This window comes from Pecten maximus, chromosome 15 (assembly GCF_902652985.1).
Source record: "Pecten maximus chromosome 15, xPecMax1.1, whole genome shotgun sequence".
Classification (NCBI taxonomy): Eukaryota; Metazoa; Mollusca; class Bivalvia; order Pectinida; family Pectinidae; genus Pecten; species Pecten maximus.
Genome location: NC_047029.1, coordinates 34,865,627 through 34,937,715, shown reverse-complemented (window position 1 = coordinate 34,937,715; position 72,089 = coordinate 34,865,627). Strand labels below are relative to the sequence as shown.

The window sequence follows — 72,089 nt, the reverse complement described above, 5'->3', positions numbered from 1 at the left end:
TTACTAGTCTACCTGTAGTCTAAACGTAGTACATTACTAGTCTACCTGTAGTCTAAAGGTGGTACATTACTAGTCTAACTGTAGTCTAAAGGTGGTACACTACTAGTCTACCTGTAGGCTAAACTTAGTGCACTACTAGTCTACCTGTAGTCTAAAGGTGGTACACTACTAGTCTACCTGTAGGCTAAACTTAGTGCACTACTAGTCTACCTGTAGGCTAAACGTAGTGCACTACTAGTCTACCTGTAGTCTAAAGGTGGTACATTACTAGTCTACCTGTAGTCTAAACGTGGTACACTACTAGTCTACCTGTAGTCTAAAGGTGGTACACTACTAGTCTAACTGTAGTCTAAAGGTGGTACACTACTAGTCTACCTGTAGTCTAAACGTAGTACACTACTAGTCTACCTGTAGTCTAAACGTAGTGCACTACTAGTCTACCTGTAGTCTAAAGGTGGTACATTACTAGTCTACCTGTAGTCTAAAGGTGGTACATTACTAGTCTACCTGTAGTCTAAAGGTGGTACACTACTAGTCTACCTGTAGTCTAAAGGTGGTACACTACTAGTCTACCTGTAGTCTAAACGTGGTACACTACTAGTCTACCTGTAGTCTAAAGGTGGTACACTACTAGTCTACCTGTAGGCTATACTTAGTGCACTACTAGTCTACCTGTAGTCTAAAGGTGGTACACTACTAGTCTACCTGTAGGCTAAACTTAGTGCACTACTAGTCTACCTGTAGTCTAAAGGTGGTACACTACTAGTCTACCTGTAGTCTAAACGTGGTACACTACTAGTCTACCTGTAGTCTAAAGGTGGTACACTACTAGTCTACCTGTCGTCTAAACGTGGTACACTACTAGTCTACCTGTATTCTAAAGGTGGTACACTACTAGTCTACCTGTAGTCTAAATATAGTACACTACTAGTCAACCTGTAGTCTAAAGGTGGTACATTACTAGTCTACCTGTAGTCTAAAGGTGGTACACTACTAGTCTACCTGTAGTCTTAAGGTGGTACATTACTAGTCTACCTGTAGTCTAAACGTGGTACACTACTAGTCTACCTGTAGGCTAAAGGTGGTACACTACTAGTCTACCTGTAGTCTAAACATGGTACACTACTAGTCTACCTGTAGGCTAAACGTAGTACATTACTAGTCTACCTGTAGTCTAAATATAGTACACTACTAGTCTACCTGTAGTCTAAAGGTGGTACATTACTAGTCTACCTGTAGTCTAAAGGTGGTACACTACTAGTCTACCTGTAGTCTAAAGGTGGTACACTACTAGTCTACCTGTAGTCTAAAGGTGGTACACTACTAGTCTACCTGTAGTCTAAAGGTGGTACACTACTAGTCTACCTGTAGTCTAAAGGTGGTATACAACTAGTCTACCTGTAGTCTAAAGGTGGTACACTACTAGTCTACCTGTAGTCTAAACGTAGTACACTACTAGTCTACCTGTAGTCTAAAGGTGGTACACTACTAGTCTACCTGTAGTCTAAAGGTGGTACATTACTAGTCTACCTGTACTCTAAACGTAGTACACTACTAGTCTACCTGTAGTCTAAACGTAGTACACTACTAGTCTACCTGTAGTCTAAACGTAGTACACTACTAGTCTACCTGTAGTCTAAACGTAGTACACTACTAGTCTACCTGTAGTCTAAACGTAGTACACTACTAGTCTACCTGTAGTCTAAACGTAGTACACTACTAGTCTACCTGTAGTCTAAAGGTGGTACATTACTAGTCTACCTGTAGTCTAAAGGTGGTACACTACTAGTCTACCTGTAGTCTAAAGGTGGTACACTACTAGTCTACCTGTAGTCTAAACGTAGTACACAACTAGTCTACCTGTAGTCTAAAAGTGGTACACTACTAGTCTACCTGTAGTCTAAAGGTGGTACGTACATTACTAGTCTACCTGTAGTCTAAACGTGGTACACTACTAGTCTACCTGTAGTCTAAAGGTGGTACACTACTAGTCTAACTGTAGTCTAAAGGTGGTACACTACTAGTCTACCTGTAGTCTAAACGTAGTACACTACTAGTCTACCTGTAGTCTAAACGTAGTGCACTACTAGTCTACCTGTAGTCTAAAGGTGGTACATTACTAGTCTACCTGTAGTCTAAAGGTGGTACATTACTAGTCTACCTGTAGTCTAAAGGTGGTACACTACTAGTCTACCTGTAGTCTAAAGGTGGTACACTACTAGTCTACCTGTAGTCTAAACGTGGTACACTACTAGTCTACCTGTAGTCTAAAGGTGGTACACTACTAGTCTACCTGTAGGCTATACTTAGTGCACTACTAGTCTACCTGTAGTCTAAAGGTGGTACACTACTAGTCTACCTGTAGGCTAAACTTAGTGCACTACTAGTCTACCTGTAGTCTAAAGGTGGTACACTACTAGTCTACCTGTAGTCTAAACGTGGTACACTACTAGTCTACCTGTAGTCTAAAGGTGGTACACTACTAGTCTACCTGTCGTCTAAACGTGGTACACTACTAGTCTACCTGTATTCTAAAGGTGGTACACTACTAGTCTACCTGTAGTCTAAATATAGTACACTACTAGTCAACCTGTAGTCTAAAGGTGGTACATTACTAGTCTACCTGTAGTCTAAAGGTGGTACACTACTAGTCTACCTGTAGTCTTAAGGTGGTACATTACTAGTCTACCTGTAGTCTAAACGTGGTACACTACTAGTCTACCTGTAGGCTAAAGGTGGTACACTACTAGTCTACCTGTAGTCTAAACATGGTACACTACTAGTCTACCTGTAGGCTAAACGTAGTACATTACTAGTCTACCTGTAGTCTAAATATAGTACACTACTAGTCTACCTGTAGTCTAAAGGTGGTACATTACTAGTCTACCTGTAGTCTAAAGGTGGTACACTACTAGTCTACCTGTAGTCTAAAGGTGGTACACTACTAGTCTACCTGTAGTCTAAAGGTGGTACACTACTAGTCTACCTGTAGTCTAAAGGTGGTACACTACTAGTCTACCTGTAGTCTAAAGGTGGTATACAACTAGTCTACCTGTAGTCTAAAGGTGGTACACTACTAGTCTACCTGTAGTCTAAACGTAGTACACTACTAGTCTACCTGTAGTCTAAAGGTGGTACACTACTAGTCTACCTGTAGTCTAAAGGTGGTACATTACTAGTCTACCTGTACTCTAAACGTAGTACACTACTAGTCTACCTGTACTCTAAACGTAGTACACTACTAGTCTACCTGTAGTCTAAACGTAGTACACTACTAGTCTACCTGTAGTCTAAACGTAGTACACTACTAGTCTACCTGTAGTCTAAACGTAGTACACTACTAGTCTACCTGTAGTCTAAACGTAGTACACTACTAGTCTACCTGTAGTCTAAAGGTGGTACATTACTAGTCTACCTGTAGTCTAAAGGTGGTACACTACTAGTCTACCTGTAGTCTAAAGGTGGTACACTACTAGTCTACCTGTAGTCTAAACGTAGTACACAACTAGTCTACCTGTAGTCTAAAAGTGGTACACTACTAGTCTACCTGTAGTCTAAAGGTGGTACGTACATTACTAGTCTACCTGTAGTCTAAACGTAATGCACAACTAGTCTACCTGTAGGCTAAACGCAGTACACTACTAGTCTACCTGTAGTCTAAACGTAATGCACAACTAGTCTACCTGTAGGCTAAACGCAGTACACTACTAGTCTACCTGTAGTCTAAACGTAATGCACAACTAGTCTACCTGTAGGCTAAACGCAGTACACTACTAGTCTACCTGTAGTCTAAACGTAATGCACAACTAGTCTACCCGAAGTCTTAACGAAGTACACTACTAGCCTACCTGTAGTCTAAACGTAATACACAACTAGTCTTCCTGATGATGACTGTAGTCTACACACAACTTGATGACTAGAGTTCACACCACGTGATAATGGTCCGGACCAGATTTCATCAAAATCCATTCAGGTGTTCAGGACAAGTAGGGATTTAAAGGATTTACATCAATTTCCCCTATTTGGCCAAGTCCTTCTGGCCCCAAAGTAGGCACAGTCTCTGTTTATACAAAATTAGATCTCTTTAGCCCAAAAATGCTGCAGATCAAATTTAATCAAATTCCATTCAGGCGTTCAAGACTAGTAGGGATTTAAAGGAAATGTTGACAGACAGATGGAAGCACAGACGGACAGACGATGGACGATGCACCATGCCACATGATCACCGGTCCTTCGGACCAGGTGAGCTAAACATATAGTGATTTACTATTAGTGACCTACCATATGTAAATATAACAAAACACCAGGATATCAATCAACATGATCATATAATTAAATTTATTATGTTGCATTAGAAATGGTTATTTACAAGGTGTCATCACAGCATCTGGAACTCTACAAAACCATGCTGTTAAACAGCACTAGTTATCAACCTCGTACAAAAATAAATCCCTTTAACATGATATAGAGATGTTTGACCCAGTCCAATCAACCAGTGGCACAGTCCTATCAGACATCAAGTGGCCAAGTTCAATCAGACACCCAGTGACACGGTCCAATCAGACACCCAGTGACACAGCCCAATCAGACACCCAGTGACACAGTCCTATCAGACACCCAGTGGCACAGTCCAATCAGACACCTAGTGGTACAGTCCAATCAGACACCCAGTGACACAGTCCTATCAGACACCCAGTGGTACAGTCCTATCAGACACCCAGTGGCACAGTCCAATCAGACACCCAGTGGTACAGTCCAATCAGACACCCAGTGACACAGTCCAATCAGACACCCAGTGGTACAGTCCAATCAGACACCCAGTGACACGGCCCAATCAGACACCCAGTGACACGGCCCAATCAGACACCCAGTGACACGGCCCAATCAGACACCCAGTGACACAGTCCAATCAGACACCCAGTGACACGGCCCAATCAGACACCCAGTGACACAGTCCAATCAGACACCCAGTGACACGGCCCAATCAGACACCTAGTGGTACAGTCCAATCAGACACCTAGTGGTACAGTCCAATCTGACACCAAGCAGCACAGTTCAATCAGACACCCAGTGGTACAGTCCAATCAGACACCTAGTGGTACAGTCCAATCTGACACCCAGTGACACAGTCCAATCAGACACCCAGTGGTACAGTCCAATCTGACACCCAGTGGTACAGTCCAATCAGACACCCAGTGGCACAGTCCAATCAGACACCTAGTGACACAGTCCAATCAGACACCTGGTGGCACAGTCCAATCAGACACCTAGTGACACAGCCCAATCAGACACCCAGTGACACGGCCCAATCAGACACCTAGTGGCACAGTCCAATCAGACACCCAGTGGTACAGTCCAATCAGACACCTAGTGGTACAGTCCAATCAGACACCTAGTGGTACACGGTCCAATCAGACACCCAGTGGCACAGTCCAATCAGACATGCAGTGGTACAGTCCAATCTGACACCAAGCGGCACAGTTCAATATTAGAACAATATTAAAGAATTAATGGAACAGTTCAATTTTAGAATAGGTGTAACAGCCCAAATCAAGAATGGAAGGAACAATCCAATTTAAAATGGGTGGAATAGTCCAATCAGACACCTGGTAGAACAGTACAATTTAAGAATGGGTGGAACAGTCCCAATTCAAAAATGGAGGGAGAAGTCCAATCTGACACTCAGTGGAACATTCTACTTCAATAATAGGAGGAACAGTTCAATCTGATAATAGGTAGAACAATATTTTTTGGTCAATACACTAAATAAGACAGATCTTTTCATAATAAATAAAATATATACATTGATTTATGAAGACAATGCATTATAATGTACCTAGGGGTCAGATTAGACTGGATGTTAAGATATTCATACGTCAGATTAAGACATGATGTTAAGACACTCAGTGGTCATATTAGACAGGATGTTCAGATACCCAGGGGCCAGATCAGACAGGATGTTCAGATACCCAGGGGCCAGATTAGACAGGATGTTCAGATACCCAGGGGCCAGATTAGACAGGATGTCAGAATAATCTGGGGTCGGATTAGACATGATGTTTAGATACCCAGGGGCCAGATTAGACAGGATGTTCAGATACCCAGGGGCCAGATTAGACAGGATGTTCAGATACCCAGGGGCCAGATTAGACAGGATGTTCAGATACCCAGGGGCCAGATTAGACAGGATGTTTAGATACCCTGGGGCCAGATTAGACAGGATGTTCAGATACCCAGGGGCCAGATTAGACAGGATGTTCAGATGCCCAGGGGCCAGATTAGACAGGATGTTCAGATACCCAGGGGCCAGATTAGACAGGATGTCAGAATAATCTGGGGTCTGATTAGACAGGATGTCAGAATAACCTGGGGTCTGATTAGACATGATGTCAGACTAATCTGGGGCCAGATTAGACATGATATCAGAAAAATCTGGGGTCAGATTAGACAGGATGTCAGAATAATCAGGTGTCAGATTAGACATAATTTCAGAATAATCTGGGGTCAGATTAGACATGATGTCAGAATAATCTGGGTTGGATTAGATAGGATGTCAGAATACTTAGGGGTCAGATTAGACAGGATATCAGAAAAATCTGGGGTCGGATTAGACAGGATGTCAGAATAATCTTGGGTCAGATTAGACATGTTCAACCTTTTCTCTCTCTCATTATGATCTAAACACTAATAATCACTTCAGACTTATCACACTAACCATAATCAACATCTCACTATCTGGAATAAAGTCAATCGTTTTGACTGTAATGAAATGGCTGATTTATGGTAATTGTATAGAGTTTTACTATTAGACCGTAGGTGTAGGTGTGAACCAGTCTGTATCACATTCTCCCTGCTGATATCTTTATCAGTGTGAACCAGTCTCAAGATCATTAGACTTACAAATAATGGAGCAAATGCTCCATAGTCCCATTATGCTCGTGTGATTCTAATTCTAAAATTAAATTTGTCATTTCAACAATTTTCAATCTCAATTATCAACAATATGCAATACAAAAAAATAATCCTAGAAACTGTAACGATCGAATACCAAAATATAATCCTAAAACTGTAACAATTAATTCAAGATCAAATAAATAATTAAAATCATGAACTTCTGGTATAGGTCTTTTGTAAGACAATATTTTAATCATATTGTACATCGAAAATTTGACAAATCCAAATAAAGAAAAAAAAAAATTACTGCTTAATCAAAACTTCTGTAGAAACAAAATTAATTGGTCTATCTTGTTGGCCACTGATGTGAGGAGCCAACAGGCTGAGGGACTTGTTTATACCTAATACATTTACTGAAACAAAACAACCAAACTCTATGTAAAAGCTGATCCATCTAACCAATTCACATGTTATCAACTGGACAAGGTGACAGGCCACATAGTTCCTTCATATAAGTAGGATGAAAGTGAGAACAATGTACGGTAATACATAATGTACATGTATGAATTAGTAAATACAAACTATGAGAAAAATGCACGAATCCAGTTCATGAAGTTTAAGAATGCCTGGATGTTGAAAACTACCATGAAGGTAGATTTTCAGCATACAACCCTCAAATGTCCACCTGAGAACTCTGGATAAAAATATTTTTGTGGTGGTTGAATATTTACATTCTAGACTGAAAAACATAGTATACAATTGTACATAGATTTAATATATTAAGTATAAGTAAGTATCAATTCAAGCTATAATATCTAACACACAAACCAAAAGCATTAATAAACACTATGTGTATAATGAACTACCAACTGTTCCCAGATGAAGATAATGATTAGAATCGACCCGCTTGTTTGGTCAGTAAAAGTCTGTTTGTTGATATCGTTCTGTAAACAGCCAGGGTCTTTAACAGACTAAAGCAAAATTCTATCTCCTCTCATTTGCAATTTCTTTTTGAAGTTTTAGCAGTTATAAGATAAACCACATGAATTTTGACCCATAAACTTGAAATTATGGTCATATAAATCCTTGTTTAAATGAAATTTTCTTTGATACAATTTTGTATTTCCTGATATCAGTATTATCTAGTTAGGAAGTTTTCTGATTTTGGATCATTTCATTTGATTTGATATATGTATATCAGTATCAAAGAAAAAGATATTAACCATTAAGAAGCAACTTTGACATTTGACTTTTTGTAACGAGACTTCTTAAATGAATTGCTATTTAGGAAGATCTGTGATTTTGGATCACTTCATTTGATTTGATTTGTACTACCAATATCAAATAAAAAGATATTAACCATTAGTAAGCAACTTTGACATTTGACTTTTTGTAACGAGACTTCTCAATTGAATTGGATCAACCTACCTCATACTCTACACTTTTAACTAATTGTGGTCTGGTACAATCTACTCATCTATTTGAATAACAGATAATTAATCAAAGATCAGATAAGGTTATCAAAACATCAAAAATATGTATTAAACAGTCAAAAAACCGTCCAGTCTAAGGTACCGATAGTCTAGTCTTTCTCGTATACACACCGATAGCATTGTTTGTACATTATATAGTAAACACAGTTCTTAGTTATCACACTGACAATATATAAATATTGCTTTAGAGTAACATGACCAACATGCGTCATCAAACGTTCGACCTCAGATAAAAACTATCTGATTATACATAAAACATTAATAAACACTTGTAACACAAGAATAAATAAATATATAAAGTTGAGAGACTTTTACTACAGCACGATCATCAATGTTAGAAAAAGACCAAAAAAAACCTATATACAGATTTATATACCGATAAAAACCTGTTATACCAGAACAGTTTAGTTCACACATGTTATCTATAGAAATCAATCTTCTCCACTACATCTGGATTAAGTAGAATCTAGTGAAATGAAATTGCTTATCCCAGGTAAACTATTATTACAACAGGTTGAGATGCATGCAGGTACATTGTCAACTAACTCTATACAACAGGGCCCAGTTGTTCAAAAGGTGATCAGGCCAATAGCAGTTTAGAAACAATTTTCATATTCTGATAAAATCATTTCCGGCAAATCTTGACAAATTCTATGAAATTCTGTAACGCTCTTCAGTCTCCTTCTTTCTACCTGCCTATTTAAAGGAAAATACATACACAGGCTTTTAAGTAAAGGAGAAATGAGATTTTCACTAATCAAGTGATTTAGATTAAGCTAATCAACTTTTGAACAACTGGGCCCAAGGCTGATAGATATATCTTGCAATACAACCTAAATGTAAGTAAAACCCAACAAATCTTTTGAACCCAGTAGAAATGTAAACGAATCACAGAGACATATTTTTGTAGTATGGCAACCCTTCACATCATCTGTGCGACGGTACACTGCATCCACCCCAACCGTTAATTGATAAATATGTTTGAAGCTAAAAGATTAAATAACCACGAGCATACTATATATGCATATACCAACAGTAGGTAATAAATTCTAAAAACAATATCTTTTGTCACTCATTCTTTCCCGCATACACACACACACATACATATAATTATATACATGATTAACAACGATGAGATTCAACGATTGCACATGGATTTGGAGGCATCAGTCTACAGCCGACAGAAGTAAACATCACTCAATATGAGCAGAAATTAAAGACGTCTAGATCTACAGCATACATGTATATACAGTAGTGTTGTTCCGTTTAAATCAAGATAATCAATGATTAGGCATTTTACCTCTGACTAGGACTAATCAATCATGTTTTTTTTGTGATCCATCATTGTTGTGTTTAATATGAAAATTTTCAGTAGCTATTGAGCCGACTTAAAAAATTAATAAATTAACAAAACTCACTGGAAAATTCTGTAATCAAAATGCACTAATAAACTTTTTTCAAAACACGGCTAGATGCCTTAAATATATCCACAATGTTAAGATTTTCCCCATTTTGGTGAATGATTTTGCAAATATTTCTATTTCTGTACATGATCGAAAAATAATCAATCAACGACTGTTTAAGAAATTGTGATAATCTATCATGAATTTTAAAGTGATTCCCACAACTGATATACAATTAAAATCCCAATCAAAGTATGGTCATTTCATAAAGCAAATCAGTTTGATGACTTGCTACCTGATTTGTGGGACTCGGATAATTTGAGTCCTGACACATGTTCCTCTGTGGGACTCACTCAAATCTTGTGTACCCTCTATATCTCTTTGTATGTGCACTCATTAAAACTTTTAGAAAATGCGTTCGGGAAAAATCCTTAAAGAATTACTAAAGACAGAAATATTATCCTTAATGTAAACAAAGCACATTTATGAGAGCAGAGCGTCTTTAGAAGTAAGTGAATGCATAAATAATTAAATGGATTATCAATGTCATAATTCATAATGGATTATGAGTGCCAACCAACTGATATATGTCTCCACACTTGTAGTGTATATGCAAACACTGGTAAGTAATCTGTATCAGTCAAAAATCATACTGGCTTGTCAATGTGGTCCCCAACCATTTAACAAAAACCGAGAAAATAAAGCAAATATCAAAATCTGTAATCCAGAAGAAATCTAACTGATCAGATGCCAACCAATATTTAGCCATAACAAATGTTGTAAATTTTTACCATCATGAACTCAGTTCCAAATGATCAGGAAAGAATGTGATTAAGAGGAAAGTGTTTCCAGGAGAACCTTTTCAAGTATAAGGACTATTATTGATGTGTGAATACCAGAATCACCAGGCCTGACAAAGAATCGCCGACTTCAGAGAATCACCAAGCCTGAAAGACAATCACCAAGCCTGACAAAGGATCACCGCCTTCACAGAAACACCAGGCATGACAGAGAATCACCGCCTTCACAGAATCACCAGACCTGACAGAGAATCACTACCTTCACAGAATCACCAAGCCTGACATAGAATCACCACTTTCACAGAAACACCAAGCCTGACAGAGGATCACCAAGCCTGACATAGAATCACCGCCTTCACAGAATCACCAAGCCTGAAAGAGAATCACCAAGCCTGACAGAGGATCACCAAGCCTGACAGAGGATCACGCCTTCACAGAAACACCAGCCTGACAGAGAATCACTGCCTTCACAGAAACACCAGCCTGACAGAGGATCACCGCCTTCACAGAAACACCAGGCCTGACAGAGAATCACTGCCTTCACAGAAACACCAGGCCTGACAAAGGATCACTACCTTCATAGAATCACCAGGCCTGACAGAGGATCATCACCTTCACAGAAACACCAGCCTGACAGAGGATCACTACCTTCACAGAATCACCAGGCCTGACAAAGGATCACTACCTTCATAGAATCACCAAGCCTGACAGAGGATCACCGCCTTCACAGAAACACCAGCCTGACAGAGGATCACTACCTTCACAGAAACACCAGCCTGACAGAGGATCATCACCTTCACAGAATCACCAGCCTGACAGAGGATCATCACCTTCACAGAATCACCAGCCTGACAGAGGATCATCACCTTCACAGAATCACCAGACCTGACAGAGAATCACCGCCTTCACAGAATCACCAGGCCTGACAAAGGATCACTACCTTCATAGAATCACCAGGCCTGACAAAGAATCACCGCCTTCACAGAATCACCAAGGCTGACAAAGGATCACTACCTTCACAGAATCAACAGGCCTGACAGAGAATCACCAAGCCTGACAGAGGATCATCACCTTCACAGAATTACCAGGCCTGACAGAGGATCACCACCTTCACAGAATCACCAGGCCTGACAGAGGATCATCACCTTCACAGAATTACCAGGCCTGACAGAGGATCATCACCTTCACAGAATCACCAAGACTGACATAGGATCACCACCTTCAGAGAATCACCAGGCCTGACAGAGAATCACTGCCTTCACAGAATCACCAAACCTGACTGAGAATCACCAGGCCTGACAGAGAATGACCAGGCCTGACAGAGAATGACCAGGCCTGACAGAGGATCATCACTTTCACAGAATCATCAGCTCTTATCTCAGCTCAGACAGAATCACCACTCTGACAGATTTATAAGCTCAAACGTCAGCTCTGCCATAACCACCGATCCAACAGAATCTTCAGCTAAGACAGAGTTGCTAAATCTAGAACTTTAGAAGAGAGTCATTATCAGTAGAGTTTGATTGAGATGACTGAGGATCACCATCAACAAAAGCCAAACATTTATATTGCTCACCAGTTTGGTAATTGTATTGGAAAAATATATTTGCTAATGAAATGATAACACTGTAACAGTATTTAGTCATCTGAAGCTGAAAACATATATGACTTTGATAATAAATGTTGGTCCATGTGATGGTGGCTGACCACTAGTAATGACAGTAGAAATGCTGATAACAAATGGATGATGCACCACCATCCTATAAGATCACAGGCACTTAGAGCCAAGTGAGCTCAAAAATATCAACAAATCATTCACTCAGTAAAACTACATGATGGTGAATGCGTAAATAAGAGACAAGCATTGTGAGGAGTTGTTAGTGTGTTCCGCTGTAGGCCTTGGTAAAACCACTGTCGGTCGCCTCATTGTATGTGGGAGGTGGATTCTGCTGAATGGGGTGGTACTTTCCCTTGAGACTGGGTAGGGCTTGCTGTCTCAGACTTGACAAAGTTAAATTGGCTTTGCTGTAATAATAATAAAAAAATATCGTACAAATTATTATGCAATTGTACATTTCAAATTTTTGCAATACAGTAATTAAGAGTTACAGAATTAATATATCATTTCGCTTCAACAGTACTCAAAAACATCAGCTTTCACAGATACAATGTTAATTTGCATCACACTATCAATCAACATTGGCGGTCAGGTGACACAGTGGTAACACTCATGCTTGGCTGGAGTTTGATTCCCTAATCGGACGTGAAAAGGTATTGGGTCACCTGCTGACCACGTGGGTTTTCCCCGGACACTCTAGCTTCCCCATCCTTATAGAAGACCCCTTGCGCAATTACATCCAGGCCAATAAGCATGATTGTTTGCAATCAACATCAAAAGTTAAATCGCCAAATGTTGCCGAGAGGGCAAGAATTGTTCATTATATTACAAGGAATTTTTTGATTTTGGGGAAATATGCTTCTCAGTATCACTCAGTATCTTTTGCGCATGCCCTTTAACAGATGATCTTTTAGTTCCAAACAGAGGAATTCACTGCTTTACTGTTCCTTAAAATGAATAGGGATTCTACAGAACGTTTAAAACATTCTCTGTCTCTATGACCATTGAACTGAGTATGGTCCCTATAGAGTTACCTACCTTGTCTGTTTTGATATTTGACATGTGTCTGTAAGCGTTGATAAGGCGACGGTCCCTGTATCTGTATTTCCACAGGCAGATACACATAAACAGCATCACCAGAAACAGCACAATTCCAAACCTGATATAAAACAATACCAAAATTACGATAAAACATATCAAAACTACGATAACACATGTAACAAACTTTTAATACAAAAGGCTCATTTGGCCTGTATCACTCATTTAGTGTTTTCCTTTTGGATGATCCTCTGCACATGTCTTTCAGTTAATCAAAAGAACTTGTTTCTGCATAACAAAGCAAACTACTGAAATGTCATGGGCCAAATTGAAAAAGGAATTACTTATATGGATTATATTACTTCTCAATGGGAAATTGGTAGCAAACACTGACAGATAAAGACTGAATTCAACAGGTTATGTAGAATCTGAGTGATACCTACCAGAAATACCAGAGCTGCCAGACTGTGTAGGATGCACAGCAAATGTTATTTCCACAGCAGTATTCTGTCTCCTTACACCTGTAATAACAAGAGTCGTAAGTTTACTTAAGTAATTACAAACATTGTCCTTCCACCTGTAACAAAATTGCAATACATGGATCCTGTTTCAGGGCATCCAGTAGGATTAAAATCTCAAGAGTCAGTGACTCTCAGCTCTGAAATCCTGAGAGTCAAAATATGAAATTCTCAAACTTGACGGTTAATCTTTTCCAAATGTTGCGTCATTGACCCAAGGTCTCTGGTTAATGGATGCCCTGTGTTTAGTGTTATACTTTTTAAAAAATCTTCAATTGAAAGAAATCAAGCATCCAGCAAGCATCAGATTGCGTTTATTGTCAACATGAATGCATCAATTTGTTTGACAGAACATATATATCTGGTTTCCTACATGTATCTATAGAGTGTTTATAGCAGAAAGTTTACATGGTGGTGTTTCAGGACAATTAATACTCGTAAACTAGCTTCTGATTGTGGACAACCACAAAATATTATAGCCATGTGAAATTTAACAACTAAACACCATATATATACTGATAGTTATATAAGAATTGTAAAATACAACGTTAGTGATTGAAATGAACCCCGCCTATTACGCCTAAAAATGAAAAGTGAAACTTTAATGTAACACTTGCTAATGAATATCTTAAGGCTCAAAACATAATTAGAGGAAGGCAATTGTGTATCTATGTCTTTGTTATTGACAGCAGCTAGCTATAGCTAGTATATAAATTTTAAAATTCTAGTCTCCGGCAAACTTCAAAATGGTTCTTCATGTAGTATATATATATCTGTATTTTAGTATTCTGGAGTATAAAACACATGCACGTGTAGTGAAATACTAAGTCAGAGTGAACTCTTCAATATGTTTTTTTGGCACATGTATGAAAGATGAAGAAATAGAGGATATCTAACAGTGTCTTCAGTAATACCAAATATATTTCACGAGTGGGGCTAATATTTTGATATTTTTCACGAGTGCGCAAAATATCAAAATATTAGCCGCACGAGTGAAATATATTTGGTATTACTGAAGACACTGTTAGATATTCTGTTTATTACATTTTTTATCAACGAAAAACCTACCCCGTATGCTAACTAGGCCTACAGCGATAATTTGTAAACAAAAAAAGTAGTTTCCCCTGTCCAGGTGCTGACATATATGTCGGGCTTTCTGATTGGTCTATTATTTTGGTATTTTCTAATCATTAATTTGATTGGTCAAATCAGCAAAAGTGATATTTTTCACTAGTGAAAAATATCATATTTTTTCACTAGTGAAAAATATCACTTTTATAGAATGAATAATTTTTTATATTTCACTGGTAAAAATGTAATAAAATGTGTTTTCCTTCTAAATCCATCAAACATATTTATGCCATGTATGGTGCACCGAAAAGACAGGAAATTTTTTTAATAGATAGCAGATCAAATAACAAATATTATTTGGAGAAAAAAATCTTTAACAGAAAAAGAAATCAATGACTCCATCTACAGAAAGTATCAACACCGGTCTGTTTTTGTTTTTAATTAGACAAATGAAATTACCGGGTACTTCAAAAAATTAATTTGGTGACCAACAACATATAGATATACTACAACATACCATAATTATTTTTGACAATTGAATATTCTGATTTCTAGATATATAATAAATGCATCCTAAAACAGATTCAAATTTAGTAAAGTTCAAGAAATCAGCATTAAAATCTACATTTAGACTTTTTATTATAACTCTGTGTCATTTTGTGGTCATGAGATTATAGATCTATGTAGAATCAATAATTGATACTTACCGGTCATTGTTACAGTAATATAACTAGAATCAATAATTGATACTTACCGGTCATTGTTACAGTAATATGCCGACACCTAAAAAATAACAATATAGTGACATTAGATACCATATATTTATTCGAAAATAAGCCCCTGCCCACAAATAAAACCTTTTGCACAAGGGAATATCTTAATTGAGAATAAGCTTCCAGGCCTGCCATGAAAACAAGTAAACTTTTAAATATGCGGTTTATGTATACACTAAGATTACACATAATTTGATGTGGTTTTGACAGGTTTGTGTTGATACATGTTAAGAATCGGTTATTATTGTTTACATGGCACTGCAAGATAAGGAGACATAGTGCAGAATAAATTCAACATCATTTTTACAGAGGCTGGTGCAATTTTTATTCAACGATCCATGTCACCCCTGTTGATTTCTTAAACAGACGTTTCATTGTTTGGTTTGGTTTATTTAGTTTAACGTCCTATTAACAGCTATTAAGGTCACTTAAGGACGGCCTCCCGTGCGTGCGACATGCATGCGTGTGGTGAGTACGTATGTGTGTTTTGGGAGGCTGCCGTATGTTCATGTTAAGTCTCCTTATGATAGGCAGGAACTTTTGCCGATTTATAGTGCTACCTCACTGAAGCATACTGCCGAAGACACCCAGCAGCACACCCCACTCGGTCACATTATACTGACAACGGGAGAACCAGTCGTCCCACTCCAAATATGCTGATCGCTAAGCAGGAGTAGCAACTACCATTTTTAAAGACTCTGGTATGTCTTGGCTAGGGGACAGATCCCAAAGCCTTCCTCACAGCGGCGAACGCTGATCAACTAACGGCCAAAAGTGAGGCTTTGTCAAGGGAGACATTAGGAAGAAGAAAGTTGTTAAGAAAGAAGAGAAAAGATAAGATCCCAAATTTAGTCGCCTCTTATGATCATGCAATGGGCCCGGGGGCAGCAGGTACAATTCTTACGCCCTACATGCAGGGCAGAGTTTCATGGTATATAGATATCTATTATAAATTTTCAGGTATGTATAACAGTCACATAGGCCTACGTATTATATTAGAAAACAATGTTAAAAGTAAGTCAACCATCTAAGACATCAATACAGGCCTTAACGAAAGTTCAATAACTTGTGTCCAATGATGCCAGTCCCTTTGTTTTCAGACAATAAGATAATGTTTTGACTTATTCGACAGACGCCATGTCAGCGGTACTTGTGAGGACAAGACAGCCCAATACTTGTTCCGGCCTTATGACTGAATCTTACAAAACTTCTTCCGGAACAATATTGGTGTCAGCACATAAGAAAATAACGGTTGTAATGCTTTGGTTGTTTGAAGATTGATAACCTGGAATATACAGCCGTATCGCCACGTTTGACACAATGCCCAAAATGTAAACAGGCTGCAAACAGGTACGATTACATTTCATAACAGGGCCGTTTACGACAAGAGTAGTTGTATAAATTCCTGCAAAATGTGTACTGAAAACCAAAATCAAGTCAGGTACAAATATACGGTGATAAAATCAGGTGATACTTACGGATTTGATGGAAAATAGTACATTAGTAAACGTTAACAGAAGTGTTTTCGTCGCCATATTGTATACCTTTGACCTGAAATAACCCAGTTACATTGGGCGAGATTGATTTGCACAAACCGCGTTATGTCGGTTCCGGTCAGACGTATGCAGGCACTACTAGGCACACGTTCCTATGGCCCAGAATTCGTATGAAAATAAGTCATTTAGGGGTTGGGTACTGGGTTTATTTTTTCATTCTGGGCTATAGAGACATGTTGAGCTCATTTGATAGAGTACAAAACATATGATACAGGAATTACGTTCAGTTTCGTATCTGCTGTATTAATTAATTAATGAAGACGAAACAAAGCTAATAGAGATGCAGACGTTTGTTTGGAAAACCTTGCCTTTATCAATTGATTGTACCTATAGCTATATTTTCTATGCGATATATAACCGATGTAGCATCACGAGTTTAGATATTCTATTGGAACATGTGCGGTCGTTCTGATCTGTACAGTATCAGATCTACAGGTACATTATTGTACTTAGTATATATATATATATAGATTCAGATTTTGACTAGAAAACCTAAATGATGACATCAGTACTTGTATTCTTCCTCACTGTGACCTGTATGTGACCCTGGTAAATACTAGCCGCAATATACCACTTGTCTACAGAGATCTTATTAGCTCGATCGGTTAATTGTAAGAAGAAAAAAAATCCAAAAATGTGGTAAGTTGTGATACTTTATTATTATTGTATTAACATTTTATGTCTGTAAACCAGAGACATATATTCCTGTTTATTTGTAATGTAAATACAGAATGTATGTGATTATGTTGTTTGATGATCAAAATGGTAGAAAAACAAAAACAGATTGTAAGACTAGTAAGCCAGAAGTCCCGTGTTCGATCCCAAGTGGAGGCAGTAGTTTAGGTTGATCATGCGTTCTGTTACATGTAGTTTTGGACAACCGATGGGAACTGTTTATGGCGACCTGCGTACAACCGGTGTGTGCAAATCAAGTTTAGCTACATGGCTGAGAGCCATACTGAAAGCCACACCGTGATTGGCTAGAATATCTGGTGCGTGTTTGCCTCCATCGTAGTGTGATATCCGGCGTAACCATTCATTAATGTTTTAAAAAGTGTTAGGCTATGTACAATACTTTGTAAATTATTGACGAACTAGATTATTGTCAGATAATCAACTTTAGATTTTTAAGGGCAAATATTTATTTACTAAAACACTTAATGTCACTGAGTGAAGGAATGATAAGTCTCTGAACCAATCAATTCGGAGTGACCAGTGGCATGGAACGATAGGTAGCCCCCCCCCCCCCCCCCCCCCCCCTCCCTGAACACCGAGATATTATTTCATGTATTTAACCGCTAACATTTCCTTAATTTGGTGAAATAAAAATTAAAATATCCATAAAATAAAATTCTAGCTTAATTTGTAGATAAAGTTTCTCAACTAAAATAGGATTCTCCCTATAGTTTTGAAAAAAGCCAAAAACATGCATCTAGATATCGAGAAAATTAACATGGAAATACGTAGTAATTTTTGCAAAGCAAATGGTAACACATAGATCACCCCTATCATTTGTTAAGACAATCGGTTCATTATTTCCTGACCGTGTCTTATAACCTAAAAGTGTTACATCCTATTTTCGTGATTCCGAAAGTTTCTGAATTTTTTTTTTATAAAATATGAATGAAATACGAGTGGATTATGAAAACTCTTCTGTGTGTTTGAAGACAATTTGTTGTACTCAGGGCCTCTCAACCCAGGCAATCCTTCTATTTGGATATTGTGTACATGCTTATCTTTGATGCATATACATATATTTGATATGTCTGAGAAATTAAATTAATTGAACCGAAAAAAAAAAGCAAAAAAAAACAAACAAAAAAACTCCATGAACAATCTATAAATGCCGTGACAGTCCGTATCAGAAAATACGTCGCGACAGACCAAAGCTAACGGGTGAAGGGAACTGGAAATAATTCGTGGGCAAGAAACGAATACTCATCCAATACACACGCTAGACTTTATAACTCATATTTAAGGAAATATAATATTTTCAAATTAAGTCATTATGTCGACAATAAAACGTTCGTGAATTATTTGCCTTTTTCATTAACCCGCATATCTCGAAACCCTGTCACTGAAATCGTGATAATGGGAACAAGTCCTAGAATATCGAATCTGATGGGACATGTGAACACCGCGGGTAGTGGAAGTAGGTATGTTACTATCAAGAAACAGAAAATTGATGAATGAGAAATGGAAATTATGACACTTATAAAGTTAAGTTGTAAGCTTTCTCTGTTGGTTATGTTGTTAGTAAAGATCGAGATAAGCGAATGATGATGTAAGCTGTCCTTGTAGGTAACGCTGTAAGTAAAGATCGAGATAATTGACCGATGTTGTAAGTAAAGATCGAGATAAGCAAATGATGTTGTAAACTGTTCCTGTTGGTTATGTTGTAAGTAAAGATCGAGATAAGCGAATGATGATGTAAGCTGTCCTTGTAGGTAACGTTGTAAGTAAAGATCGAGATATTATGAAGTTAGCTTTCCCCGTCTGTTACGTTAAAAAAAAGTTAAAATCGAGATAAATGACCGGTGTTGTAAGTAAAGATCGAGATAAGTGACCGATGTTGTAAGTAAAGATCGAGATAAGCGGCTGATGTCCTCGATTTCAAGTTATACCAGAGCCCCGTTCGATTTGCACTCTTCTCATTCTAGAATATATCTTCCGGTCACTCGATTTGAAGCTCTTCTGCTTCTGGAAGATCTTCTACCTCATCCGTCTCGAAGCTGGAAGATTTATCTTCCAAGATGGCGGCGACCATGTTTTAAGTGTGCGAGTGATGAGTTTCACTAGAGAAGGATTTATAACACATACATGCACATGTTTGTGTCATCGTGTTTGAGAAAACTTAAAAACTTGCTTATTTTTTGTTTTATTCTCCCGGTTTACTCGATTTACATATAACGGAATACGATCTTCTTATAAAGCTTCTCTTCTTAGAAGAGTGCAAATCGAACGGGGCTCTGGCCTTTCCCTACCTCGTGCGAGATAGAAATCAACATGGTCAATTGAATCTTTACTTAAATGTAAAACATCGTCAACGTACCTATAGTTGCTGGTCACCAAACTCAACAAAGACCTACGTTGTTGACCAGAAATTCAATTATTCTTCGTTTATTTTCTATGGGCCCAAATCATAACGAATTAACGAGTAACACTTACGCTTAGTTCCTAACTATGACACCTCCAATCACAGGAGAACGAAGATGCCCCTTGTGTGTAGAATGGGGAATGGTAGTGTAAAGAAAACAAATATCAAACGTTTTAATAGAAAAAAAACACACCTTGTGAGTAGATGTTTAAGATTAGTCAGATTATATCTTTGGGTTCTTCAACATTCATAGTAGTAAGACAGACTGGTTCAGACAGGTAATGTAAACCAGTTATTTGTACAGATTTGTGGACGAATCAGTGATTTGTACAAATTGGGATGAAAACGACTACGGCAGAGAAAACTGTAGAAGTTATAAGCGAGGTATTCTACAGAAATGGAGTCCTAGCTCAGGTAGTGAGCGACAACGGTCCCCCAGTTCACGTCGAAATATTTTATAGTTTCATGAAGTCTAATGCAGACGCGGGCAAACAGTAACTTACCACGAATGAGAGGCCAGCGAAACTCTTCATGGGACTCGATTTGACCAAACCTGATCTACGACAGAAATCCACGAGACAGGTCATATGTAGGTTAACCTCTGTGGGAGACCTTGGAGCGATAGTGAATATCGTTGTTTCAAAAAAAAAAAAAAAAGGAAAAAAGATGGGTCTAAGTTAGAATTGTTGAAAGGACAGGGCCAGCCCTGTACAGTGTTAAAACTGCACAAGGTACCATCAGAAGTCAACTTACAAGTGAAGGGAGATATTCACTTCAAATCTCCACTGGTCAACGTGGAAAATGCAGTCAGTAAGACATCAAGAGTCGTCAAAGACAACGTGACGTCAGTACCATCAACATTGCGTCAAGATTCAAGTGGAGACATTTCATCGTCTCCAGTCATTGAGCAAAGTCTGTCGCCGTTGAAGACATCACCGATGTCAGTAAATATGTCGATAACGTCAATCCACCAATGAGACTCCAAGATTTTGTTACAATACAAGAGACTCCAAGATTTTGTTACAACATAAGCGACTCCAAGGCTTTGTTACAACACAAGAGACTCCAAGACTTTGTTACAACATAAGCGACTCCAAGGCTTTGTTACAACACAAGAGACTCCAAGGCTTTGTTACAACACAAGAGACTCCAGGACTTTGTTACAACACAAGAGACTCCAAGACTTTGTTACAACATAAGATACTCCAAGGCTTTGTTACAACACAAGAGACTCCAAGACTTTGTTACAACATGAGAGACTCCAAGGCTGTGTTACAACATAACAGACTCCAAGGCTTTGTTACAACATAAGAGACTCCAAGACTTTGTTACAACATAAGCGACACCAATACTGTGTTACACATAAGAGACTCCAAGACTTTGTTACAACATAAGCGACTCCAAGACTTTGTTACACCATAAGAGACTCCAAGACTTTGTTACAACATAAGCGACTCCAAGATTTTGTTACAACATAAGCGACTCCAAGACTTTGTTACAACATAAGAGACTCCAAGACTTTGTTACAACATGGTGCTCAGATGAGAGGGCTGCGGTCGCCGAATAGTTAAGGTGTTCCGACACTTTATCACTATCCCTCCACCTTTGGGTGGCGAGTTCGAAACCGAAGTGGGGAAGTTGCCTGGTACTGACCGTAGGCCGGTGGTTTTTCTCCGGGTACTCCGGCTTTTCTCCACATCCAAAACCAGACAAGCCTTTAAATGACCCTGGATGTTCATAGGACGTTAAACAAAAATAAACAACCACATTTCAAGCTCAGATGAGTGGTCAGACATTTCTAATCATTTACACAGTGATAGGGGTACAATAATTCCTGTGTGTATCATAGGAATCATGTAGGATTCCAAATGTGTTGATTTAATTAATTTGTATTGATAAAGCATCAAAGTAGATGTGTTGGTTTAAAGTTTATTATTCTAGTCATGTGTGACTGTAGGTTCATATAGGACATTGATATGGTTGGAGAATAATATGCATGTCCTAAAGTGAAAACAAGCCTGCACTATATGTTAAAATTTTTATTTACTTCTGAAAGACAATTTAAACAAAGACATGGGTTAGTACATGTAACATTGATTCATTAGGTTGTAATGCAAACTAGTAAATATTAATAGTAATCCGGTGTTTGAGATATCTTCATAATTAGGAGGGAAGAGATGTAGTATATTGAATTATTAGTATTTTTAATTCCGGAACAATACTTGTCCGTATCCATTTAGTCTCGACAGGCGTATGAACACAGTCAACTAAAGAAAGTAGTTCTGTTATAGCGGTCACTGAAGTTGTTTGGGTTATGTATTTCAATATATATTAAGACAACACAACATGTGTCCAAACGTGTCAATTATGTTCTCCAGAAAATGCATTTTCACATATATTTTTTTCCAAAATTGCCACATAATAATTGCATGCCTAAAGCAAGGTTCGCGAGTAGCAAAATCAGGCTGATACGGTTTCTAACCGTTTTTCTTTAGATTACACTTGATACACACCGTACTTCTATCGGAAGGTCGATAATACTGAAAGGGAAGTACTCAGTCCCGAGTACACTCCCCTGGTGTATTCCGCTCGATAGATGGGTCCAGATCTTTACCATATAAGTCTCTGTTTTCGTTCGTTTATTAAGTTCCTATCCCACAACAAGATGGCTCCATTAACCAGGGGAGATAAGTGAGTACACACCGACATTTTCTGTTCAGATCCACGAAACATGAGTATATGGAATACGAACTACTGTATCTCCTGATAGGTACACGTACCTGTATATCATAAAAAAAATTCCAGGTGTCACATCGCCTACCGAGTAGATAATGTGTAAAAAATATTCATCATGAAATTTCATCTTTCCTATGACCTTATCTTATCACGCCTGTTTCATTAGTAAACTTTCTTTAAACGCAAATCGTTTTTCACTGATGAATTTATTTATCTATCACATTCATGTGCTCTATCCGTGTTTAAAGTGTGGAAGCAGCCTCTAAACATCATCATTGAATGGATAGTCGTAGAGATTTATCAATCTGAAAGATAAATACACAATTCATGATATTATGAGAATGAAATGTCAAATCAGTAGTTACTTTTTGCGCAAGTAAGACATTTAATGTCGACAGAACATCGATTATATCGGTGAAACGACACCCAGCAATATACACGGGGTCACGTAGGCGGTGAAACGACACCCAGTAATATACGGGGTCATGTAGGATGTGAAACGACACCCAGTAATAGACGGGGTCATGTAGGCGGTGAAAAGACACCCAGTAATATACGGGGTCATGTAGGATGTGAAACGACACCCAGTAATAGACGGGGCCATGTAGGATGTGAAACGACACCCAGTAATATACGGGGTCATGTAGGCGGTGAAAAGACACCCAGTAATATAGGGGTCATGTAGGCAGTGAAACGACACCCAGTAATATAGGGGTCATGTAGGCAGTGAAACGACACCCAGTAATATACGGGGTCATGTAGGCGGTGAAAAGACACCCAGTAATAAAGGGGTCATGTAGGCAGTGAAACGACACCCAGTAATATACAGGGTCATGTAGGCGGTGAAACGACACCCAGTAATAGACGGGGCCATGTAGGCGGTGAAACGACACCCAGTAATATACGAGGTCATGTAGGCTGTGAAACGACACCCAGTAATAGACGGGGTCATGTAGGCTGTGAAACGACACCCAGTAATAGACGGGGTCATGTAGGCAGTGAAACGACACCCAGTAATATACGGGGCCATGTAGGATGTGAAACGACACCCAGTAATAGACGGGGTCATGTAGGCTGTGAAACGACACCCAGTAATATACGTGGTCATGTAGGATGTGAAACGACACCCAGAAATAGACGGGGTCATGTAGGATGTGAAACGACACCCAGTAATATACGGGGCCATGTAGGATGTGAAACGACACCCAGTAATATACGGGGCCATGTAGGATGTGAAACGACACCCAGTAATAGACGGGGTCATGTAGACTGTGAAACGATACCCAGTAATAGACGGGGTAATGTAGGCTGTGAAACGACACCCAGTAATAGACGGGGTCATGTAGGCTGTGAAACGACACTCAGTAATATACGGGGTCATGTAGGATGTGAAACGACACCCAGTAATAGACGGGGTCATGTAGGCTGTGAAACGACACCCAGTAATATACGTGGTCATGTAGGATGTGAAACGACACCCAGAAATAGACGGGGTCATGTAGGATGTGAAACGACACCCAGTAATAGACGGGGCCATGTAGGATGTGAAACGACACCCAGTAATATACGGGGCCATGTAGGATGTGAAACGACACCCAGTAATAGACGGGGTCATGTAGGCTGTGAAACGACACCCAGTAATAGACGGGGTCATGTAGGCTGTGAAACGACACCTAGCAATATACGGGGCCATGTAGGCATGAAACGACACCCAGCAATATACGGGGTCATGTAGGCTGTGCAACGACACCCAGTAATAGACGGGGTCATGTAGGATGTGAAACGACACCCAGTAATAGACGGGGTCATGTAGGTGGTGAAACGACACCCAGTAATAGACGGGGTCATGTAGGCATGAAACGACACCCAGCAATATACGGGGCCATGTAGGATGTGAAACGACACCCAGTAATAGACGGAGTCTAATGTTACATATATTGTATCTATTGCATCCCGTCCCACCCAAGCGATATTGATCAAACACGTATTTTGGAAGCACCTCTCGTGTCATCAGGAAACTTTAGGATCTAGGTACATACAAAGATTATCATCAGAATACCATGATTGAGTTCACTTGATTTTCACGGGTAAGGTCAATGTCACTATTACTATTTACAGAACACCATCAAAATAATATTCGAATTAAATTTGCATTTCAACACGGAATTTGATCAGAACACTGACGGGGGTCGCGTGTGGTGATGCGGAAACCCGGATAACGGAGGTTTTATTTGGATTGTAACATTTTAACCATGTTATACAGATCGTGAAATCTTTGTTGAGGAATATATTCGACATTTAATGATAATAAATTATACATACGCTTCCACTCTAAACATTCGAACTCCTTTGTTGATTCCTGTAATAACCGTCATGTCCTCAGGCGATAATTCAAAGTCGAACACCTGAAAGAGTTGTAAATAAACAAGTTTATGAGGGAGCCTGAAGTTGGTTCCGAGTTCCGTTTAAGTAAAACAATACTAGAAACCAGTTCCGAGTCCTGTACAGTTTATAGTGACTGATACACAGTAACTGCCTATGCACCCATTGACACATATAGTTTTTCTTCTTCATATTTGGGTCTAGTATTGAGATAAAGTACTTAGAATATTTTCTTAAACGAAACCGGGAACTAATTTCTAGTTCCGCTTTTCTTAAACGGAACTCGGAACTGGTTTACTTAAACGGAACACAGAACTCCGTGTTATGTCCTATTGTGTACGTGTGTTCACGATCACGTGTCAGAAGAAAATCATAAACTAAATGAGATACGCATTTTTTTTTGTATTCAATACTAAATACTCAAATCCAATTGGTTGATTTTATACAATTTATAGTAACAGCCACGTCACATAGAATTCATTTTTGGTCTGTGTGATTGCATGTTCACGAATTTTGATTAATCATGACAAATTATCATCACCTGGTTCTACATTACGAAATCCCCGTTAGGGTCTACATTTCTAAATAGAGTAAAACTCTAGATTAAAAATATAGATATTGTGTAGAGCTATTGATGAGTTGATAGTAATGGTTAGATATCAAGTCAAATTTTCCCTACATTTGTAGATAGAGTAAAATTCGTTGTAAAATTAAAAATATAGTTACAGTGTATTGTGTAGGGCTATTGATAAATTGATAGTAATGGTTTGATATGAAGTCAAATTTTCCTTACATTTCCGTTTTGTTGAATCCTGCTTGGTGTAACGCTCTTTGGGATCACTATAATATTCCTTTGGAGTAAGTTCCGGAGAAGGATCTGTGGACAAGACAATGGTAACTTTATGTGATGTAAGATAACACATCGCACAATCTTATACAGTTTGTCGGATTTATTAGAGGATTTCCCTCCATCCTTCAAAACGTGAATATTCAAAATATTGAATAAATGTCAAATACTACGTATTTCGTGGTTTTCATAATGTAATTCTTCAAATGAAACACGTTTAATTATCTATAAATAGAAATCAGAAAAAAAAACATCTATAAACCTGAGCTGGTGTTTTATTGTACTTCGTGGCGAGTTTCCCAATCACAGGATCATTCAACAACTCTGGGATGCCAGTCTCATCCATAGCTCTGTAAAATGTAAACAATGTATGGTGATGAGAAAAGTTATCTACGAATACGTCATTGAAGTATATATATATATATATATATATATATATATATATGAAAGAGAAAAGGTACATGTAATATGCTGATATATAGAGAATACATGGTCAGTGTCTTAAAATATAAGCTGTATTTTGGCGAGGGTAAAGAAAGACAAAAGTGGCGAGCCTTGGCGAGCCACTTTTGTCTTTCTGTCCCGAGCCAAAAATACAGCTTATATTTTAAGACACTGACCATGTATTCTATTTATCCTGCAACAGTCATAAAAATGATCATCAAAAATAATCATTTTTAAGTGAAACGGTGTCAAAAATGACAGAAATATGTTCGCCAAGGCTCGCCACTTTTGTCTTTCTTTACCCTCGCCAAAATACAGCTTATATTTTAAGACACTGACCATGTATTCTCTATATATAGTATATAAGAAATTGAAATCTGTCCTTGCGAAGGTGAATGTATAAAAAAAAAATAACAAAAAACGGACTTTGCCGGAAGGCCTTTCTGCCCTCTCAGGCTTCTTCAGGCGGACTGTAAGCATTGTCAATCATGATTATACATCTGACTTAATACAATCGAGGTGAAAACAACTATTACATTAAAGAGTAGATTCACTATGACTGTATTTACAACTCATTTCTCTAAGTTGCTTAGAAAATGCACCAAATAAATCAATCAGTAAAATTTTGTTCAATTTATCTTTTATATATACATGTATGTTTATTTCATTTTTGAAGCATTTCAATATAAATACTAAATGAAACGTCACTGACATTCATTCATCCACCGTTTCTTCCACATAGATGCCCATGATCAATGATGATGATGATGATGGGGTTTCGTGTCTGTATGATGATGATGATGATGATGATGATGAAAGTGTCACATGTTAATACAATCACAAAAGAACAGGTATATCAAGCACAATGATATCTCAAAACAAGAGGCTCAGAGGGCCTACGTTGCCCACCTGGATATTTAGTAACAATGGCAAACTATTCTTATTTCAGTTATATTTCAAATATTTTCCGACTTTTTAAACTGCCTTTTCCAACGTTAGACACCTTTGTTCAATAATGCTCCAGACGAAATTTCAGTAATTTCCGTTCAGCCATTCAGGTCGACTGGTATGGATTTAAATGAAATGTTGACGGACGACGGACGATTCCATAAGCTCACCTGTCCTTTAACATAGTTAACATCCAGTCAATTATCGCTTACGATACATTATATATATGTGTGTGTGTTCACAAATCTATAAAATGTCTGTTAAATATCATGTAAGTTAATTTAAAGGTAATAATTAGTAGTTAAACATCACATGGAATGTTATATTTTATACAATTAGTATGTTAAGATCCAATGATTGGGGGAATTCGAGAGTGGTAAGGGATCCCACTAAACTGGCAAATTCAGCCATATATGACCATATGATCAAATGATAAATATATGTTCAATTCATTGAAACATAAATATAAACATATATATAAACATTCGCTACTCAACCTTTCTATATACTTATAGGTACACAATGACTTAAGACCGTCCAGAGTACATGATAGGTGAAAGTGATTGGGCCAGCCCCTACCGACGGATCCCCTATCCCCTTTACTCATGAATATCGATAGTCAAACGGGATACTAAAAAAAGTAGGCAGTTAGCTACTTATAAGACACATATTGCGATGTGTGAGGAACACAGGTCTTTTCCTCCACATATGAGAGAACTAAGCAGTTATGTTTTTCTTTTTCTTTCTTTTTTTCAAATATGGTCACTTACCAAAGTCAACCCAACACCTTTCCATTGTCATGATCCGGAATGATTAAAAACTTCGTAAGAGAAGTTTAATTTATGTAATAAGAGTCATAAAGGTTGTAATCATTACATAAAATCATTGTAAACTTAACGTCTGCTTATCTGATGAATAAAACGGAAAAGTACCTTTCCAATAGTTGCCGACTACCTCGCTGAACAACTTTGCATATTATCCAGAATAAATAGGGTAAAGTGTCTTTCCTGACCAAAGAAACAGCTACGACAGCACGGACCAGCCCCAGCAGCTTCCCAAGGAACAGAAACCAACACGGATAGGAGCTGTCGAACCAGAAACATCGGGTTCTCATCTGAGGCTACGTGGCCGGCGCTCTAACCGACTGAGGTAATATCGCCCCTCAAAAGAGAATACCGCCAAAATAACAAGTCCGAAATTCTAACGCAAAACCGATAAAACAAGGGCGAGATACGAATAAAAATAAATTGAAACGGTATTAAGAAAATAAGACCAGGTGTCCGAAAGGGTAAGCGTCTTCTGCTTCATCGACGGCACCTCCATAAAAACCTGGGTCAAATCAGGGTTAAGTCATATTCTTAATGCGAACGAAGACAATGAGACATGTCTATGATCATGTGCACTCACACGTGTGAACCTTCTCTTCCAGGAGATCCAATAGGACCGTAAGCCATTATTGGCATGTTATACGGCTTCATGTATTCCTCAAGTTTTGTCTGTGGGAAGTAGGCGTGGCACTCCACCTAGAGATAAAGCAGTAATGTGGTATTATTAGATAACATTTGTTTAGCTAAAACTTTCTCATATAAAGGAAGTATACAATTTTAAATATCTCCCGACCCCAAGTTTTTCTTTAACAACAATAACATTTTCCTTATCACAAACGTAATATATTTTCCATTAGGTTAGAATTACGCCATACAACTAGGGTCTGGCTACCTCATCAAGGTGCCATGGTCAGACTTTCCGTTTTATTGATTGTTTATGTCAATGCTATATAACTGGTACTGATAAAATGTTCTCGTCATCCCCACAAACGGTTCTACGAGTGACCTTGGGGTACCAATATATTCTGTTTAAAAAGATGGCATTAAGACTTTACCTGATTCGTTACTGGCATAACACGCGCGACTTTCCTGACCCTCTCTAACTGTGCGGCGTTGAAGTTTGATATGCCAATACTTTTAGTTTTTCCCTGGTCGACGAGTTTTTCCATTTCCTAGGACAACAATAACATGAGGAATATAATTATGAAAAGCCATAACAATCTCACAATCAGAAAATTCGTTTTCACAAATTTCTTATGGAGCTTGAGACATAATGTATCTAAAGGATACAGACTCAGGGGCCGCGGTGGCCGAGTGGTTAAGATGTCCCGACACTTTATCACTAGCCCTCCACCACTGGGTTGCGAGTTCAAAACCTACTTGTGGCAGTTGCCAGGTACTGACCGTAGGCCGATGGTTTTTCTCCGGATATTCCGGCTTTCCTTCACCTCAAAAACCTGGCACGTCCTTAAATGACCCTGGCTGTTAATAGGACGTTAAACAAAACAAACCAAATACAGGCTCAGTAAACAAATTACAGACGAGAAGTACTAGTTACAGACGAGACGTACTTAACAGAACACAGACTCGGTAAATAAAACATACCTTCCAGACACCTTCAATGTCCACTCTCTCTTCAGTATCAAGTTTTCCATCTTTTATTGGGAACACGTTATTGGGATCCTCAGGGACCTGAAGTGAATAACATAAATCCGTTGCATATAAAACAATATTTTGAAAAGAAATAAAGAATGATTATCATGTTTAATTATATTTGTTTAAACTAACGGTAATGTAAAGCAGTGCTACGTATTACATGGACTGTATGAGTCAGATATACCTGTCTAACATGGTATCAAGGACAGCACATACTCTTAAGTTTAAGGTGATACATTTACTTATAATATACAGCTGATAGCTAATCTGTATGAAAACCGCGATTATTATAGTTTCCATAATTGTTAATTTTCCATTTCTTGATAGTAACATCACCCTTACCGATATTTATAAGTATTAGTTGATTCGATATGCAGGAATTCAGGATTTCCGTGAGACATGCCCACTGCGATGGAAATACTTACAACACATGGTTACGAGAGATGCAGGTTGTTGAAGACCATGGACACTTTTTATGGTCGAAGTCATGATATCTTTGCGTACAATCTATATTCCTGTGTGATATGAAGTCAGCCTTGTTCGATGCTCGTTTATTCGTCTAGAAGTTCCGTCACTATTCCAGCTCTCATTTTGAGAATGCGAATTAAACCAGAATTTACCTTGATATTTCTGGTGTCGTCGATGTCTAGCATGAACTTAAGCGTTCACTGTAATATCCGAAACCTTATCACATTTAGAGACAGAGTGGTTGTTGATTATTTATGACGTTAATATAAATCATGCGTATCGTCCCTCTTACAGGAATCAATCTCACACAGATTTCCCCCACCAACCTACATCAAATCGGGTGTCGATGTTTTGCACTTGTAACCGACATTAACTTGCTATCTTTGCTTTCTCTAAACGATCAGCACACTCTGGCCGTCAATATTTCCCCGACCAACAGACACCAATGCGAACGTCAATGTTTTCATCAACCAACCATCATCACCAACCCACCATCACTAGCCCACCATTACCGACCCACCATTACCGACCCTGCCGTCGATAAAGACTATGTTCTGCCCCATTCGACCAAAGGTCCGCACCAAAAACAAAATAAGACGACGCTGTCATTAGTAAATGTTTGGTACTTACCCGACATGCCATAGGGGTATGTATCAGGAATAGATCAACATAGGTGAGCTTCAGTTTCTTTAGACTCTGTGTCAAAGATAAATCTACATCGGCAGGTCTCGTATAAATACTGGCAAGCTATAAAAAGATAATCAGAAATTCACATAACACATAAGTTAGGACTAAACAAATGTGTTATGCTGTTTATATCAATTCATTTGACATATATGTTTCCGATTATTAAATTCACATATAAAGGTGTCATCTTCTTTGTTGAGATTACTGAGTGGTAAGACCTTCTTGCGGACATTTAGCCACCGATATTTGCTCTTTCCCTATAAGCCACGGTTTCTTATGAATTCACTATCGCCTTCCAAGGCTACACAAACTTATCAGACTGTTGGAGAAAGCCCGAATACTTCAATATCTTTTGCTAAGGATCAAGGAAACGAACCCCAGTTGTTTTGATGCAAGTGCGTTACCACTGCGCCAAACATCCGTTAAAGACGAATATCAATTCAACTGAGTTAATATATAAGCAATATTATTGATATTTTTTTCTGCTGTAGTACATTCACTTTTTTATTACCTTTGTACAGATGAAAATGTCTTCTCTCTTCAGTTTGCCGGCCTTGAAGTACTCATCTAGGGCCTCGCCTATTGCTTCTTCGTTCAGATAGCTGTATGCCGTATCGATGAGGCGGTACCCAGCGTCCAGAGCCGTCCGAACGGCCGTCTTTACTTCTTCTGGCTTACTCTGTAAAGTAGAATATCTTTTGGTGAGTATGTCTTGTCATGTTTTCCTTGCAGTATATACTCAGAGCATTGTTTAGTCTCGTGTAATGACAGAGTCCTATTAAACTGAAAGTTATATCATATTTCTTGGAAAAGGTGTTTTCCAGGATCGTCCGAAATTAATTAGTAAATCTGGTTATAAAATATTGAGAAACAGTTAACTAATTTGCAATGCTACACATGTATTCTAAATACTATATAACACCCTTAATATATTAAATTCACTGTATTATTCTATCATCATATTTCAATATAAATTGTATGCATTAAGTCTAACATGCTAGATTGAAATCTGAAAGGTCTGCCTGTTTTAAATTTAATCTAGAAATATCGATCCTTCTAGAAAATGGGTTATGATAGTGGTTATATTATTTACGTATACTAGATGGTTTGCTTATTTTGGTATAATGGATGGTTAGATTATTTTGGTATAATGGATGGTTAGATTATTTTGGCATAAAAGATGATTAAACTAACATTTCTCATTTGTGCTTCCGGGTAGGTACATTTTAGTTAACATGAATTATTTGTAAACAATGATATTTCTTATTCCGTTTGAGTTTGTTTTAATCGTACTTATTTTGTTGCCCACATATTTTAGCGCATAACCGAATATAAACATATTACCACTATGACCGAATAAAAACAGATTACAACAATGACCGAATATAAACATAATACCACAATGACCGAATATAAACATAACCACAATGACCGAATATAAACATATTACAACAATGACCGAATATAAACAGATTACCACAATGACCGAATATAAACAGATTACCACAATGACCGAATATAAACATATTACCACAATGACCGAATATAAACAGATTACAACAATGACCGAATATAAACATAACCACAATGACCGAATATAAACATAACCACAATGACCGAATATAAACATAACCACAATGACCGAATATAAACAGATTACCACAATGACCGAATATAAACATATTAACACAATGACCGAATATAAACATATTACCACAATAACTGAATATAAACCGATTACCACAATGACCGAATATAAACATATTAACACAATGACCGAATATAAACATAACCACAATGACCGAATATAAACATAACCACAATGACCGAATATAAACATATTACCACAATGACCGAATATAAACCGATTACCACAATAACTGAATATAAACCGATTACCACAATGACCGAATATAAACATAACCACAATGACCGAATATAAACATATAACCACAATGACCGAATATAAACAGATTACCACAATGACCGAATATAAACAGATTACCACAATGACCGAATATAAACATATTACTACAATGACTGAATATAAACATAACCACAATGACCGAATATAAACATAACCACAATGACCGAATATAAACATATTACCACAATGACCGAATATAAACAGATTAACACAATGGCCGAATATAAACAGATTACCACAATGGCCGAATATAAACATATTACCACAATAACCGAATATAAACAGATTACCACAATGACCGAATATAAACAGATTACCACAATGGCCGAATATAAACAGATTACCACATTGACCAAATATAAACATATTACCACAATAACCGAATATAAACAGATTACCACAATGACCGAATATAAACAGATTACCACAATGGCCGAATATAAACAGATTACCACATTGACCAAATATAAACATATTACCACAATGACCGAATATAAACATATTACCACAATGACCGAATATAAACAGATTACCACAATGACCGAATATAAACATAACCACAATGACCGAATATAAACATATTACCACAATGACCAAATATAAACATATTACAACAATGACCGAATATAAACATATAACCACAATGACCGAATATAAACAGATTACCACAATGACCGAATATAAACATATTACCACAATGACCGAATATAAACATATTAACACAATGACCGAATATAAACATATTACCACAATGACCGAATATAAACATAACCACAATGACCGAATATAAACAGATTACCACATTGACCAAATATAAACCGATTACCACAATGACCGAATATAAACATAACAACAATGACCGAATATAAACATATTACCACAATGACCGAATATAAACATATTACCACAATGACCGAATAAAAACAGATTACCACAATGACCGAATATAAACATATTACCACAATGACCGAATATAAACAGATTACCACAATGACCGAATATAAACAGATTACCACAATGACCGAATATAAACATATTACCACAATGACCGAATATAAACAGATTACAACAATGACCGAATATAAACATAACCACAATGACCGAATATAAACATAACCACAATGACCGAATATAAACATAACCACAATGACCGAATATAAACATAACCACAATGACCGAATATAAACATAACCACAATGACCGAATATAAACAGATTACCACAATGACCGAATATAAACATATTAACACAATGACCGAATATAAACATATAACCACAATGACTGAATATAAACCGATTACCACAATGACCGAATATAAACATATTAACACAATGACCGAATATAAACATAACCACAATGACCGAATATAAACATAACCACAATGACCGAATATAAACATATTACCACAATGACCGAATATAAACCGATTACCACAATAACTGAATATAAACCGATTACCACAATGACCGAATATAAACATAACCACAATGACCGAATATAAACATATAACCACAATGACCGAATATAAACAGATTACCACAATGACCGAATATAAACAGATTACCACAATGACCGAATATAAACATATTACTACAATGACTGAATATAAACATAACCACAATGACCGAATATAAACATAACCACAATGACCGAATATAAACATATTACCACAATGACCGAATATAAACAGATTAACACAATGGCCGAATATAAACAGATTACCACAATGGCCGAATATAAACATATTACCACAATAACCGAATATAAACAGATTACCACAATGACCGAATATAAACATAACAACAATGACCGAATATAAACATATTACCACAATGACCGAATATAAACATATTACCACAATGACCGAATAAAAACAGATTACCACAATGACCGAATATAAACATAACCACAATGACCGAATATAAACATATTACCACAATGACCGAATATAAACATAACCACAATGACCGAATATAAACAGATTACAACAATGACCGAATATAAATGTAACCACAATGACCAAATATAAACATATTACCACAATAACCGAATATAACAGATTACCACAATGACCGAATATAAACATAACCACAATGACCGAATATAAACAGATTACCACAATGACCGAATATAAACATAACCACAATGACCGAATATAAACATAATACCACAATGACCGAATATAAACATAACCACAATGACCGAATATAAACAGATTACCACATTGACCAAATATAAACCGATTACCACAATGACCGAATATAAACATAACAACAATGACCGAATATAAACATATTACCACAATGACCGAATATAAACATATTACCACAATGACCGAATAAAAACAGATTACCACAATGACCGAATATAAACAGATTACCACAATGACCGAATATAAACATATTACCACAATGACCGAATATAAACAGATTACCACAATGACCGAATATAAACAGATTACCACAATGACCGAATATAAACATATTACCACAATGACCGAATATAAACAGATTACAACAATGACCGAATATAAACATAACCACAATGACCGAATATAAACATAACCACAATGACCGAATATAAACATAACCACAATGACCGAATATAAACAGATTACCACAATGACCGAATATAAACATATTAACACAATGACCGAATATAAACATATTACCACAATAACTGAATATAAACCGATTACCACAATGACCGAATATAAACATATTAACACAATGACCGAATATAAACATAACCACAATGACCGAATATAAACATAACCACAATGACCGAATATAAACATATTACCACAATGACCGAATATAAACCGATTACCACAATAACTGAATATAAACCGATTACCACAATGACCGAATATAAACATAACCACAATGACCGAATATAAACATATAACCACAATGACCGAATATAAACAGATTACCACAATGACCGAATATAAACAGATTACCACAATGACCGAATATAAACATATTACTACAATGACTGAATATAAACATAACCACAATGACCGAATATAAACATAACCACAATGACCGAATATAAACATATTACCACAATGACCGAATATAAACAGATTACCACAATGGCCGAATATAAACATATTACCACAATAACCGAATATAAACAGATTACCACAATGACCGAATATAAACATAACAACAATGACCGAATATAAACATATTACCACAATGACCGAATATAAACATATTACCACAATGACCGAATAAAAACAGATTACCACAATGACCGAATATAAACATAACCACAATGACCGAATATAAACATATTACCACAATGACCGAATATAAACATAACCACAATGACCGAATATAAACAGATTACAACAATGACCGAATATAAATATAACCACAATGACCGAATATAAACATATTACCACAATAACCGAATATAACAGATTACCACAATGACCGAATATAAACATAACCACAATGACCGAATATAAACAGATTACCACAATGACCGAATATAAACATAACCACAATGACCAAATATAAACATATTACCACAATAACCGAATATAAACATATTACCACAATGGCCGAATATAAACAGATTACCACAATGACCGAATATAAACATAACCACAATGACCGAATATAAACATAACCACAATGACCGAATATAAACAGATTACCACAATGACCGAATATAAACAGATTACCACAATGACCGAATATAAACATAACCACAATGACCGAATATAAACAGATTACCACCATGACCGAATATAAACATATAACCACAATGACCGAATATAAACATATTAACACAATGATCGAATATAAACATAACCACAATGACCGAATATAAACATAACCACAATGACCGAATATAAACATATTACCACAATGATCGAATATAAACATAACCACAATGACCGAATATAAACATATTACCACTATGACCGAATATAAACATAACCACAATGACCGAATATAAACATATTACCACTATGACCGAATATAAACAGATTACCACATTGACCAAATATAAACATATACCACAATGACCGAATATAAACATATTACCACAATGACCGAATATAAACATATTAACACAATGACCGAATATAAACATATTACCACTATGACCGAATATAAACATATTACCACTATGACCGAATATAAACATAACCACAATGACCGAATATAAACATATTACCACAATGACCGAATATAAACATAACCACAATGACCGAGTATAAACATATTACCACTATGACCGAATATAAACATATTACCACTATGACCGAATATAAACATAACCACAATGACCGAATATAAACATATTACCACAATGACCGAATATAAACATATTAACACAATGACCGAATATAAACATAATCACAATGACCGAATATAAACATATAACCACAATGACCGAATATAAACATATTACAACAATGACCGAATATAAACATATTACAACAATGACCGAATATAAACATAACCACAATGACCGAATATAAACATATAACCACAATGACCGAATATAAACATAATACCACAATGACCGAATATAAACCGATTACCACAATGACCGAATATAAACATAACCACAATGACCGAATATAAACATATTACCACAATGACCGAATATAAACATAACCACAATGACCGAATATAAACATATTACCACAATGACCGAATATAAACATAACCACAATGACCGAATATAAACATATTACCACAATGACCGAATATAAACATATTACCACTATGACCGAATATAAACAGATTACCACAATGACCGAATATAAACATATTACCACAATGACCGAATATAAACAGATTACCATAATGACCTAATATAAACATAACCACAATGACCGAATATAAACATATTACCACAATGACCGAATATAAACATAACCACAATGACCGAATATAAACAGATTACCACATTGACCAAATATAAACATATTACCACAATGACCGAATAAAACAGATTACCATAATGACCGAATATAAACATAACCACAATGACCGAATATAAACATATTACCACAATGACCGAATATAAACATAACCACAATGACCGAATATAAACATATTACCACAATGACCGAATAAAAACATAACCACAATGACCGAATATAAACATAACCACAATGACCGAATATAAACATATAACCACAATGACCGAATATAAACATATAACCACAATGACCGAATATAAACATATTACCACAATGACCGAATATAAACAGATTACCACAATGACCGAATATAAACAAATTACCACAATGACCGAATATAAACAGATTACCACAATGACCGAATATAAACATAACCACAATGACCGAATATAAACATAACCACAATGACCTAATATAAACAGATTACCACAATGACCGAATATAAGCATATTACCACAATGACCGAATATAAACATATTACCACAATGACCGAATATAAACATAACCACAATGACCGAATATAAACATAACCACAATAACCGAATATCAACATATTACCACAATGACCGAATATAAACATAACCACAATGACCGAATATAAACATATTACAACAATGACCGAATATAAACATAACCACAATGACCGAATATAAACATAACCACAATGAGCGAATAGAATATCAACATATTACCACAATGACCGAATATAAACATATTACCACAATGACGAATTAGCACAACTTTGGGAGAAAACTGAATTCCTGAGTGTTCACGGAAGGATTGTGATTCCCATTGTCAATGTCATTACTATAACTAAATATCTAGATGGACAATAATGTACAATTTGTATAATACTTTATAATATTTGTATTCATTTTTCATTTCTGGTGAGTGTTCCGCGTTTGAAAGCTTCCTTTAGACGTAATTCAGCAAGGTTAAATAATGCTTTTTCTACAACAGCTAAGTTGACTATTGTTAATAAATAAATGATGTGGCATTTGGCGAATGTTAGGTTATCCAAACCATAAAACGAGATCTTCTCATCGCAAGCGTTTCACTGAGTTTTTGCTGCATTTTTCTGTTATGTGTGTTTTCTGTTTCTATTTTATCAAATCTGGAAATGTAATATGATACAATAGGTGACAGACATCGCACACTTAAGAAAATATACAATTGCGTATAAGTGTATCATATATATATACATATATACGGGGGCCGCGGTGGCCGAGTGGTTAAGGTGTCCCGACACTTTAACACTAGCCCTCCACCTCAGGGTTGCGAGTTCGAAACCTACGTAGGCCGTAGGCCGGTGGTTTTTCTCCGGGTACTCCGGCTTTCCTCCACCTCCAAAACCTGGCACGTCCTTAAATGACCCTGGCTGTTAATAGGACGTTAAACAAAAACAAACCAAACAAACATATATATACTTAACTTTCATGCAATCTATCTATGTTCCCTGAACATGTCACGTACCTTCATTCCATTCCGACGTTTATATTTTAGTACTAAAAGAATACACCTACCTGCCAAGTCCCAAGTCCAAAAAGTGGCATCGTCTTGCCATTGTTTAACGTAACACACAAGGTCGAAATTGACATCTTGCTCTGTAAGTTAAGTGTGAAAAAGAGTAGATGTGTTGTAGGTTGGTGAACATAAGTAGGTCAGTAGGATTATATGACTATGTAGACTGGTAACAGTCACACGGTGGAGTGAACACTCGTGTTTCTGTGATGTCAATGCGCAATCTAGTTGAGATGAAGACCATTTTCTACTGTGTTACGGTTACTCCAATCTGATCATAAATGATATATTACCTTCTCTAAATCAAAATATAAAATAAAGGATGTCACTGGAATAGGTGAATATCCACACTGCAGGGCGATAACATCTACCACTACACAGGGTAGTAGTATAAAAAGTACACTCCCCTATGTAAACATTACCCCCTCCCTGGCAGTTCCGTTGTGGCAACCCTCCCCCCGACATACGTAAAACGATTGTACAGGACCTATAGCGATAATGGTGTGTATCGAGTGCATCGGGACAGGGATTCTCCTCGATTGCTTTATGCTGAGAAATTTCCCAATCGGTTATATTCTGCAACCTTCTAAAATTTTATAGTTATGATATTCAACAAGCATAACTGGATTAGAAAAACTGCTAGGTTGACGACAAACCTCGATATAGTAGGTATTTAGGAATCTCCAGTATTCAAGAAATCCACTTGTGTCAATCTTCTTAAAAATGCAGATGGCCGACTGCTTAATTGCTTATTGCATGAGCGACTTTCTATATTTAACAGCGCTCTGTGTGCATATCACTTCCTCCTTTAACTATCCCATAGGATAAACAAAACACAAACATATTATGTATTACACAGCAATAGAGGTACCTCATGATTTAATCAAATCAAATTACATTTGTCGAACATCAAGACAATTCAATTCATACTATCTATTCGATAAAGCTATCAAAAGACATTTAATTCCAACCATTTAGATATACTATCATTTAATGAGTTATACCCTCATACAACCGACAGTAAATTAACCCTACAATTATAAAAAATAAAAATATACGTGTGTACCACGCTAGCTGTGTTGCCTGGATGACGGGCCCGGGTCACGTGTATCCCGTATTTGCATGAATCGCTGTATAATTCTCTGTCGTGATGAAGGAATAGTTGTTGTCTTTATTCATTTATTCATTGAACATTGGAGTTTTTGTCGCTATATTTCCCGTATTTATACCCACCTTAGCCATCAATGGAAATCGTGTTCATGTAATTTGATTGGCTAATTGATTTTTTGCAAGTTTACTCCATTTTTATTGTGGTTTTGAAGTAATCGGACTATTTTGTATAGCTACCAAGTATGGCAAACACTGAAAATTCACTCGAAATGTAATTTGAGGTTTGATGTTTTATCGTAGCGAGGTTTCATGCTATATGAACCAAAATCATGGAGAAGCGGTAGGTTACAGACAACGGTGAATGCTAAACCGAGAAAGGAAAGTTATTCTGTCAGTATTGGTGTGAATGTACGTGACGAGCGAGGTCAGATCGTCCCGAAGGTGATGTTCGGCCGTGCATGACTATTTTCCTCGAAGAGCAAGATAATATTGTCTGTACATTTCTGGTATTCATATGTTATGTGCTGGCAGTATTGAAATGAATATTCATGAATATAGAGAGTGCTCTACGAGTGGAACGAGTAGAGCAAATAGCACGTGAAATTATCACGTGGTATGCTTGTACATGAATACGTAGGCTCGGGTCCCAGTCATTCTAGCTTTGGACCTCTAGCCGACCAGACAGTTTTCAAGTGAAAGTTTTAACATATATCTGGAGTGAAATTGATTGTTTTTACATGTTTTTTTTAGTGGAAATATATATATAGCCAATTTGAATTGTTTTTTGGGTTCACTGCCTGTATAACATATCTTTATATTTTGAAAGAAATAGATAAAAGATAATAGATGGGTGTTATGGATTTAATTTTGTATCGTTCAAAGGTAGGTAATTTGTTCGAGAGGTGAATTTGGCTTACCAGCGCTTCATGTTTTTACTGATTTCATTTCGCTTTGCTGTGTTGTTTTGATGTCATATGAAAATGAACACCAAAATACGAGAGATGGTTGATATATTGAAAGCCTCGTAGTGAAGGAGATACTCAGGGATATTCTTTTTAAGTCCTACTATTCTCTGCTGGGCCGTGTACTACCCAAGGACTGGTCTCATTTGATTAGTTTATATCGACGAGGTAGCACTCTAAATTAAACAAAATAAGCGGCATTTGCAAACTGGACACAATCGGTGAAAGGTCAGTGATCCAATATTTCCATAAAAAGGTTTAATACCATAATGATATGGTAGCAACACTAGGAGAAGAGGCCCCTTCATGTGCTACAGTGAAAACGTGGGTTGCGGAATTTAACCGCGGCTGACAGAGCCTTGAGGATAACAACCCCCCCCCCCCCCCACCCCCCCCCCCCCCCCCCCTTCCTGGAAGGCCTGTCAATGTTGCAACCCCAGAAATGGTCAACAAAGTTAATAATATTGTTATGCCTGACAGACGAGTCACAAAAGATATATAGCCAGTAGAGTTTGCATTTCACAAGAAAGAGTACATTCCATTCTGACAAAGGATTGTGCATGTGATAAAACATGGATCCATCATTTTACCCAAGAGGCCAAACAACAATAGAAACAATGGAAGTACCTAAGGCTGTTCCATCAGCTGGGAAGGTTATGGCCCAGATTTTCTGGGATGCAAATGGTTTTCTGCTGATAGAAGGGACAAACAATCAATTACACATACCATACTTCACTTCTAAGGCAGTTACGGCAAAATATTAAGCTTAAACGCCGCGGAAACCTCACTAAAGGTGTGCTATTCCATCAGGACAATGCACCTGTTCACAAGTGTGTCATTGCCATGGCTGCCATTCACGATTGTGATTTTTAATTGTACGGTGTACCTATCTCGGAAGCTCTCCCGATTATTTCGATGTTGTCCCGGATCCAATTAATCACGTTTCCGCAGCAGGCGACCACACCCTTTTGAATATTGATAAAAACAAAGTTGAAGACCGGTTAAACCAGACCATTTTGTGATGATGGTGGGCAAAAAGTTCCAATTATCTTTTATTTCCACAATTTTCCTGATTGCTTAAAATAACTATAAAATGTTTAGAAGTCATCAATATTATGATTTAAATGATTTATTGTATTAGTGTTGGGACTCTTAGTATCTTAAATACCATAACCCAATATGCAAATAAAAAGAATAATTATACAAGAGTTTAAAAGATTGTTATTGAATGTATCCATTCGGAAAAAATGAGAATTCGGGTGATTATATGTTATGTAATGTTGTGAGGTACGGGGAACTCGCTTTACGCTACATTATGATATTGTCAGGCAAAACAACAAACGTCTTTTCTGTTCCAAGTCTTTATAAAGAATAATCAAAATGTATCTCACAAACGGAAAGAATTACAACAAAGGGGAATAGCTCGCATATAGAATAGAGTTGGATTATCTCCCCTAGACTGTACAATTATGTGATCTCGTAACACCCATACAACCTACATACACAACAGTTATGTAAGTAAGGATTATCTTGGTTGCTTGCTTCACCTGAATCCAGCGAAATATTAAGGTAGTAATATAGTAAATAATACTCTTATACCAATTGTGCTGTATATAGTATTCTTTCGTCAGCGCTCTAGGAAGATAAGCGAGTACACGCCAATTTTTTTCTGTCCAGATCCCATCGTAACATGGAATACGAAATACTGTATCTCCTTATAGGTACATGTGTATCACTAAAACATTCCAGGTGTCACACTACCTATAGAGTAGATACATTGTAAAAGAAATATTCATAACGAAATTCGACCTTTACTTATCACGCCTGTTTTATTATTAGACTTTCTTTATACAATATACTTTTATACAAGACAGTACATCAAAATCGTGTTTAACTGACGAATTTCCTTATCTAATTAATGTGCTCTGATCCGTATTTAAAGTGTGAAAGCAGTCTCTAAACATCAGCATTGAATGGATAGTCGTAGAGATGTGCCGTTCTGAAAAATAAATAAATAACTTATTATGTCATCAGAATGAGATATCAGATGATGATCAAACATTAAGGAGGGTGCGCGGGTATATAGTGTTACATATGTGTCCCATCCTGTCCCGCCAGACCCGAATCATAGTTATCACTTTTTTTTACGATTTTGTATTTTGGAAGCGCGGGAAATCACATGAAATCTCGTGTCATCAGGAAACGTTTGGGTCTACAAATATTAGCATTATAATACCATGATTTAGTCCACTTGTCGTAATTAGACAGGCTATGTCAATGTCACTATTACTGTTAACAGAAAACCTCCTCAATGTTGTTACACCTGCATGTGTATTCCGTGACGGATTTTGATCACTTGCGGATGTTACGTGTGCTGTGGCGGGGACCTAGATTGCTGGGTTTTTATTTGGATTGTAGCATTCCAACCAGCTTATAGTTATCTTGAAATCTTTGTTGAGGAATATATTCGATAATTTCACGATTATGTTATTTTACATACATTTCCGCCTTAAACATTCGAACTGCTTTGTCGATTCCTGCAATAGTCGTCATGTCCTCAGGCGACAATTTAAAGTCGAAGACCTGGAAGATATTGACGTTCATTATAAGTTGTAAATAAACATGTTTATGGTAATAAAACTAAAGTTTAAGTAATGATTTTAAAATGCCGATGTTGTATAAATATTCAAAATATTTTACTGTGCACGTGTTATCAAATGTCACAGAAAAAGCAGATACTAAATAATATGATATGCATTTTTAAATTTTATACCAAATTGTCAAACCCTATTAATTGATATTTATACAATTAAAGTAACAAAATAAACCACGTAACGTAGCATTTTTAAGTCTGTGTGATTGCATTTTCATGGTTTTTAGTAAATCACGTTTGAAAACGTTTGGTTCTGCCTTACGAAAGCCCCGTTAAGGTTAACATTTCTTGACAGAGTAAAATAAAATTCAAAACATGGTCATCGTGTAGACCTACTGATGAGTTGATGGTAATGGTTTGATATGAAGACAAATTTTCCTTACATTTCTAGATAGAGTAAAACTCTAAATTAAAAATATAGTTATTGTGTAGAACTAGTAATGAGTAATTTGATAGGAAGTCTTATTCCTTACATTTCCGTTTTGTTGAATCCTACTTGGTGTAACGCTCTTTGGGATCACTATAATATTCCTTTGGAGTAAATTCCGGAGAAGGATCTGTGGACAAGACAATGGTAACTTTATGTGATGTAAAATAACACATCGCACATTCTTATACAGTTTGTCGGATTTAGTACAGGATTTTTCTCCATCTTTCAAACGTGATAATCTTTAAAATAGTTTCAAAAAATTGGCCCGTATTTTGTCGTTTTCATATTATGCTCCAATTGAAGCACTTTAACTTATCTATAAATAGAAATAAGAAAACATCTATAAACCTGAGCTGGGGTTTTATTGTACTTCGTGGCAAGTTTCCCAATCACAGGATCGTTCAACAACACTTGGGTGTCAGACTTATCGGTAACGCTACAAAACATAAACAAAGTCAGGTGATGAGGAAAGTGATCAATGAAATACGTATGTACGGAAAGAGGTTCATGTAATATGCTTCTACATATATATGTAGAAGCAACAATGTAATGTCAGGAGTAAATTCACCATGGCTGTATTTATATCTCCTTTCCCTAAATTTGGCTTAGAAAATGTACCACTAAAATGTCGCCCCATACCACTGTCAATCTAACACCTTTGTTGCAATCCAGAAAATATATGAAGTACGATGATAAGGAAAATTAAAACTTTAATAAAAGAAGTTTAATTTATGTAATAAGAACATGTTAAATCATAAAGGATGTTATTCTAGTAGCTGGTGTAGTAGGCCTGTCGCATGCCATCCAGAGCAATTAGGGTAAAGTGTCTTGCCCCAAGGACACCGCTACATTTGTACGACAGCACAGACGGGTCCGTTTCTATGCAACCAACAAAACAAAACCCGACATGGGAAAGGAGCGTCGAATCGAATCGCTAACCGACTGAGCTAACACAGTCTCTCAAAAGAGAATACCGACAAAATAACAAACCCGAAAATCCAATTCAAAACCGATAACTCAAGGGAAAATATGAAAAAAAAAATTTGCACGGAATCCTTGAAACGGAATAAGTAAAATAAGACCAGTGTTCAGAAAGGTAAGCGTCTTCTGCTTTCTCGGCTATACTGCAATGAAAAAAAGGTCAAGTCAGGGTTAAGTCATGTTCTCAAAATGCGAACTAAGGCAATGGAAGTCTATGCTAATGTGTACTCACAATCGTGAAGTTTGTCCTCCGGGAGATCCAATAGGACTGTAAGCCATTATTTGCATGTTATATTTCTTCATGTATTCCTCAAGTTTTGTCTGTTGAAAGTAGGCGTGGCACTCCACCTAGAGATAAAGCAGGAATGTGGTATTATAGTATCTCAAGGCAGTAAAATGTTTAGAGGTTATCTCCTGACCAAGAATTTGGTCATAACACCCATACCATTTGCAAAATTAATAAAAGATTTCCTCTTTTAATGCAACTAGGACCTGATTACTTCGTCACGGTGCGACATTCGGACATTCCGTTGTATTAGTTGTGTGTTTCAGAGTAATATAATTGATAAAATGATCACGTCATCCAGCAGACATAAAAATAGGTGATCTGGGGGTACCTATACATTCTTTTAAAAATGGAATTAAGTCTTTACCTGATTCGTTACTGGCATAACACGCGCGACTTTCCGGACCCTCTCTAACTGTGCGGCGTTGAAGTTTGATATGCCAATACTTTTAGTTTTTCCCTGGTCGACGAGTTTTTCCATTTCCTAGGACATCAATAACGTCAAGAATCTAATTATGTATAGTCTTAACACTCACAAATAAAGACAGTAAGAAAACATATTTCACAAACTTCTTATGAAGCACTAGACATAATGTATCTTAAAGACCACATACTCAGTAAACATGTTACAGACGGGACGTACTTTACACAACACAGACTCAGAAAACAATACATACTTTCCAGACACCTTCAAAGTCCACTCTCTCTTCAGCATCAAGTTTTCCATCTTTTACTGGAAACACAGTATTGGGATCCTCAGGAACCTGAAGTAAATAACATCAATCCGTTGCAAACAAAAACCATATTTTGAAAAGAAATGGAGGATGATTATCATGTTTGACAATATTTGTTGAAAGTTATGTAAATGTAAAGCAGTGCGACATATTACATATATAGTCAGATATCCCTGTCTATCTTGAAATCAAGGCAGTATAGACTCTTAAGTGTAAGGCGATGACTTTACTTACAACGTTCAACCGACAGCTTATCTGTATGAACTGCGCGATTATTGAAGTTTCCTAGTTTTTAATTTTCCATTTCTTAAAGTAACCTATCTGCTTTCCCAACCGGAGTTTACAGGTCTAAGTTGATTCGATATTGAAGGATTGTACGGTTTCTGTAATACATGCCGATAACCGATAGCAAAAATAACGACACAAGGTTATTGCATGCGCAGGTGGATGAAGACTTTTTATAGTCACCAACGTGAACGTTAATGCTTTCCCCAACTGCCTAATACCAAACCAGCGGTTAATGCTTTACCAAACCGACCAGTATCAAACTGGCGTCGATAAAGACACTTCATGTTCTGCCCCATTTAAACACAGGTCTGCAACAAAAACAAAATTGGACTACAGTCTCATTAGTAAATGTTTGGTACTTACCCGACATGCCATAGGGCTATGTATCAGGAACAGATCAACATAGGTGAGCTTCAGTTTCTTTAGACTCTGCGACATAGATAACGCGACATCGCCAGGCCTCGTGTAAATAGTGGCAAGCTTTAAAAAGATAATCAAATAGCTTAACATATATGAAGAGGTCACCGTCTTTGTGCAATCCGTTGAAATTGCTGGTTTGTAAGCCATGCTGACGGACTATTGTCCACCGAGGTTTGCTGTTACATAAACTTGTATTAATATTATTTCCTGCATAAAAACGTGCTTAGGATTCTAATGGGGGAGGAAACCCGAGCATCTCGATATCTGATGCAAGTACGTTAAATCTGTGTCAACCAATTGCTTAAAGAAGAATATATCTTAATAGTTAAAGTTAATAGTTAAGTTAATCAATAAATAATGGTTTTGTTGACAGTTTCTTTTGTAATGCATCCACCTTTTCATTACCTTCGTACAGACGAAAATGTCTTCCCTCTTCAGTTTGCCGGCCTTGAAGTACTCATCTAGGGCCTCGCCTATTGCTTCCTCGTTCAGATAGTTGTATGCCGTATCAATGAGACGGTACCCAGCGTCCAGAGCTGTCCGAACGGCAGTCTTAACTTCTTCCGACGAACTCTGTAAAATAGAATCTCTATTTTTATTGATCACGAGTCTGTCTTATGTATGTTTACCTACAACTACATCCTCGAAGCCTTCTGTTGTCTCGTGTAATAAACTGGAAGTTGTTATATCACATTCCTGGAGAAAGATGTTTTTGTTAGATTGTCCGTTAATCATTGAGAAATAGTTGATTAATGTGCAATGTTATACATGTATTGTATTCAATATAAAGAATATGGAAGTTACTGTATTATTATATCATCATGTTTCATTAAAAATTGCATGCATTACATTTTTAATCTTAGATTACATTTGACATGTCTGCACGTTTTAATCATTAGAAAGATCATGTGATCATTTTAATTTTAGCTATAAAACAAACGTTGTTCAAGTCTGGTATAACTAATGGTTAGATTATTTTGTATAATGGATGGTTAGATTATTTAGGTATAATTGACGGTAAGACTATTTTGTATAATGGATGGTTAGCTTATTTTGTATAATGGATGGTATTATTATCTAGGTATAATGGATGATTAGATTATTGTGGTATAATTGATGATTTGATTATTTTTGTATAAGGATGGTAGGATTATTTAGGTATAATGGACGGTTAGATTATTGTGGTATAACTGATGATTTGATTATTTTTGTATAAGGATGGTAGGATTATTTAGGTATAATGGACGGTTAGATTATTTTGGTATATTGGACGGTTAGATTATTTTGGAATAATGGACGGTTAGATTATTTTGTTTGGTATACTGGACGGTTAAATTATTTTGTATAATGAACGGTTACTATATTTTGTTATAATGGAGGGTTATTATATTTTGTTATAATGAACGGTTAGATTATTTTGTTATAATGGACGGTTAGATTATTTTGTTATAATGGACGGTTATATTATTTTGTATAATGGATGGTAAGATTATTTTGTTATAATGGAGAGTTAGATTATTTTGTAAAATGGATGGTTAGATTATTTTGTATAATGGACTGTCAAGATATTGAGCATCGTTAATGTACATGTCTTTCGATTTCAAAACGCAGTATGACTACCAAAATGATGCCGTTGAAGAAAAGGAAAGGATGGTCCCATCACTGACACATAAAGCATGTTATCTAATAAAACAAACTGATCTTACAAACGACGTCCTGTGCCTGTACCTGTAAAAGTATGCCGAGAAAACCCTGAAAAATGCACCTGGCCAGAGAGTCGATGATATAACCGCATGACCTTTAAATACTGTATGTAAAAGAGGAATCTTGACAGGCTGAGGCAGCAGTTTGAAAAATGCTGTACTGGAGGAGAAATTTCGCAATATGTTTCTTGATGACCATCGTATATAGTGTATGTAACGTGTCAGTTCGAATAAATGTGCTTTTTAGACGATTAAATGAGTCGGGGCCGTTTCGCACGTGGCGGAATGTTGCTAACCTTTTACTTTCCACAGTTCCCGGGTCCCTGCCATATCATGCATTTTAAAAATTAACATTTTATATGCAAGCGCCTGTGGTCCGAATCGAGCTCCGGCAGCCGAGGTGAAAGGAAAGTGTGTTGCCCTTGCGCCACTGACCACCCTAGCAACTCACAACACGTGGTCAGCCCCTCGTGGAGCTGATAACATACCTAGCGTTACAAACACGTCTTATATGGTTGTCGTTAAGATACAATTTGGTACTTAGCGTTTTCTGAATGTCATTAGGTTAAGGCCTTATATGTCATCCTATGATTGTAAATGTTATTAAGTTCAAACATATTATTTGAATGTAAAATACTTACTTTAATCGGTAGACACTATTTCTATATCTGTTCTGGTAAAATAAAAGTTCCCGTTTGAAAGGTTCTTTAGACATACCTTTGGCGAATGTAAGACAGAAGAATTTTTCTACGACGGCCATTGTTAATAGGTGGTATTGACAGTAGTCAAACGGGATACTGATTTCACTGAGTTTTTGCCACATTTTCCTGTTATATTAGGTTATACCTTAGGCGCGAGCCGAATTTTTTTGGCGAGGGGTCTTTGGCGGCCCCCTGCTGGTCCAGGGCAGCGCCAGGGGTCCAGGGTGGCAAAGCCCCTCGGCGGAAAATGAATATAGCAAATTTGCAATCATTCGGGATCAGGTGCGGTTCGTTAGTGATAATGCGAGTGGATACAATATAATTGACACATATCTCAACTTCAGAGAAAAACATGTAATGTACATTCATTCCATTCCATTCTATTTTAATACCATAAAAATACACCTACCTGCCAAGTCCCAAGTCCAAAAAGCGGCATCGTCTTGCCATTGTTCAAAGTAACACGCATGGTTGAAATCGACATCTTGCTTTGTAAGTTAAGTTTGAAGAAGTGAAGATTGGCTGTAGGTTCGTGACCTTAAATACGGACAGTAGGAATATGTGAATATGTAGACCGATGTGCGATAACAGCGACTCACACGGTGGAGTGTCCAAATATTTTCTGTGATGTCATCGTCAATGCCATCAAGACATTTTCTACTGTGTTACGGTTTTATCGGACTTCAATCTTTAAAGACATCGTTCAATGTGATGTCGAATGTTTTGGTCCAGCATGACGGTTCCTAGCAATTAAAATTCAATATTTTTTCCTTTGTTTTTAGACTTGTACAAAATAATCACGTACGTCACGAAATCAAAATAATGTAAAGTAAGCAAGGTCAGTGGAGTAGTAGGTGAATATCCAGACTGCAGTGCGATAACAATAATCAATACACAAGGTGGAGAGGTCACATCATTTTATGTGATCAAACCAAGGCGTTACATAGCTGAATTGAAGCTGTTTTCCATTGTATTTCCTGGACTCAAGTTTATTCGACCAAACCAAGGCGTTACATAGCTGAATTGAAGCTGTTTTCCATTGTATTTCCTGGACTCCAGTTAGACAAAATTTATGTCAAAAGTTTAGCTGAATCAGAACGCTTCCTAGCAAGTTATGTTAAAGACATTTACTTTTGTTTTAAGATACTGAGAATTGCATTTGCATAAATCAATAAGCGTTCATCATGAAGTCTGATTTTGGAGCATTGCGTTTTCTAAAAAAAAAACACGTTAAATTACAAACACTTTTCTTTTGTTTGAAGTTCTCAGGTTGTTGAGGGTGCAAATCGACGCACAGAAAGGAAATCATCACAGAAGCTTGACATTTTTGTCTGGCTAAAATTGCCATTTAGGATCAACACATTTCACGCAAATACCACTGAATTCCAGTAATTATTTCATAAAGTATATGTTCCCTTGATACACTGTTCTATCTTTTTTGACATTTCTGTTATAAATCATTCTAAATTTGTTTCAAGATCTGTGTAAGATATTTACGGTTTATAGCCTTTTTGTTTCTATCAGTCCAAAGGCCTCAAATGACTGACGGTCCATAATGACACAGTATTTCAGAAACTAGCGGTTTTGTTGGTTCTCAAATATATGATCTGTTTCTAGAAATGCTAGATTATGTTCTTGACCTGAATCGGTTACACACGATGTATATCAGAAAAAAGATCACTTTGGAGGTCAAATTAATGTTCATTATTACTTGTGTGAGGAGAGCTTCACTACAGTACACATGCAGTCCTCCATGTTGAACAATGAAAAAATGAACTGAATTAATGTTTCAATAGTAGCACCATAGTACATTTGAAACATTCACAGATTACATGCAAAGCATGATGCATGTTTTTTTAGTGATGTTAAAAAAGTTAATAGGTCTCAGAGTGTTACAGGTAAAGGTTTACTTTGTACTGTAGATTTGTGGTGGCCGGACGAAATGGGCGTGGTGTGGTCAGCTTATTATTTTATAATATAAAGTGATCAATCCGGACTCATCATGGATTCCTTGATTCCTCCTACAAGCTATTTTTAATCTCTGGATGATGCGGAATATACATCGACGTCCAAACTACTCTATTTATGCCGGGTAAGTGCCACATACCCGTGCTAGTACTTTATACCTGACCATTGGTCACCTTATGAGTAGCCATGTTTCGCTAACATGCTTTCAACGTCCACTGCACTGAAAGCATAGGTCCTCGCCAAGTGTCAAGTTTGTACATGTGCTCCAAAGTTTGATATCAAGAATGTTTTGTGAGTGTTTGTGCAAGTTGTATTTGTAATTTCCTGTTTGTCCTGTACTTTTCCTATGTGTTTACTCAACTGCTGCTCAGGTCACCTACCAGACGACTCAATTAACAAAGTAAACCCGCCTTGGATGATCGACCGACCCTACTTGTCACCCATCTTTTTCTCATTTGGCAATGGGTAATATTTTGGATATTTTTATGTTACCAGCAATACTTACGGTCGATTATTGGCGCTTTGCTTGATCTTATTATGTTTGTAGGGATTTTTATCATTGGTCTCCAATTACATCTATAATATCATATTTTACCAATATATCATATTTCCTTGTAACACTTTTTTTTTTATATTTTTGTCCTGTTGTAATGATATCGAAAGAAATCCTGGATTTTCACATAATTTAAATCTGGTTTACCTGAATGTGCATTCCCTCAGAAATAAAATATCAATTATTGAAGCTGAATTTGAAAATATATCGTATATATAACTGAATCTGATCTAAGTCAACAGATATCTGATGTCGACATTCGACAAACTTTTAGTTATAAACTTTTTAGAAAAAATAGAACTCCGGGTCCTGGTGGTGGAATTATAGTTTATCATAAAGATAATGCTGTTATAAACAGAAGATTGCAATTAGAGAGAGATGATATTGAATTACTCTGGCTTGAGGTTCGTGTAGATAATAATAAATTTCTCCTTGTTTGTATCTACAGACCTGATAATAATGTTGATTACTGGGTCAAATTAGATGACTCATTAACAAGAGCTACTGATACTTCATTGGATGTTATACAAACAGGCGATATTAATGTAGACATGTTGAATATTACATTAAATGATCACTTGTCAAGACTGCTAATTAAACATAACTTATCTAGCCTTATTAGTGAACCTACAAAAATAACGCCTGATAGTGCCAAATCCATTGATGTAATCTTTGTTAATAATCTGAACCTAATTAATAACAACCAGGTATCTCTCCAGGTCAATTCTGAAGTGACCACTCTCCAGTCCATGCTCAAATTTGGTTTACTTTATTCAAACAAGTAAGCTATAAAAACACCTTTACTAATATATCGTGAGGCTGACTTTGACAACATAAATAATGCTCTCCTCAATATTAATTAATTGAACTTTTCATCAAATCAAGACCCTAACACATTTAACTCATTTATACTTCATTCAATTACTGGGTAAGTCAATACTTTCATTCCTTTAAAAGTTATAACCATACGTCAAAATGACAAGCTTTGGATGAATAACATTATCAGACTGAAAATGAGACAACGTAATAAAATACATAAAAAAGCAAAACTAACAAATAACCCCCACTTTTGGGAGAAATTTAGATTTTTAAGGAATGAAACGATTGACTTAATTTGTGAGGCAAACGGGAATTATATTAAAACTCCTGAAAACTCTTTAAATGAAAACATAGTCCCTTCAGACAAGTTGTGGAGGATAGCAAAGTCTATTACTAACTTCTCAAATAAATCTACATCGATACCTCCTCTTGAATCTGATGATCAACTTATCTATCATCCTATTGATAAAGCAAAACTCCCCAATAACCACTTTACTAATATTTCAACATCATCACCTGATCTTGAGTTGCCCCAGACAGCACAACAATATGCTCCCCACTCCTCAACTAATATCACTGAGCAAGATGTAATGGACCAACTTTGTATTCTCAATTTAAACAAACTACCTGGCCCTGACGGTATTGTTCCTAAAATTGTAAAAATGCTGAGTAACTCTCTTATTTTACCTCTTAGTATTCTCTTCAACAAAACCCTAGAATCAAGAGTACTGCCATATAGTTGGAAACAATCAAACATAAATGTTATGTATAAAGGAAGTGGGTCATCTAATGATGTTTTTTTTTATTATAGGCCAATATCTATGAATTGAAAACATAAAATTTAAAGTGAATCGTAAGTCGTTAATGAAAATAAACACAGCATTTCTAAGACCGATTTTAGAATATGCAGACATAATCTGGGATAACTTCACACACAAATCAAAAAATAAATTAGAATCTGATCAGCTAGAAGCAGCCAGAATCATTGCAGGACTCAGATCAGAAACATCACACACTAAATTATAAAAAAAATGGCTGGGAATCGCTTTTTATTTCTCGATTTATTTAATGATCATTTATTAAACTCTCCACACCTGTGCCTGTGATAATGAAAACGAAACTGCTTCACATTATTTCTTTGAATTTCCTAGGTATAATGATATTAGACATTCTCTGTTTATTTCAGTAGATAGTTATGCAAATCATAATCATTCTAACATTAACACTTTCTTGTAAGATTGCCCTGACTGTGATAAACTTGTAAATATACAAATATTAAATGATGTTCAATTGTTCATTGGTAAATAGAGACACTTTAATCTCTATATCCTTTAAATAAATAAGCCATGATCTTATATATTATTATATATTATTGTATTGTACTGTGTTGTATTATATATTATTATATTATATTGTATTGTACTGTGTTATATATTATGATATTATATTGTATTGTACTGTGTTATATTATATATAATTATATTATATTGTATTGTACTGTGTTATATTATATATTATTATATTATATTGTATTGTACTGTTATATTATATATTATTGTATTGTACTGTGTTATATTATGTATTATTGTATTGTTCTGTGTTATATTATAATATCATATTGTATTGTACTGTGTTATATTATATATTATGATATTATATTGTATTGTACTGTGTTATATTATATATTATTATATAATATTGTATTGTACTGAGTTACATTATACATTATTATACATTATTGTATTGTACTGTGTTATATTATAAATATAAGGTATATATAATGTAATAAAGTATAATACAGTAATTTTATGTATTCACTTTTAGTTGCATTTTCCAACTCCAGAATGCATAAATACATGTCCTGAAATATCCCTCCATCCTCATTGGTCACATTTGCCATCAGTTGAGTATGGTAAGGCTTGTATATATGTGAAGTATAGCGTCTTTTAAACATTTTGATTGATAGTAATTTTTCTGACAATTGATAATACAATATGTTACATTTATATATATTGTTTTCGCTGAAGTATTGACAGGCAAGACCTGTGTATAAATGCGCATGGACTTTTGGTCAATGCCTGTCAATGACTGTTTCTTATAAATATATTGCATATTTATGATCAAATATTATGTATACATGTTATATATATAATTAAGATGTATGAATGATGTGTGAATGTTTATGTTTGAGTTACCTGCCTTAAATGTTTGTTATACATGTATTTTTTTTTTCATTTCAGAGTAAATTTATATATCTAATTTTATATTTATACAATCCACTTGCCACCATAGGAGAACATTTATATAGGCGTGGCCTGTTATTTAATCCTTTTGACTAATAATATAAGATGTCAATAACATTTGTTGAAATGAAACTGTGGATTTGTTAGCGATTACGGATACATACATGGAGGCCAGGTCGAGGACCACGAAAGCGGAGTCTGGCGTGTTGCGGGGTCTCAAAGTCATGCTTACTGTTCTCAAACAGTTCTCTGCTTTTATACACATAGGACTTCTATAATTGACATTATGCCTGATGGTCATAGCGAACTTATTAGCATATCTTGAAACGAATATGTTAAAGTTTCGAATTTCATTTAGCTAAAGGTAATTTTGATATTTCGGACACTATCCGACTAACGACTTTCTAGTTAGCACTTGGCCTATATACCGTTCAACACATGTTACAAGTCAATTGATATTAAACAGTTGTTTACTAACTCCGGACACGATAATTTCAATAACCTGCCAGCCCGCATATGTAAAACACGACAGCTTCGCTCAATACCAGTCCATTAACATACATATACAATGTATACCTATCTAGTAAAAACATTTTATATCACATTCTCAACAACACCTTAATTTCAATGATTAAATTGATTAAGGTATAATTTGCTATCACATACTTATTATGAATAATTATATAACACTTCACATCATATAATGTTGACTTTGTTACACTGAACTAAAGTTAGGCATTTTCTTCCAATTTTATTTTGGTTTGTCACGTTCACATATCGCTTTGTATCGACAGCAATAGAATGGTTAGAAAATGTATGAAACCATATATCGTTACTCGCTCATGGTTTTGTGCAAGATGTCTGATTAAAATGAGTATATCTCCTCCAGAAACATGCATTTTTTCCACCCCTCCCCCCCCTCCCCGTCAAATAACATGACAAAGGCAAGGTCTGTGATTAAATATGCTGCATACTAAGGATTTATGTGGGTCCGAGTAGCGAAACCAGGCTGATACAGTTTCTAAAACGTCCAGATGACCCTCTATACACCCTACAGATGAGGACAAACACAGGCCGAGTACACTTCCCCTGTGGACTCTGCCCAATAGATAGGATCCGATACTTTACCATCCCTGTTTTCGTTCGTTTAGAAAGTTCTCAATCGGTAACAAGGTAACTTCATTAACCAGGGGAGATAAGCGAGTACACACTGACGTTTTCTGTCCAAATCCACGGAATACGGGCACATGGAAAACGAAATCTATTTCTCCTAATAGGTACATGTATATCACTGAAATATTCCAGGTATCAAATAACCTACCGAGTACGGATAAATTATAAAAATCTTCATAACGAAATTTTGCCTATGGCTTTAAATCTTCTTTAAACAATATTGTAAACAAGACAAAACTTTGAAACCGTGTTTTACTGGCGGATTTATTTATTTATCACATGCATGTGCTCTGGTCCGTATTTAAAAAGTGAAAGCAGTCTCTATAAATCCGCATGGAATGGATAGTCGTAGATATGTGCCATTCTGAAAGATAGATAAATAAATCATTATGTCACCAGAATGAAATATCAGATGATTATCAAACATTAAGAAGAGTGGGGGGGGGGGGGGGGTATACAGTGTTAAATATCTGTCCAATCCTGTCTCACCCAGACCCGAATAATAGGTATCATTTTCTGTTCAAACATGTATGTTAAAAGTACGTGAAATCAGCAACATCACAGGAAATCTGTCATCGGGTAACTTGTCATTCAGGGTACAAACAAATATTAGCATCAGAATACAATGATTGAGTTAATTTGTCATAATTGTACGGCCAAGATCAATGTTGCTATTACTATTGACTAGCTTAATGATCTTTAACTTGAATGTGTATTGATCACTTCTGGAGGTCACATGTCATTGTGCGGGGACCTACAATGTAGGTTGCTGGGTTTTTATTTGGATCGAAGCATTCTAATTAGCTTATAAAGATCTTATGCTCTTTGTTGGGGAATATGTTCAAGATAATATAATTGTACATACATTTCCATTTTAAACAGTCTAAGTCCTTTGTTGATTCCTGTAATTACCGTCATGTCCTCAGGCGATAATTCAAAGTCGAATACCTGGAAGATATTGACGTTCATTATAAGTTGTAAATAAACTTTTCATGATGATTAAGCTTTAATCAATGATTATGAAGTACCGATGTTCTATAAATATTTTCAAAATATATTGTTGTTTGTTCATAATAATGTGGTATACATTGTCTAAAATTTAGTACCAAATACTCGAACCCCATTGGTTGATTTTTATATCACTATAGTAATGGAATAAACTACGTCACACAGAGTTCATTTTTGGTCTGTGTGATTGCATTTTTACGGTTTTTAATTAATCATCACCTGGTTCTACCTTACGAAATCCCCGTTAGAGTCTACATTTCTAAGTAAAACTCTAAATTAAAAACACAGTTATTGTGTAGAGCTAGTGATGAGTTGAAAGCAATGGTTTGATATTAAGTCAAATTTTCTCTACATTTCTAGATAGAATAAAACTCGTTGTAAAATTAAAAAAAATATAGTTATTGTGTTGAGCTATTGGTAAGTTAATATAAATGGTTTGATATGAAGACAAATTTTCCCTACATTTCCGTTTTGTTGAATCCTGCTTGGTGTAACGCTCTTTGGGATCACTATAATATTCCTCTGGAGTAAATTCCGGAGAAGGATCTGTGGACAAGACAATGGTAACTTTATGTGATGTAAGATAGCACATCGCACATTCTTATACAGTTTGTTGGAGATTCCCCTCCATCCTTCAAAACGTGATAATCTTTAAAATATTTTCTAAAAATTGGCCCATATTTTGTCGTTTTCATATGATGCTCCAATTGAAGCGCTTTAACTTATCTATAAATAGATATAGGAAAATATCTGTAAACCTGAGCTGGGGTTTTATTGTACTTCGTGGCGAGTTTCCCAATCACAGGATCATTCAACAACACTATGGGTTCAGTCTTATCGGTATTCCTACAAAACATAAACAAATGAAGGTGATGAGAAAAGTGATCATTGAAATATGTATGTACGGAAAGAGGTTCATGTCATATCCCTTACATATACATGACGTATAATTGTAAGTATTGTCAATCATGTTAATAAATCTGACTTTTACATTAAAGCATTAGTTCAGCATTGACGTATATATCATATCTCTAAAATTTGCTTGGAATATACTCCACTTAAATTTGATCCCTTATCACAGTCAATCAAGCACCTTTGTTGTGACCAAGACTATATATGAAGTATTATAATAAGGACAATCGAAACCTATGTAGGAGAAGTTTACGTTATGTAATAAAACATGTTCAATCATGAAAGATGTTATTATAGAAGTTGGTTTAGTAGGCCTGTCCTATACCATCCAGAGCAATTATGGTAAAGTGTGTTGCCAAATGACACAGCTATATTTGTACGACAGCGCAGGCTGGTCCGTTACTCAGCTTCCAACAAAAACCAACATTGGTAGGGAAAGTCGGGCAATGAACCTAGAATCCTGATCTAGGGTTTCGCGACCGGCGCTCTAATCGAATGAGCTAACACGGTCGCTCAAATTAAAATACCGACAAAATAACCAACCCGAAAATCTAACTCGAAACTGATAACACAAAATTACCAATGAAAAATAATAATTTGAACGGAAACCCTTGAAAGGAAAAGAAGACCAGGTTTCCGAAAGGTTAAGCGTCTCTTAAACTTCACCGACGACACCTCCATAAAAACCTAGGTCAAGTCAGGGTTAAGTCACATTCTCAAAACTAAGGCATAGGAAACCTGTTTATGCTAATGTGTACTCACAATCGTGAATTTTGTCTTCCAGGAGATCCAATAGGACCGTAAGCCATTATTGGTATGTTATACTGCTTCATGTATTCCTCAAGTTTTGTCTGTGGGAAGTAGGCGTGGCACTCCACCTAGAGATAAAGCAGGAATGTGGTATTATACATGTAATATCTTATATCAAGGCAGTATACTATTTAGAGGTAATCTCCCGACGCAGAGTTTGTTCTTAACACCAATAACATTTCCCTATGGACAATTTTTTTTAAACTTCCTTTTTATTGTTAGGAATCAGCCGTACAACAAGGGACTGATTACTGAGTCACAGTACCACGCTCGAAATTCCGTTGTATTGGTTACTTATGTCAAAGCTATATAACTGATACTAATAAAATGTTCACGTCATCCCCACAGACGGTAAAACGAATGACCTTGGGGTACCAATATATTCTTTTAAAGATGGCATTAAGTCTTTACCTGATTCGTTACTGGCATAACACGCGCGACTTTTCGGACTCTCTCTAACTGTGCGGCGTTGAAGTTTGATATGCCAATACTTTTGGTTTTTCCCTGGTCGACGAGTTTTTCCATTTCCTAGGACATGAATAACATCAGGAATCTAATTACAGTAGTAACATTAGGAATTTATTGATAAATAGTCATAACACTAACACATAAAGACAGTAAGATAATACATTTCACAAACTTCGTATAAAAAAAAATTGGACATAATATACCTAACAGAACACAGAGTCAGTAAACACGTTACAGTCTAGACGTACCTAACAGAACACAGAGTCAGTAAACACGTTATAGTCTAGACGTACCTAACAGAACACAGAGTCAGTAAACACGTTACAGTCTAGACGTACCTAACAGAACACAGAGTCAGTAAACACGTTATGGTCTAGACGCACCTAACAGAACACAGAGTCAGTAAACACGTTATGGTCTAGACGTACCTAACAGAACACAGAGTCAGTAAACACGTTACAGTCTAGACGTACCTAACAGAACGCAGAGTCAGTAAACACGTTATGGTCTAGACGTACCTAACAGAACACAGAGTCAGTAAACACGTTATAGTCTAGACGTACCTAACAGAACACAGAGTCAGTAAACACGTTACAGTCTAGACGTACCTAACAGAACACAGAGTCAGTAAACACGTTATGGTCTAGACGTACCTAACAGAACACAGAGTCAGTAAACACGTTATAGTCTAGACGTACCTAACAGAACACAGAGTCAGTAAACACGTTATGGTCTAGACGTACCTAACAGAACACAGAGTCAGTAAACACGTTACAGTCTAGACGTACCTAACAGAACGCAGAGTCAGTAAACACGTTATGGTCTAGACGTACCTAACAGAACACAGAGTCAGTAAACACGTTATAGTCTAGACGTACCTAACAGAACACAGAGTCAGTAAACACGTTACAGTCTAGACGTACCTAACAGAACACAGAGTCAGTAAACACGTTATGGTCTAGACGCACCTAAAAGAACACAGAGTCAGTAAACACGTTATGGTCTAGACGTACCTAACAGAACACAGAGTCAGTAAACACGTTACAGTCTAGACGTACCTAACAGAACACAGAGTCAGTAAACACGTTATGGTCTAGACGTACCTAACAGAACACAGAGTCAGTAAACACGTTATAGTCTAGACGTACCTAACAGAACACAGAGTCAGTAAACACGTTATAGTCTAGACGTACCTAACATAACACAGAGTCAGTAAACACGTTACAGTCTAGACGTACCTAACAGAACACAGAGTCAGTAAACACGTTACAGTCTAGACGTACCTAACAGGACACAGAGTCAGTAAACACGTTACAGTCTAGACGTACCTAACAGGACACAGAGTCAGTAAACACGTTACAGTCTAGACGTACCTAACAGAACGCAGAGTCAGTAAACACGTTATGGTCTAGACGTACCTAACAGAACACAGAGTCAGTAAACACGTTATGGTCTAGACGCACCTAACAGAACACAGAGTCAGTAAACACGTTATAGTCTAGACGTACCTAACAGAACACAGAGTCAGTAAACACGTTACAGTCTAGACGTACCTAACAGAACACAGAGTCAGTAAACACGTTATGGTCTAGACGTACCTAACAGAACACGGAGTCAGTAAACACGTTACAGTCTAGACGTACCTAACAGGACACGGAGTCAGTAAACACGTTACAGTCTAGACGTACCTAACAGGACACGGAGTCAGTAAACACGTTACAGTCTAAACGTACTTTTGAGTACAAAGACTCAGTAAATAAAACATACTTTCCAGACACCTTCAATGTCCACTCTCTCTTCAGTATCAATTTTCCCATCTTTTATTGGGAACACATTATTGGGATCCTCCGGGACCTGAAGTAAATAAATAAATCCGTGCATTTGAAACAATATTTTGAAAGGAAAAAGATAATTATTATGATGTGTTATTTTTGTTCTAAGTAATGATAATGTAACGGAGTACTACAGATTATTTGGACCATGTTCATCGGATATATCTGTCGTATAAGGACAGTACAGACTCGTAATTGTAAGGTGACTACATCTACCTTTATTTATTACTTACATCTTACAACTTATTTGTATGATACGCGTGGTGATAACAGTTTCCTTATAGCTAACTTTCCATTTCTTAGTCAGATAGTCAGATCTTTGTATCTCCACCAGTGTTTACAAGTCCAAGTTGATTCGATTTTCAAGAATTCACGATTGCCATAGACATGACGACGATTTCCCCAATCATCCAGCCCAGTTATATACTTTCCCCTAACGACTGACACCGACCTCGGCGTACATGCTTTCTCCAATCGAACAACATCAACCCGTGCGTTAATTCCAGTTTACCAACATCAACCTGGCCGTTAATGCTCTGCCTAATCGAGCAACACTAACCCGGCTGTTAAAACGGTCTCCAACCCAACAACATCAACCCGGCCGTTAAAACTTTCCCGAACCGAACAACAGCCCGGCCGTTAAAACTTTCCCGAACCGAACAACAACCCGGCCGTTAAAACTTTTCCAAACCGAACACCAACCCGGTCGTTTAAACTTTCCCCAACTTACCAACATTAACCCGGCCGTTAATTCTTCTCCAACCCAACAACACCAACCCGGCCGTTCAAACTTTCTCCAACCCAACAACATAAACCCGGCCGTTAAAACTTTCTCCAACCCAACAACACCAACCCGGTCGTTTAAACTTTCCCCAACTTAACAACATTAACCCGGCTGTTAATACTTTCTCAAACCGAACAACATCATCCTGGCCGTTAATGTTTTGCCTAATCGAGCAACACCAACCCGGTCGATACAATTTTCCCCAAAGGAACATCCCCAACCCGGCCGTCGATAAAGACACTTTGTGCTCTGCCCAATCCGACGTCCGCAACAAAAACAAATAAGACGGCGGTGTCATAAATAAATGTTTTGTACTTACCCGACATGCCATAGGGGCATGTATCAGGAACAGATCAACATAGTTGAGCTTCAGTCTCTTTAGACTCTTCGACATAGATAACTCGACATCGGCAGGCCTTGTGTAAATACTGGCAAGCTATAAAAAGATCATCAAACGTTCACATAGATTAACGTATACATGTACATTATTACGAAACAAACGTGTGATGATGATTTATATCAATTCATTTCGACACATGATTTCGATCACTGATTGTATACATGGAGGTGTCAATGTGAAATCCGTTGAGCTTGCTTGTTAGTAAGCCCTGCTGGCGGACTTTTGGCCGCCCGGGTTTGCTGTTTCCCTATATGTCAAGATTTCTAATGAATTCGTTATCATCCTCTTAGGCGATACAAGGTTGCATCAACTTATATTAATCTGTTTTCCTGCATAAAAACCTGCTACGGGTCTTAATGTAGGAGGGAAAACGAGATCCGCGATATCTTTGGCTCAGGTTCAGTAAATCGAACCCAAGTTGCCTTGATGATAGTCCGTTACAACTGCGCCAACCAATCATCCGTTAAAGAAGAATCTATCTTTAATGATTACATTAAGTTAATTTATTAACAATGTTATTGGTAGTTTTCGATGCAATACCTCAACTTTTCATTACCTTCGTACAGATGAAAATGTCTTCCCTCTTCAGTTTGCCGGCATTGAAGTACTCTTCTAGGACTTCGCCTATTGCTTCTTCGTTCAGATAGTTGTATGCCGTATCGATGAGGCGGTACCCAGCGTCCAGAGCCGTCCGAACGGCCGTCTTTACTTCTTCTGGCTTACTCTGTAAAGAAGAGTCTGTCTTCTTGATTTTACCTGTTAGTACTGTACATTCTCAAAAATCTCGTGTAAATTTAGAGCCTTGATAAACTGAAACAAAATAATATACCATTTCCGGAGAAATGTGTTCCTGAATTATACTGTACAATAAATATGGTTAGGAAACATTGAGAAAAAATAACTAATTTGCAATGCCGAACCTTTACTGTGAGTAGCATAAAGAACCATTATTGTTTTCATTTCACTGTTTATTACATTATCATATTTCATAATGAATTGCATGCATTAATTTTTTACGTGTTATATTAAATTTTACATGTCTACAAGTTTGAAATGTTAGAGGTTTCGCTACAAGACAAACGTTTTTGTGTTGTAATGCATGGTAAGATTGTTTTGTTTGGTATAAATGTTGGTTAGATTATTTTTGTATAATGGATGGTTAGATTATTTTGTATAATGTATGTTATATTATTTTGTATAATAGACGGTTAGATTATTTTGTTATAATTGACGGTTAGATTGTTTTGTATGATCGGTGGTAAGTTATTTTGTATAATGGACGGTTATATTATTTTGGTATAATGGATGGTTAGATTATTTTGTATAAAGTACGGTTACATTATTATGTACATTTGTATAATGGAGGGTTAGATTATTTTGTATAATGGTCGGTTAGATTATTTTATTATAATGGCGGTTATTTTATTTGGTATAATGAATTGTTAGATTATTTTGTTTCATGTATGGTTACATTATTTTGTATAATGGAGGGTTAGATTATTTTGTATAATGGTCGGTTAGATTATTTTATTATAATGGCGGTTAATTTATTTGGTATAATGAATTGTTAGATTATTTTGTTTCATGTATGGTTACATTATTTTGTATAATGGAGGGTTAGATTATTTTGTATAATGGTCGGTTAGATTATTTTATTATAATGGCGGTTAATTTATTTGGTATAATGAATTGTTAGATTACTTTGTTTCATGTATGGTAACATTATTTTGTATAATGGTCGGTTAGATTATTTTATTATAACGGTCGGTTAGATTATTTTGGTATAATGGATGGTTAGATTATTTTGTATAATGTATGGATACATTATTATGTATAATGGAGGGTTAGATTATTTTGGTAAAATGGATGGTTATGTCATTTTCTGTAACACGCCTCTGCATGCGATTCACGACAATCTACATATTGGCCTGAAAATGATTAAGGTTTTTGAATATTGTTGTCTAACTTAGTATATATTTGAAGAGTTTTAATCAATGATGAAATATGATTAATAACTTTATGTTTAACTTAAATGTGAACATTCCGTTCACCGAATTTGACAGAACACAGGAAAAACAACGAAGTCGAGAGTTTCCACTTTGCAATCACATACATATAGGCCTAGGTCTCTCATATTTGAAAATCAAAAAAAGAAAAAAAAAAAAAAAGGGGGGGGGGGGGGGGGGGGGGGGGGGGGGGGGAGGAATGCGTGTGATTAACATTCTTAATAATGAAAGTGCTAATACTGTTGAATTGAGAATTGCCAAACGATGTGTACGTTTTGTAATTAAAAATGAGTCCCACAATGATAATTTCAAGTATTTCAAAAAATTCTGTGAGTTCAATCAAAAATCTACGAATACATGAAAGACTCAGGACTTGAATGTAGATTTATCACTGTGTGATTATCGAAATATTGAGAATGAGTTTCATTTCATTTTGAACTTTTTTATATTCAGATTTATGTTTTATATATTTGAAAACGTATGGTTTGCGTACTAGTGAATATAATTATGACGCTGATGGTGTCAACAATATCAAAGAATTGACGCATTGTATAATATTCTTCACGATAATGATTATGTATGTTATTCTACTCTCCTTTATATCACATTTTATTATTGATGAATTACATGATTATACGTGAATAATCCTGGAGCATTTCCAGTAGCTTTAAGTATTTAGGGCTTACGCATTTTTATATTTATTTAGTTTTAACATTTAATGTGTAGGCGCATGTAGTCCGAATCAAGCTCCGGCCGCCGAAGTGAAAGGTAAGTGTGCTACCCCTGCGGCTCTTACCACTCAAAACACTAACATCACGTGGTCAGTCCCTCATAAACCTGTCATATTCGTATAGTAGAGCTGTTTTTTTCAAGGGCATATCTTGATTTAGGTTCACATTTGATACATACCATAGCGTGGTATGGAAACAGGAGTGAACCTGAATATTGAATTTCGTCAGATTCTACTCCTACATTACCTGGCCTGGCAGACGATATTTGGCTGTTTTCGTCTGCACGTGATAGCAGTAAGCATAGCTTTTGTCCAGTTAATCACAGATTCTGGTGACCTTTTTACTATCAATAATATAAACACCAGGAGCTGATAACATACCTAGCCATACAAACACGTCTCACGCGGATGTCCGAGAGGAACATATGGTTGAGGTTTAGATACTATTTTCTACTTAACGTTTTCTGAATGTCATTAGGTAAAGGCCTTATATGTCGTCCTATGATTGTAAATGTTATTAAGTTCAAACTTATTATTTGGATGTAAAATACTTACTTATATCGGTAGACACTATTTTTATTTCTATTCCGGTAAATGTTCCCGTTTGAAAGGTTCTTTTAGACATACTTTTGGCGAATGCAAGACTGAAGAATTTTTTCTACGACGGCCATTGTTAATAGGTGGTATGACATTTGGAGATTGCTAGGTTTTCCAAACCGTCAAACGAGATACTGATTTCACTGATTGAGTTTTTTCCGCATTTTCCTGTTATGTTTGTGTACTTTCTATTGTATAAAATCTTTTTGAAATGTCATTTGTCATTTTCTACTTAACGTTTTCTGAATGTCATCAGGTTAAAGCCTTACATGTCGTCCTATGTTTGTCAATGTTATTACGTTAAAACTTATTATGTGGATCCTCTAGTGGAAACAATAATTAACACATATAGCACACTCAGAGAAAATTTACATTTGGGTGTACATGTACCATATATATGTACCAAACATTTATGCAAACTCTCTATTTTTCCTGAACATGTAATGTACCTTGATTCCCTTCCGCCGTCTATATTTTAGTACTATAAGAGTACACCTACCTGCCAAGTCCCAAGTCCAAAAAGTGGCATCGTCTTGCCATTGTTCAAAGTAACACACAAGGTTGAAATCGACATCTTGCTCTGTACGTTAAGTTTGAAGAAGTGAAGACTGGCTGTAGGTTCGTGAACTTAAATACGGCCAGTAGGACTATATGACAATGTAGACTGAGGGGCGATAACAGCGAGTCACACGGTGAAGTGATCACATAGTTTCTGTGATGTCATCATCAATGGTCAATATAGACATTTTCTAATGTGTTACTGTTTTATCGGACTTCAACTTATGAAGACATCGTTCAATGTGATGCAAATATTTTAGGTTTCCTTGCAATTTAAATTACCCCCCCCCCCCCCCCCCCCCCCTTTGTTTTTAAACTTGTACAAAATAGTTACATGTACGTTCGTCACGAAATCAAAGTAATGTTAACTAAGCAAGGTCAGTGGAGAAGTAGGTGAATGTCCAGACTGCAGTGCGATAACAATAATCGATACACAAGGTGGAGAGGTCACATCAGTTTATGTGATCAAACCAAGGCGTTATATAGCTGTTAGAGTTGAAGTTGTTTTCCATTGTATTCCCTGGACTCCAGTTTATTCGATCAAACCAATGCGTTACATAGCTGAATCGAAGCTGTTTTCCATTGTATTTCCTGGACTCCAGTTAGACAAAAGTGATGTCAAAAGTTTAAAGTCCATCATAACGCTTCCTAGCAAGTTATATTCAAGACATTTACTTTTGTTTTAAGATGCTGATAATTACATTTGCATAAAACAATATGCGTTCATCATGAAGTCTGATTTTGGAGCATTGCGTTTTCTAAAGAAACCACGTTTAATTACAAACACTTTTCTTTTGTTTGAAGTTCTCATGTTGTTGAGGGTGGAAATCGACGCACAGAAAACATCTGGCTAAAATTTCCATTTAGGATCAACACATTTCACGCAAATACCACTGAATTCCAGTAATTATTTCATAAAGTATATATTCCCTTTTCTATCTTTTTGGATATTTCTATTATAAATCATCCTAAAATTGTTTCAAGATCTCTGTAAGAAAAGCATAATATTTTCCCATTTACTTCATATACAGTGGAACTTCGTTAACTCGAAGTCGACGGGACCACGAGAAAACTTCGAGTTATCCGAGTGTTCGAATTAAGCGAGTTGTCAATTTTGGTGCAAAGTTTGGTCAATATTTGTCAACATTATATAATCATTATAACTCCGCTCTGTCACTTATCAGTTCAGTGTAAAGACTGGTCAATACATGTAAATGTATATGTAATATTTCGTTCTGTCACTTGTAGTTTGGTGTAGTTTTGCCGATATACAGTCTCGATAAAGTTTCTTTCACTTAGTCACTTCAAGTTCAATAACGATATGGTGTTCATGTCATGTTTGCAAAAGGAATAACGATAAAATGGAATTCAACCGAATAACAATTTATTAATGTTATATCAAATAACCGTTTAAATTTAACACAGATTGTATGTAAAACGTAACAGAACCATTACCTTATTTTGGACATATAAAATAGTGTTTGATAGTCCAACTTACGTTTTACCGACAACCACGCCATTTCCATGTGTATTATCACAGGAAGTTGGTACTGCGCATGTGCGTATAAAATGTTACTGTAACTGAGTTGTCGTTTTATCCGATTTAATAGACCGCACTGACCGTTACAGTCGTACTCTGAATACCTCGGCAGTAATTACGCTATTGTTTCAGCAGTTTACGGATTTAATAGGCACCGGTGACTGTTTCATTTCTACAACTGCAATAACATCAGCCGAGTAGATCTACCGGTGTGTCAGAGATTAGTTCCGCTTCATGAGTTGTTGACTATCGTGTGTACTATTATCGGCAACCGCCTTAGGGAATTACCTGATGTAATTAAAACGGTACCGTTTATCACCGACAGTTGTTGTTATAAGATTCCACCGACAATTTCTTTCATGAATTTATGAAACACTTATAATCGCGTATTATAATCGGTAGAATTGTAGTGCCGATACAAACGGAATGTCGATGTTGAAAAAATGTCGGCGTTTACCACCGATCGTTGGGACACAAAAAAGATACTTCGAGTTATTCGATCATTTTAAGTAGGATTTTTATTGTTGGGACCAAATTTTCACTTCGTATTATCCGAGTTTTTCGAGTTTTCCGAATTCGAGTTTTCCGAGGTTTTTTTTACTATGATAAAGAAAGAATTTGGCAGGGACTGACGAAGTACTTCGAGTTAAGCGGGATATTCGAGTTTTCCGAGTTCGAGTTAACGAAGTTCCACTGTATATATATGTTACGGTTTTTAGCCTTTTGGTTTATATCAGTCTAAAGGCCTCAAATGACTGACTATCCATATTGACACAGTATTTCGGAAACTGGCGGTTATGTTGGTTCTCCAATTTATGCTCTGTTTCCTGCATTGCTTGATTATGTTCCGGATCCGAATCGATTACACACGATATATATCCGAAAGAAGTTCACTTTGGAAATCAAATTAATGTTCATTATTACTTGTGTGAGGAGAGCTTCACTACAGTACACATGCAGTCCTCCAAATTGAACAATGAAAAAAATGAACTGAATAAATGTTTCAATAGTAGCACTATAGTACATGTGAAACATTCACAGATTACATGGAAAGCATGATGCATGTTTTTTAGTGATGTTAAAACAGTTAATAGGTCTCAGAGTGTTACAGGTAAAGGTTTACTTTGTAGTGTAGATTTGCGGTAGCCGGAGGAAATGGGCGTGGTATGGTCAGCTTATTATTTTATAACGTAAAGTGATAAATCCGGACTCATCATGGATTCCTTGATTCCTCCTACAAACTATTTTTAATCTCTGGGTGATGCGGGATATACATCGACGTGCAAACTACTCTATTTATGCCGGGTAAGTTCCACATACCCGTATTAGAACTTTATACCTGACCATTGGTCACCTTATGAGTAGCCTTGTTTCGCTAACAAGCTTTCAACGTCCACTGCACTGAAAGCATAGGTCCTCGCCAAGTGTCAAGTTTGTACATGTGCTCCAAAGTTTGATATTAAGAATGTTTTGTGAGTGTGTGTGCAAGTTGTATTTGTAATTTCCTGTATGTCCTGTAATTTTCCTATGTGTATACTCAACTGCTGCTCATGTCACCTACCAGAAAACTCATTTAACAACGTAAACCCGCCTTGGATGATCGACCGACCCTACTTGTCACCCATCTTTTTCTCATTTGACAATGGGTAATATTTTGGATATTTTTATGTTACCAGCAGTAATTACGCTAGATTATTGGCGCTTTGCTAGATCTAATTATGTTTGTAGGGATTTTTGTCATGGCTCTCCAATTACATCTATAATATAATATTTTAACAATATATCATATTTCCTTGTATATTTTTATCCTGTTGTATTGATATCGAAAGAAATCCTGGATCTTCACATAACTTAAACCTGGTTCACCTAAATGTGCGTTCCCTCAGAAATGAAATATTAATTATTGATATCGTATGTATAACTGAATCTCACCTAAATCAACAGATATATGATGTTGACATACGATTACAAACTTTTAGTAATAAACTTTTTAGAAAAGATAGGACTTCGGGTCCTGGTGGTGGAATTATAGTTTATCATAATGTTGATTACTGGGTCAAATTAGATGACTCATTAACTAGAGCTACTGATACTTCATTGGATGTTATACTAACAGGTGATATTAATATAGACATGTTGAATATTCCATTAAATTATCACGTGTCAAGACTACTTATTAAACATAACTTATCTAGCCTTATTAGTGAACCTACAAGAATAACTCCTGATAGTGCCACATCCATTGATGATATCTTTACTAATAATCTGAACCTTATTAAAAACACTCAGGTATCTCCACCATACTGCAGTGACCACTATCCAGTCCATGCTCAAATTTCTTTTACTTTATTCAAACAAGTAAACTATAAAAAAAACCTTTTCTAATATATGATGAGGCTGACTTTGACAGCATAAATAATGCTCTCCTCAATATTGATTGGTTGAACATTTCATCAAATCAAGACCCTAACACAATTAACTCATTTATACTTCAATTACTGAGCAAGTCAATACTTTCATTCCTTCAAAAGTTATAACCATACGTCCAAATGACAAGCATTGGATGAATAACATTATCAGACTGAAAATGAGACCACGTTAAGATTTTTAAGGACGAGACAATTGACTTAATTCGTGAAGCAAAAGGGATTATATTAAAACTCTTGAAAACTCTTTAAATGAAAACACAGTCCCTTCAGACAGGTTGTGGAAGATAGCAAAGTCTATTACCAACTTCTCAAATAAATCTACATCGATTCCTCATCCTGAATCTGATGATCAACTTATCTATCATCCTATTGATAAAGCAGAGCTCCTCAACAATCACTTTACTAATATTTCAACATCATCACCTGATCTTGAGTTGCCCCAGACAGCACAACAATATGCTCCCCACTCCTCAACTAATATCACAGAGCAAGATGTAATGGACCAACTTTGTATTCTCAATTTAAACAAACCACCTGGCCCTGATGGTATTGTTCCTAAAATTGTAAAACTGCTGAGTAACTCTCTTATTTTACCTCTTCAACAAAACCCTAGAATCAGGAGCACTGCCATATAGTTGGAAACAATCAAACATAAATGCTATATATAAAGGAAGTGGGCCATCTAATGATGTTTTAAACTATAGGCCAATATCTATAACTTCATGTTTCAGTAAAATAATGGAAACAAATATATTTAGATATCTTTTAAACTATTTAATTGAAAATTCAAAGTAAAAAAAGCATCAGTCTGGTTTTGTACCAGGTGATTCCACAGTTAATCAATTGTTGTTTATTTATAATGAGATATCTAGTAGACTGGACAAGGGAAAAGAGCTCAGGTCTATTTTCTGTGATGTAAGTAAATCATTTGACAGCGTCTGGCATGAAGGTCTTATACAGAAGCTTAAAATGTATGGAATTGATGGAAATTTACTTTTATGGTTTAAAAAATATCTCTCAGACAGATTACAAAGAGTCTCTACCGGTGGCTATCACTCACAATTAAAACTTGTAAATGCATGAATATTTCAAGGATAAGTTCTTGGACTTCTTCTTTTTCTCCTCTATATAAATGACATCACTAATAATGTTTCAACTAATATTAAACTATTAAATTTAACCCTAACAAAACTAAATCACCCTCCAATAACTTTCCAAAATAGACAAATTACAGACACAGCAGTTCACAAACATCTTGGACTTACACTACAAGAAGACGCAACATGGAAAGAGCATATCCTTAATATATATAGAAAAGCCTGCAGTAGATTAA

General features: G+C 36.4%; 3 protein-coding genes and 1 long non-coding RNA gene across 4 annotated transcripts; all 4 read right to left on the bottom strand.

Annotated features, from left to right (window-relative positions):
• Positions 1–4,309: 4,309 nt before the first annotated feature.
• Positions 4,310–5,476, bottom strand: LOC117343193. The gene is made up of 2 exons (XR_004536006.1): positions 5,068–5,476; positions 4,310–5,017 (listed from the first exon to the last, which is right to left on the bottom strand). It is a non-coding gene; the product is annotated as an uncharacterized LOC117343193 (long non-coding RNA).
• A 970-nt stretch (positions 5,477–6,446) lies between these two features.
• On the bottom strand, positions 6,447–17,180 carry LOC117343192. Its single transcript, XM_033905529.1, has 5 exons — positions 17,087–17,180; positions 15,590–15,618; positions 13,690–13,767; positions 13,247–13,367; positions 6,447–12,615 (listed from the first exon to the last, which is right to left on the bottom strand). The coding sequence occupies exons 1-5, from the start codon at positions 17,141–17,143 to the stop codon at positions 12,514–12,516; spliced, it is 387 nt and encodes a 128-aa protein (XP_033761420.1). The 5' UTR covers positions 17,144–17,180; the 3' UTR covers positions 6,447–12,513.
• Positions 17,181–22,284: 5,104 nt separating this feature from the next.
• On the bottom strand, positions 22,285–50,478 carry LOC117343404. Its single transcript, XM_033905745.1, has 21 exons — positions 50,336–50,478; positions 47,928–48,095; positions 47,466–47,582; positions 46,758–46,844; positions 46,448–46,564; positions 46,027–46,142; positions 45,162–45,249; positions 44,857–44,940; positions 44,231–44,313; positions 43,693–43,729; positions 40,315–40,395; positions 39,661–39,741; positions 31,768–31,935; positions 31,200–31,316; positions 30,051–30,137; positions 29,501–29,617; positions 29,026–29,141; positions 26,489–26,576; positions 26,173–26,256; positions 25,320–25,402; positions 22,285–23,302 (listed from the first exon to the last, which is right to left on the bottom strand). Exons 1-21 carry the CDS (start codon positions 50,408–50,410, stop codon positions 23,260–23,262), a joined length of 2,037 nt encoding a protein of 678 aa, XP_033761636.1. The 5' UTR covers positions 50,411–50,478; the 3' UTR covers positions 22,285–23,259.
• A 6,449-nt stretch (positions 50,479–56,927) lies between these two features.
• On the bottom strand, positions 56,928–66,887 carry LOC117343480 (1,5-anhydro-D-fructose reductase-like). Its single transcript, XM_033905850.1, has 10 exons — positions 66,729–66,887; positions 63,453–63,620; positions 62,816–62,932; positions 61,648–61,734; positions 59,824–59,940; positions 59,365–59,480; positions 58,449–58,536; positions 58,153–58,236; positions 57,548–57,630; positions 56,928–57,046 (listed from the first exon to the last, which is right to left on the bottom strand). The coding sequence occupies exons 1-10, from the start codon at positions 66,801–66,803 to the stop codon at positions 57,004–57,006; spliced, it is 978 nt and encodes a 325-aa protein (XP_033761741.1). The 5' UTR covers positions 66,804–66,887; the 3' UTR covers positions 56,928–57,003.
• Positions 66,888–72,089: the final 5,202 nt, after the last annotated feature.

Coding starts and splice junctions, on each gene's coding strand:
- LOC117343192 (XM_033905529.1), bottom strand. CDS start 17,143: ATGGCGACGAAAACACTTCTGTTAACGTTTACTAATGTACTATTTTCC. Junction 15,619..17,086: donor TACTATTTTCCATCAAATCC/GTAAGTATCACC, acceptor GTTATTTTTTAG/GTGTCGGCATATTACTGTAA. Junction 13,768..15,589: donor TATTACTGTAACAATGACCG/GTAAGTATCAAT, acceptor TTGTTATTACAG/GTGTAAGGAGACAGAATACT.
- LOC117343404 (XM_033905745.1), bottom strand. CDS start 50,410: ATGTCGATTTCAACCATGCGTGTTACTTTGAACAATGGCAAGACGATG. Junction 26,577..29,025: donor GGAAGAGAAGGTTCACACGT/GTGAGTGCACAT, acceptor TACATTTTACAG/AGCTATGGATGAGACTGGCA. Junction 26,257..26,488: donor ACAATAAAACACCAGCTCAG/GTTTATAGATGT, acceptor TCTTGTCCACAG/ATCCTTCTCCGGAACTTACT.
- LOC117343480 (XM_033905850.1), bottom strand. CDS start 66,803: ATGTCGATTTCAACCTTGTGTGTTACTTTGAACAATGGCAAGACGATG. Junction 59,941..61,647: donor ACATTGAAGGTGTCTGGAAA/GTATGTTTTATT, acceptor TTCATGTCCTAG/GAAATGGAAAAACTCGTCGA. Junction 59,481..59,823: donor TTATGCCAGTAACGAATCAG/GTAAAGACTTAA, acceptor CTTTATCTCTAG/GTGGAGTGCCACGCCTACTT.